Raw genomic sequence first — 72,089 nt, 5'->3', positions numbered from 1 at the left:
CCAACAACCTTTAGCCTAACCTGTAGACTACTGTAGACTAAAGAGCATGTTTTGAGTTGTTACATTACATTGACTTTTCCTAGGAGTATATTGTATAATTATTAATACTTGAAGTTTATACAAATGTATACAACGGGTGGGTCTAATCCTGAATGCTGGTTGGTTAAAACCGTATTCCAGCCGGTGTCTATTCCACAAGTTACCACTGGCTAAATCTATGCTGTTAAAATGCCTATTTACTCTGTTCCATCTGACTGCGCAATCCACTGTCTCATCAAGCCCAACCAAGCAATTTATAAACTTGATCTCCACTATAAAAAGCATCTAGACATTATCTCACATTTCTTTTAGACTAACATTTTGTTTTCAACAGCGGAGATTTGTGTAAACCTTGCTGTCTGTCGCTCCGACATTTGCAACATTGTTTCAATATTCAAATCCAATTTCCAGCTGTTCCAGGAGTGTCAGGAGTCGGGACGAGACAGACAGGCAGGGTTTCTCAGCCAGTCAAAATCATGAATCAGCTGGCAGCATTTATATGGATATATTCAAAGAAATGTCAATTGAAAAAAGGTCAAACGAAATGAAATGCAGCTAGTTTGCAGTCTTTCCAGCTTCAATTTGAAGTGATGGTGTTAGCTGTGTTATTGGCTAGCTCCTCTCAAAAGTGTCCTGATGAGTGAGCACATTTTCTATGCCAGGCGACATCGCGCCTCATTAGCTCATTGTTATGGATGTATCCAAATAAATGTCACTAGAAAACAGCATAAACAAATGCGGCTACTTTGCTGTTATTCTGGCTGCACTTTTTGACGTGACTGTAAGTTAGCCGTAGTTGGCAATCTAGCAAGCAAGGGATAAGAATGTTGTCAGCCAGTATGGCAATGGAATATTTAGAACGAACGTCCATAGATACAGAACAAAATGACTGAACGACTGGGTCACGTCCATAGATACAGAACAAAAAGACTGAACGACTGGGTTGCGTCTCTAGCAACCGAACCGATAGAACGAACTACCAGCCGGCTTTGGCAGCAACCCTAGATTTGTGTCGGGACTATATCTTGTGGAAGGATGAAATAGTATGAATAAATTCCTCAAAATAACGTTGAATGAAAATATGTCAATCATCATTTTAAATATGTTGGTAACCTGTTGTATAAAAGTGATAATGCCTTCGAAGCCGGTGTTTGGAGGATATATTGACACGGATTGCCGGCCCTCGACTTTGTTTTGGGCCTAACAACACCCGTGCCAATATATCCTCCAAACACCGGCTTCTTGGGCATTATCACTTAAGTAACCATGTTTTGGAAGGAGTGCTCTAAACTGGTCCACCCACGCAACATTCAGCCCGTAGATGGCGCCAAAGCATAAACCTAGATAATCCTGTCTAGCTCCATAGTTTACAATAACCCATTATATACTGTATACAACAGCGGAGGCTCCTCAGAGGAGGAAGGGGAGGACCATCCTCCTCAGTGAAATTTCATAAAAATAAAAAGTTATACACTAAAAAAGTTATCATTTTTAGATAAAACTATACTAAATATATTCATATGTCACCAAATAATTGATTAAAACACACTGTTTTGCAATGAAGGTCTATAGTAACTTCAACAGCACTCTCTGGGTTAGCACCATGGTGTAGCCGGAGGACAGCTAGCTTCCGTCCTCCTCTGCATACATTGATTCAATACAAAACCTAGGAGGCTCGTAGGCCTCACCCCCTTCCATAGAACTACATGGTAATTATGACCACTTCCGGAGTACGACCTCCAACCAATGAAAGCTTTTGCAGTATGAACTGACATGTTGTCCATCCAATCATAGGATTAGGATCAAATAATTAACCTAGTGTGTTGTATTGGGGTTGTGCCGCAGAGCATTATGGGGGGGTTTTATGTGTTGAGAAGCTTGGGAGTTGATGACATTGTTGAGGATTTTTTGGATATTATTCAATTCAACTGAGTTTCTTCAAATTACAGGAGATGGAGGAGATAGATTATAAATTGTTTTCTTGGTTTTCGAACTTTATTTTTGTGTCCAGTTTGAAATAAATTGCACTATTTGCCTTGCTAACTTAAGTAGCAGTAGCTAGCTAGCTACCAGTTTGAGTGTGCAGTTTTCGCCGTCAACACTACCGCAAATGTTGTTGACACTTTGTTGAAGAACCCCTTTCATTCTTTGGGGTACACGGAAAAGGTGTGAATTAAAACAGAGGGTTGACCTCTGAGATCAGTTTCATGAAGAAGGATGAAAAGGTGAGGGCGTTCAATACCAACTGGTATCAAAAGTATAGCTGGTTAACAGGGAGCATTTCATCAAGCCACTTGTGTTGCTGTCCTTGCCTGCTTTTTGGAAAGTCTGAGCCTTGGGCGAAAGAGGGGTACAGTGACCTGAAGAACATTGATCGTTCAGCTAAACGGCAAAACCAAAGCAGGGAGAATATAAATGTCCACATCAGATTCAAACTTCTGGGAAAAAGCAGCATCGATCATGACGAAGGTCTGCGTATTCAAACTACGCAACACAACGAGAAAGTAAGAAGAAACATGGATGTTCTCAAGCGGCTTATCAATACCACTGCGTTTTTGGTCATGCAAGAATTTGCTTTTAGAGGACACCACGAGAGGGAAAGTTATGCTAACAAGTGCAACTACAAGGAGCTTGTAGCGGTAATTGCACATAAAAACGCTTTACTTGCTGAACATATAGAACTTTCGACTGTCTTTTCTGGGATGTCGAAATCAATTCAGAATGATTTGATAGCTTCCATCGCATCATCCATTAAAAGATAGATTAAAGACAGAGGTTGACGCAGCGTATTTTTTAGCGCGCGCTCAAGTAGGCTTTCCACTTTCCTCCGGTATTTATTTAGCAAAGATGATAACACATAATCACTCAGGACAGACACAAGCAAAAACTCATGACATAAATGTTGCAGCAGCCTAGGCTACACTTAAACATTAGAGATCTGACATTCTGTATGGGATGAAAACTAGACCATTTTTCAGTCTGATCAACTGTAGGCTACTAATAAGAGCAGATGCATACAGCCTATGTGCGCTGTCCATTTGGTCAGGGTAACTAAATTGGTAACATTATGTGTTTATAGTCCATTTGTGTGTCAGGAGAAAATGTGAATGTGATCAAATTTGGTTTATATTCAAAATTGGGCTGGCTAGGCTGCCTATATGTTTTTAATCCAAAATTATTAACTGGAATTAAACAATCAACATAATAGTGATGACAGATGTGAGTAAATTTTTTATAAGGCCTACAGTTGCATAGGCCTGCATGATGCAAACATGCATAAAGCAAGCTCAGCCCTGTCTATCAGTTGTTCTCTCTGTGTCTGGGTAGAGGAAATCCCCTTCCTAATCTAGTCTAAATATAATTAATATGAAGAAGTATAAAGGTTGATGCAGTTTGACATGGTTTTCATCCCCCCCAGGGCCAGGAGTTTTTTTCTCCAGTTTTTTAAAACCATGTGACCTGATTAGGAAAAACTGGTCCCATCATAGCGCTTACAAAACTTTTTCACAACTGATGAATCACTGTCTTACCTTATAGGGCCAGAGTTCTCCTGGTTAGGTTAACAGATAAGGAAAAACTCTGGGCCCCAGGGGATAAAAATGTCCACCCCACTCTGGGACCTGTGGTGCCACCAGTCTATTTGCAGTTGTCAGTTATTGTCAGGTATGTGGGTGATCAGGGCTTTATTCAGGAATGTTTCTTGGGCTACTTTAATGTGTACGATGACGCAGCTATAATGGAATGTATCTGCTATTTGTATTTACAGCCAAGTCCCCTCCTGTTCTCTGATTAATAGGTGATGACAGCTCCACTCTACTACCATTGTCAACTCTATCCTGACATGAACTGAAGCCACGTCTCATGTGCCCCCTCATCCACTGGCACATTGAATGTTTCCTCTCCAAGCACTGTGAGTACCCATATCAATTTTCTCTCATTACTGTATGTAGAGTCAATCACATAAATTTTACATTTTAGTCATTTAGCAGACACTCTTATCCAGAGCGACTTACAGTTAGTGAGTGCATACATCACAATCACATTATTACACATCAATGATTTTATTCCTTGCTTGGACTAACTCATTCTTAGGTATTTTGTCTAACTGTGTAGTGTTATTGTTTGTTGTCTTCCCAGTCAAGCCCCTGAACACCTCAACTCATGCCTCATACCCTCATTCAATCACTGCTGTGATCCCTTCCCAAAACAGTGTAAGTAGCCTCGCATTCCAATTCCCCATAATATTGTCCTATAAATGTCTTTATTAAATGCTTTAGGTTAAAATACACTATGGTCAAAAGTTTTAGAACACCTACTCATTCAAGGGTTTTTCTTTAATTGTACTATTTTCTACATTGTAGAGTAATAGTGAAGACATCAAAACTATGAAATAACACATATGGAATCATGTAGTAACCAAAAAGTGTTAAACAAATCAAAATATATTTTATATTTGAGATTCTTCAAATAGCCACCATTTGCCTTGATGACAGCTTTGCACACTCTTGGCATTCTCTCAACCAGCTTCATGGGGTAGTCACCTGGAAATCATTTCAATTAACAGGTGTGCCTTCTTAAAAGTTAATTTGTGGAATTTCTTTCCTTCTTAATGCGTTTGGGCCAATCAGTTGTGTTGTGTCAAGGTGGTTGAGAGTATGCAGAAGATAGCCCTATTTGGTAAAATACAAAGTCCATATTATGGCAAGAACAGCTCAAATAAGCAAAGATAAATGACAGTCCATCATTACTTTAAGACATGAAGGTCAGTCAATACGGAAAATGTCAAGAACTTTGAAAGTCTCTTCAAGTGCAGTCGCAAAAACAATCAAGCGCTATGATGAAACTGGCTCTCATGAGGACCGCCACAGGAATGGAAGACCCAGAGTTACCTCTGCTGCAGAGGATAAGTTAATTAGAGTTACCAGCCTCAGAAATTGCAGCCCAAATAAATGCTTCACAGAGTTCAAGTATCAGACACATCTCAACATCAACTGTTCAAAGGAGACTGTGTGAATCAGGCCTTCATGGTCTAATTGCTGCAAAGAAACCATTACTAAAGGACACCAATTAGAAGAAGAGACTTGTTTGGGCCAAGAAACACGAGCAATGGACATTAGACCAGTTGAAATTTGTCGGTTGGTCTGGAGTCCAAATGGGAGATTTTTGGTTCCAACTGCCGTGTCTTTGTGAGATGTGGTGTGGGTGAATGGATGATCTCTGTATTTCCCACCGTAAAGCATGGAGGAGGAGGTGTTATGGTGTGGGGGTGCTTTGCTCGTGACACTGTCTGTGATTTATTTAGAATTCAATGCACACTTAACCAGCATGGCTACCACAGCATTCTGCAGCGATACACCATCTCATCTGGTTTGGGCTTAGTGGGACTATCATTTGTTTTTCAACAGAACAATGAACCAACACACCTCCAGGCTGTGTAAGGGCTATTTTACCAAGAAGGAGAGTGATGGAGTGCTGCATCAAATGACCTGGCCTCCACAATCACCCGACCTCAACCAAATTGAGATGGTTTGGGATAAGTCGGACCGCAGAGTGAAGGAAAAGCAGCCATCAAGTGCTCAGCATATGTGGGAACTCCTTCAAGACTGTTGGAAAAGCATTCCAGGTGAAGCTGGTTGAGAGAATGCCAAGAGTGTGCAAAGTTGTCATCAAGGCAAAGGGTGGCTATTTGAAGATTCTCAAATATAAAACATATTTTGATATTTATAACACTTTTTTGGTTACTACATGATTGCCAGGAGGGCAGCACAGGGGAGAGGTTGGAGGTAGTGAGAGGTTGCTACCGGAATAGACGTCCTCACGGTCTGCTAGAACCGAGGGGCTTGGTGTTTTACCCCAGAGGAGACAGCATTCCCCGGAGCCCAGAAGACGGTCTCCTGGAGGAGAGCTCTTTTCTTTTTCTTTATTGTTTTAAATAAACACCCTTGAAAAAAAAGAAAATGTATGCACTCACTCTGGATAAGAGCATTTGCTAAATGACTAAAATGTAAATGTAAACTGAGGTATCACACTTGTGTCCGTGTCTGATCTGTGTAAACATTTAGATCACGCTCCTTGGTCTGCCACAAACTATTAAGGCAGTGTTCCCATTTGGACCATTTCATGTGCCTGAAGGTAGAACTCCGCCTACCCGGCAGGTCCAGAGAGCAAATCAAGTGCACCTATAGGCCTACCGCTGGCCAATCAGATAGCTCAGATCACAGTTTCCTCAAGCCATAGACTGTAAAAAGAAGCCTCGAACAGCTGCTGTTTTTATGAGTAAGTTCATGTTTAAGTTGTTGTTCAGCACTGTCAACACTTTGTTCAACACTTTTATAAACCATAAAAAGTGCGTTCTCCCTACTTCCACTCACGCTACAACCAGCACTGCAGCTGCAATGAATGAATATAACAAAGTATTCCGATAAGCTTGCATTGTTATTATTAGCAGCTTGTGTCTTTTTTAATAACGAGGAATATTTCACTTTCTCTGGTCATAGGAGTAACAACATGAATTGGCGCTTGAGGCATAAATAATGCAGTGCGCCTTGAGTTTCGCTACTAGCTGGAATACTGTGTCCCCTTATCTCAGCGGAGGGACAGTGAGTCGGGTGAGAGGCAGCCTCACCGCTGCTCCCTCCCTCCCCTCAGACTGACCATCAGATGCAGGCCATCAGTACATGAAATATGATTTTCTTACATGTATTGTTAAGTTCACTCATCTGTGCCTCACAAGTAATACAACAAATTATCTATTACCAGCGTGATCATATATCTACATTAAAAAAATATATAATTTCAAAATGGTCTTTGAAGAACAACATTGGCAGGGAAATTCAAGCATAGCCAGCATGCAGTGATACTTATATGATGGTCCGACCGCATTCTGTCCCCTATCAACACTTTTTAAACTTTTGGTGCCAACGAGAATGACTTCTTTCTTATGTCAATCTCGTTGGCACCGAAAGTTTAAAAAGTGTTGATAGGGGACAGAATGCGGTCGGACCATCATATAATTGGCATATACATTACTCTTACTGAATTTCCACGTGGGCGAGTATATTGGCAATGTAATAAAAGCCTATTGGATGATAACTTGTTTTTAACTAGGACAGAGGAATCTATAACTGTTTTTTTCCGACATACAGTGGGGAGAACAAGTATTTGATACACTGCCGATTTTGCAGGTTTTCCTACTTACAAAGCATGTAGAGGTCTGTAATTTTTATCATAGGTACACTTCAACTGTGAGAGACGGAATCTAAAACAAAAATCCAGAAAATCACATTGTATGATTTTTAAGTAATTAATTTTCATTTTATTGCATGAAATAAGTATTTGATCACCTACCAACCAGTAAGAATTCCGGCTCTCACAGACCTGTTAGTTTTTCTTTAAGAAGCCTTCCTGTTCTCCACTCCTTACCTGTATTAACTGCACCTGTTTGAACTCGTTACCTGTATAAAAGTCACCTGCCCATACACTCAATCAAACAGACTCCAACCTCTCCACAATGGCCAAGACCAGCGAGCTGTGTAAGGACATCAGGGATAAAATTGTAGACCTGCACAAGGCTGGGATGGGCTACAGGACAATAGGCAAGCAGCTTGGTGAGAAGGCAACAACTGTTGGCACAATTATTAGAAAATGGAAGAAGTTCAAGATGACGGTCAATCACCCTCGGTCTGGGGCTCCATGCAAGATTTCACCTCGTGGGGCATCAATGATCATGAGGAAGGTGAGGGATCAGCCCAGAACTACACGGCAGGACCTGGTCAATGACCTGAAGAGAGCTGGGACCACAGTCTCAAAGAAAACCATTAGTAACACACTACGCCGTCATGGATTAAAATCCTGCAGCGCACGCAAGGTCCCCCTGCTCAAGCCAGCGCATGTCCAGGCCCATCTGAAGTTTGCCAATGACCATCTGGATGATCCAGAGGTGGAATGGGAGAAGGTCATGTGGTCTGATGAGACAAAAATAGAGCTTTTTGGTCTAATCTCCACTCGCCGTGTTTGAAGGAAGAAGAAGGATGAGTACAACCCCAAGAACACCATCCCAACCGTGAAGCATGGAGGTGGAAACATCATTCTTTGGGGATGCTTTTCTGCAAAGGGGACAGGACGACTGCACCATATTGAGGGGAGGATGGATGGGGCCATGTATCGCGAGATCTTGGCCAACAATCTCCTTCCCTCAGTAAGAGCATTGAAGATGGGTCGTGGCTGGGTCTTCCAGCATGACAACGACCCGAAACACACAGCCAGGGCAACTAAGGAGTGGCTCCGTAAGAAGCATCTCAAGGTCCTGGAGTGGCCTAGCCAGTCTCCAGACCTGAACCCAATAGAAAATCTTTGGAGGGAGCTGAAAGTCTGTATTGCCCAGCGACAGCCCCGAAACCTGAAGGATCTGGAGAAGGTCTGTATGGAGGAGTGGGCCAAAATCCCTGCTGCAGTGTGTGCAAACCTGGTCAAGACCTACAGGAAACGTATGATCTCTGTAATTGCCAACAATGGTTTCTGTACCAAATATTAAGTTCTGCTTTTCTGATGTATCAAATACTTATGTCATGCAATAAAATGCAAATTAATTACTGAAAAATCATACAATGTGAATTTCTGGATTTTTGTTTTAGATTCCGTCTCTCACAGTTGAAGTGTACCTATGATAAAAATGACAGACCTCTACATGCTTTGTAAGTAGGAAAACCTGCAAAATCGACAGTGTATCAAATACTTGTTCTCCCCACTGTAGGTACAGCAAATCCCCTTATTGTATGGGACACTTTTAAATGTGCCTTTAGAGGCCATGCAATTCAGTGCTCATCTCGAAAACAAAAGCAGTTTAGGTCAAAAGAGTCCATACTAACAAAGGAAATTGAAGATCTAACAGAACAGATAGATAGCAATAAAAACTGTAACATAGAGGCTCAGAATAAATTAGAGGAAAAACTAAAAGAAATGGAGAAACTTATTCAAGAAAGATCAAGTGTAATATCTTATAACAATAAAGCAAACTGGATGGAATATGGGGAAAAATTCACCAAATAATTTTTTAATTTTCAACATAGAAATGCTACCAAAAGCATTAGGTGTTTTAAACTATCAAGAGGAGTAAAACAAGGTTGTCCACTATTGGCATATCTATTTATTATGGCCATCAAAATGTTAGCTATAAAAATCAGATTCAATGATAATATCAAGGGATTAGAAATCCAGGGCTTAAAAACAAAGGTGTCATTGTATGCGGATTATTCATGTTTTCTTTTAAATCCACAACTTGAATCCCTCCACACCCTCATAGAGGATCTAGATACATTTTCTAACCTCTCTGGATTACAACCAAATTATGATAAATGTACTATATTATGTATTGGATCACTAAAAAAGAAATTTTTTACATTACCATGTAGTTTACCAATAAAATGGTCTGATGGTGATGTGGATACACTCCAAATACATATACCAAATGAAATAAATGATCTGACTCCAATACATTTTAATAGAAAGTTAGCAAAAATAGATAAGATCTTGCTACCATGGAAAAGTAAATACCTGTCTATTTGTGGAAAAATCACCCTGATAACTCTTTAGTATTATCCCAGTTTACCAATTTGCTTATGGTCTTGCCTATGCCTAGCGAACAGTTTTTTAAATTGTATGAGAACAAACTATTCCATTTTATTTGGAATGGCAAGCCAGACAAAATTAAATGGGCCTATTTATATAATGAATATCATTCGGAGGACAGAAATTATTAAATATTAAAGCATTAGACCTATCACTAAAAGCTTCGGTCATACAAAAGTTATACTTAAATCCGAACTGGTTCTCTAGCATATTAGTAAGATTGTCTCACCCCATGTTCAAGAATGGCCTTTTTCCCTTTATTCAGATTACAACCTCTCACTTTCAGTTATTTGAAAAGGAAATAATCTCCCAAATATCACTATTTCTAAAACAAGCCATAGAAAGTTGGTTGCAATTTCAATTTAATCCTACAGAAACGACAGAACAAATAATGCAACAAATATTGTGGTTAAACTCAAATATCACTAATTGATAAAAAGCCAGTACTTTTTGAATAATAATAAAAAAAGGTATAATCTTCGTAAATGATATAATTGTCAACGGGTGCTGTAGGTGGGTGTGGTGTGGGAATCAGGCGCAGGACGCAGAAGATAAGTCCAAAAGACTTTAGTAATGCACACTCAAAACATGATCCAACAGCCCGGAGGCGAGAAAATGCGCACACAGGCGTAAACAAAAGGGCGCACTAAACATGTGCGAAAAATACTCTCCTACCCAAAGGAGGCAAGCTACAATAGCGCACTGTAAATAGTAGCGCACCAACACGACAGCGAAAACAATCACACACAACACCTGACAAACACAACGAGAACTTATAGGACACTAATGACGCTAAACGACAACAGGTGTACATAATCCAGACAAAACCAAACGAACATAGAAACATACAACGGTGGCAGCTAGTATTCCGGAGACGACGAACGCCGAAGCCTGCCCGAGCAAGGAAGAGAGGCAGCCTCGGCCGAAACCGTGACAGTACCCCCCCCTTGACGCGCGGCTCCAGACGTGCGCCGACTCCGGCCTCGGGGACGACCAGGAGGACGCGGAGCAGGGCGCGTCGGGTGACTACGGTGGAATTCTGTCAGGAGAGACGGGTCCAAAATGTCTCTCCTCGGCACCCAGCACCGTTCCTCCGGGCCGTACCCCTCCCACTCCACCAGATATTGGAGACCCCCCATCCGACGTCTCGAATCCAAGATGGACCGCACGGAGTACGCCGGTGCCCCCTCGATGTCCAATGGGGGCGGAGGAGTCTCCTTGATCTCATTTTCCTGGAGTGGGCCAGCTACCACCGGCCTGAGAAGAGACACATGGAACGAGGGGTTAATACTTTTATACTCAATAGGTAGTTGTAATCTGTAACACACCTCGTTCAATCTTCTCAGGACTTTAAACGGCCCCACAAACCGCCGACCCAGTTTCCGACAGGGCAGGCGGAGGGGCAGGTTTCTGGTAGAGAGCCAGACTCGATCACCAGGTGCGTACACCGGTCCCTCACTGCGGTGGAGATCGGCGCTCGCCTTTTGACGACGGAGGGCCCGCTGCAGGTGGACGTGTGCAGCGTTCCACGTCTCCTCCGAGCGCCGCACCCACTCATCCACTGCAGGAGCCTCGATCTGGCTCTGCTGCCAAGGTGCCAGAACCGGCTGGTAACCTAACACACATTGGAAAGGGGTTAGGTTAGTGGAGGAATGGCGTAGGGAATTCTGGGCCATTTCTGCCCAGGGAACGTACCGTGCCCACTCCTCCGGCCGGTCCTGGCAGTATGATCTAAGAAACCTACCCACATCCTGGTTCACACGTTCCACCTGCCCATTACTCTCCGGATGGTAACCCGAGGTGAGGCTCACCGAGACCCCCAACCGCTCCATAAAGGCTCTCCAGACTCTGGAGGTGAATTGGGGACCTCGATCAGACACAATATCCTCGGGTACCCCGTAGTGCCGGAAAACATGGGTGAATAGAGCTTCGGCGGTCTGTAGGGCAGTAGGAAGGCCCGGCATAGGGAGCAAACGACAGGCCTTAGAGAACCGGTCCACAACGACCAGTATAGTAGTATTCCCCTGTGAGGGAGGAAGGTCAGTGATGAAGTCCACCGAGAGGTGAGACCATGGTCGTTGTGGAACGGGCAGGGGTAGTAACTTACCCCTAGGCAGATGTCTAGGCGCCTTACACTGGGCGCACACCGAGCAGGAGGAAACATAAACCCTCACATCCCTCGCCAACGTGGGCCACCAGTACTTAGCACTAAGGCAGTGCACTGTCCGGCCTATACCAGGATGTCCAGAGGAGGGTGACGTGTGAGCCCAATAGATCAATCGATCCCGAACCTCGAGCGGAACGTACGTCCGACCCTCCGGGCATTGAGGAGGACTAGGGTCGGTGCGCAACGCCTGCTCGAGTTCAGCATCGACCTCCCACACTACCGGTGCCACCAGACAAGACTCCGGCAGTATGGGAGTGGGCTCCACGGACCTCTCCTCCGTGTCATACCGCCGAGACAGTGCGTCTGCCTTACCATTCTGTGACCCAGGGATGTACGTGATCTTAAATACGAACCGGGTCAAAAACATATTCCACCGCGCCTGGCGAGGGTTCAGTCTCCTAGCTGCCCGGATGTACTCCAGGTTACGGTGGTCAGTCAAAATGAGGAAAGGGTGTTGAGCCCCCTCAAGCCAGTGCCTCCACACCTTTAGGGCCTGTACCACGGCTAACAGCTCCCTGTCCCCTACGTCATAATTTCGCTCCGCCGGACTGAGCTTTTTGGAATAAAAAGCACAGGGGCGGAGTTTAGGTGGCGTGCCGGACCGTTGCGAAAGCACGGCTCCTATACCGGCCTCTGACGCGTCCACCTCTACCTGAAATGGTAAAGAGGGATCCGGATGCGCCAGCACCGGAGCCGAGGTAAACAGGTCCTTCAGCCTCCCAAAAGCCCTGTACGCCTCGGCTGACCACTGCAAACGCACCGGACCCCCCTTCAAAAGAGACGTTATGGGAGCTGCCACCTGTCCAAAACCCCGGATAAACCTCCGGTAGTAATTCGCAAACCCCAAAAACTGCTGCACCTCCTTCACAGTGGTTGGCGTTTGCCAATTACGCACGGCTGACACCCGGTCAACCTCCATCTTCACCCCTGACGCAGACAACTGATAACCCAAAAAGGAGATTGACTCCTGGAAAAACAGACACTTCTCTGCCTTGACATACAGGTCGTGCTCCAACAGCCTCCTCAACACTCGGCGCACCAGAGCCACATGCTCGACTCGGGTAGACGAGTACACGAGAATGTCATCTATGTACACGACCACCCCCTGCCCCTGCATGTCCCTGGATATCTCATCCACGAATGATTGGAAAACTGAAGGAGCGTTCATCAACCCGTATGGCATGACAAGATACTCGTAATGGCCCGAGGTGGTACTAAAGGCTGTCTTCCATTCATCGCCCTCCCTAATGCGCACCAAGTTGTACGCGCTCCTGAGATCTAATTTAGTGAAAAAATGCGCCCCGTGCAATGACTCCGTCATGGTCGCAATCAGAGGAAGTGGATAACTGTACTTCACCATGATCTGATTGAGACTACGGTAATCAATGCACGGGCGTAACCCTCCATCCTTTTTCTTCACAAAAAAGAAACTCGAGGACGCAGTGAAAGTGGATGGCCGTATGTATCCTTGTCTCAGAGATTTGTCTATGTAAGTCTCCATAGCTCTCTTCTCCTCCTGAGACAGAGGATACACATGGCTCCGTGGGAGCGCAGCTCCTGCCTGGAGGTCTATCGCACAATCTCCCTGCCTATGGGGAGGCAACTGCGTCGCCCTCGACTTACTGAACACAATAGCCAAATCCTCATACTCAGGGGGAACGTGCAATGCGGGCACCTGGTTTGGACTCTCCACCGAGGTAGCCCCTACGGAAACGCCTAAACATCGACCCACACACTGGGCAGACCACTCCATCAGAGCCCTCTCCTGCCACGAAATAGACGGGTTATGGATACTCAACCAGGGCATGCCCAGCACCACCGGATACGCAGGCGAGTCGATCAGAAATAGCTGGATCATCTCCTTATGACCCCCCTGCGCACACATCCTAAGTGGCGCCGTGACCTCCCTGATCAAGCCCGATCCCAACGGACGGCTATCTAGGGCATGAATGGGGAATGGGACGTCAACAGGAAGAAGGGGAATCCCTAATTCTAAACAAAATTTCCTATCAACAAAATTCCCAGCCGTGCCTGAATCTACCAGTGCCTTATGCTGGGAATGAGGTGCTACCTGTGGAAAACGCACAGGTATACAGAAGTGCGCAACAGAGAGCTCTGGGTGAGTGGGGCGCCTACTCACCTGGAAGGACTCCCCAGTGCGGGGCCTGTCGTCTTCTCCCCTAGGAGGCCATCCCCAGCACCTAGCCGCGGTGTGTCCTCCACGGCCACAGTTGGTGCAGGAGACGGGCCCCCTCGTACTCCGACCCCTCCTCTCTCTAGCGCCAGCGCCCCCAAGCTCCATAGGGCTCGGCTCGGAGGCGCTGGAGGGTGAAATGGACGGACCCCCCTCGGAACGTCCGCGGGTAGCCAGCAGGGTGTCCAGCCTGATGGACATGTCGACTAACTGGTCGAAAGAGAGACTGGTGTCCCTACAGGCAAGCTCCCGACGGACGTCCTCTCGTAGACTACAGCGGTAGTGATCGATGAGGGCCCGCTCATTCCACCCTGCATCCGCCGCTAGAGTACGGAATTCTAACGCGAACTCCTGGGCGCTCCTCCTCCCCTGCCGGAGGCAGAACAGACGCTCCCCCGCCGCTTTCCCCTCCGGTGGATGGTCAAACACCGCCCTGAAGCGGCGGGAGAACTCAGCGTATGTGATGGTGGTAGCGTCTATCCTCCTCCACTCGGCGTTGGCCCATTCCAACGCCTTGCCGGTAAGGCAGGAGATGAGGGCGGACACGCTCACGTGTCCCGAGGGCGCCGGGTGCACGGTGGCCAGGTATAGCTCCACCTGGAGAAGGAAGCCCTGACACCCGGCAGCGGTCCCATCGTAGGCCCTCGGGAGCGAGAGTCGAATTCCCCTGGGTTCCGGAGCGGGAATGGGCTGACTGGCTGATGGTGATGGCAGGGGAGGTGGAGTTGGGGGTGTCCCTCGGGTCTCCCAGCGTTGAAGTGTGTTAATAACATCCTGCAGGGCGGTCCCGATCCGAAGGATCTGGTCATTCTGCTCCCGGACCCGATCCTCCAAAGTCTCCTGTGCTGCTGCGGCTCCTGCTGATTCCATTCTGAATGGTGTGTGATTCTGTCAACGGGTGCTGTAGGTGGGTGTGGTGTGGGAATCAGGCGCAGGACGCAGAAGATAAGTCCAAAAGACTTTAGTAATGCACACTCAAAACATGATCCAACAGCCCGGAGGCGAGAAAATGCGCACACAGGCGTAAACAAAAGGGCGCACTAAAGATGTGCGAAAAATACTCTCCTACACAAAGGAGGCAAGCTACAATAGCGCACTGTAAATAGTAGCGCACCAACACGACAGCGAAAACAATCACACACAACACCTGACAAACACAATGAGAACTTATAGGACACTAATGACGCTAAACGACAACAGGTGTACATAATCCAGACAAAACCAAACGAACATAGAAACATACAACGGTGGCAGCTAGTATTCCGGAGACGACGAACGCCGAAGCCTGCCCGAGCAAGGAAGAGAGGCAGCCTCGGCCGAAACCGTGACAATAATAGGTAGCACTGGTGGAGTTATGTCGCACATGCAGCTAACAAAAACATATGGATATGTTTGCTCTACCCAAAATTACAACCAAATAATTGCAGCATTACCGCAAAAATGGAAGAGGAAAATGGAAGTGGGAAAAAGTAAGTAAGTTGTCTGTCGGCCCTGCATTAAAGAACATCATTGGTTAAAGAAAATTGTGATAAATAAAAAAGTATACCAGTTTCATGACAGCCGTCCCATATAAATTGCAAAATAGTTGGGAAAAGATTTTTGACGTACCGATTCCATGGCATAGTGTTTATGAACTGATACGCAAAACGAGGCCGGATTCAAAACATCAAATTTTCCAATTTAAGTTATTATACAAAATTCTTGCTACCAATAGAATGTTATTTATATGGGGGATACAATCTTCCCAGCTCTGCAGATTTTGCTGCGAAGAAACAGAATCATTAGATCATTTGCTTTGGTACTGTCCATTTGTGGCTTGTTTTTGGTCACAGGTCCAGGAATGGCTGAAGGATTGCAATATTTACTTGGAGCTAACCCTGCAGATAGCACTACTGGGTGATCTGAAAAGTCATAGTCAATCGATCAATTATATAATAATACTTTTAGCAAAACAAATTATTTTCAATTTACAATCTGTAGAAACAATGAAAATAGAAGGGTTCAGAACTTTTGTGAAACATCACAGTACAGTTACCAATTAAATATATGGCAAACAGAAATCCAATATGGATGGTGTTAAGAGATAGATGGGAGTTGTTGAATGGTGTTGAAGGATGGGACTAATAACAACTAACAACAACTAATAACAGCAAGATAACTAACGTAGGGCATGCTGTGTCCATAATAAGTATATACAGTGGGGGAAAAAAAGTATTTAGTCAGCCACCAATTGTGCAAGTTCTCCCACTTAAAAAGATGAGAGGCCTGTAATTTTCATCATAGGTACACGTCAACTATGACAGACAAAATGAGAAAAGAAATCCAGAAAATCACATTGTAGGATTTTTTATGAATTTATTTGCAAATTATGGTGGAAAATAAGTATTTGGTCAATAACAAAAGTTTCTCAATACTTTGTTATATACCCTTTGTTGGCAATGACACAGGTCAAGCGTTTTCTGTAAGTCTTCACAAGGTTTTCACACACTGTTGCTGGTATTTTGGCCCATTCCTCCATGCAGATCTCCTCTAGAGCAGTGATGTTTTGGGGCTGTCGCTGGCAACACGGACTTTCAACTCCCTCCAAAGATGTTCTATGGGGTTGAGATCTGGAGACTCGCTAGGCCACTCCAGGACCTTGAAATGCTTCTTACGAAGCCACTCCTTCGTTGCCCGGGCGGTGTGTTTGGGATCATTGTCATGCTGAAAGACACAGCATCTTCAATGCCCTTGCTGATGGAAGGAGGTTTTCACTCAAAATCTCACGATACATGGCCCCATTCATTCTTTCCTTTACACTGATCAGTCGTCCTGGTCCCTGTGCAGAAAAACAGCCCCAAAGCATGATGTTTCCACCCCCATGCTTCACAGTAGGTATGGTGTTCTTTGGATGCAACTCAGCATTCTTTGTCCTCCAAACACGACGAGTTGTGTTTTTACCAAAAAGTTCTATTTTGGTTTCATCTGACCATATGACATTCTCCCAATCCTCTTCTGGATCATCCAAATGCACTCTAGCAAACTTCAGACGGGCCTGGACATGTACTGGCTTAAGCAGGGGGACACGTCTGGCACTGCAGGATTTGAGTCCCTGGCGGCGTAGTGTGTTACTGATGATAGGCTTTGTTACTTTGGTCCCAGCTCTCTGCAGGTCATTCACTAGGTCCCCCCGTGTGGTTCTGGGATTTTTGCTCACCGTTCTTGTTATCATTTTGACCCCACGGGGTAAGATCTTGCGTGGAGCCCCAGATCGAGGGAGATTATCAGTGGTCTTGTATGTCTTCCATTTCCTAATAATTGCTCCCACAGTTGATTTCTTCAAACCAAGCTGCTTACCTATTGCAGATTCAGTCTTCCCAGCCTGGTGCAGGTCTACAATTTTGTTTCTGGTGTCCTTTGACAGCTCTTTGTTCTTGGCCATAGTGGAGTTTGGAGTGTGACTGTTTGAGGTTGTGGGCAGGTGTCTTTTATACTGATAACAAGTTCAAACAGGTGCCATTAATACAGGTAACGAGTGGAGGACAGAGGAGCCTCTTAAAGAATAAGTTACAGGTCTGTGAGAGCCAGAAACTTGATTGTTTGTAGGTGACCAAATACTTATTTTCCACCATAATTTGCAAATACATTTATTAAAAATCCTACAGTGTGATTTTCTGGATTTTTTTTTTTCTCAATTTGTCTGTCATAGTTGACGTGTACCTATGATGAAAATTACAGGCCTCTCTCATCTTTTTAAGTGGGAGAACTTGCACAATTGGTGGCTGACTAAACACTTTTTTTCCCCACTGTAGGTTATAGGTTGAGAGCTTTTGTGAAGGAGCACAGTTGGAGAGATATGGCATATAGAAGCAAACCGGATGGACATCATGAAAATGATCGGAGAGGTTGAGGGTATAGGAAGTTCAGGAGTAAAAACAAACAAAATATAATTATTGTAAAATTGACTGTGTCCATAAAATGTATATAGTATGTTTAAGCCGGAAGTAGAGGCCTAAGCGTTGTTGTTCACTAGTTTACTCCAATTAGGGAAGAGGTGGTGGGGTTGGAAAGTAATAAAGGGAAATATATTTTTAAAAGGGATATGTATATATATATGTATGTATATGTATTTATATGTATGTATGTGTGTGTATATATACACTACCGTTCAAAAGTTTGGTGTCACAAAGAAAAGCAATTTATTTGTCCATTAAAATAACATCAAATTGATCAGAAATACAGTGTAGAAATTGTTAATGTTGTAAATGGCTATTGTAGCTGGAAACGGCAGATTTTTTTTATGGAATATCTACATAGGCGTACAGAGGCCCATTATCAGCAACCATCAGTCCTGTGTTCCAATGGCACGTTGTGTTTGCTAATCCAAGTTTATCATTTTAAAAGGCTAATTGATCATTAGAAAACCCTTTTGCAATTATGTTAGCACACCAGAAATCAACCAAATAAACTTTATTTCTTATTATTTCAATTCACAAGATATAATGAACTCGCACGTCAGCCATTGATAATTGAAACTCTGTTACAAGGCCGTAAGGATGCATTGCGGTCATACCAGCTCTGATGATCTCCTAGTATGGGGTGAAATTTGGGAACCAGGAGCAGCACAGAAGTTTGTGGCTAAGGTGTAGGACCTGGCAACAGGGTCGTCATTCCAAGCTGCTGTGTGTGGCGAGTACTGGCCACCCGTGATCCGCTGTGGCACCATGTAGGCTTTTTTCCTGGGAGCTGGTAGCTAGCTGTATATGTCCTTGTATGTGTGTTTTACAAGTGTTCAGTTGCCATTGTAATTGGCCCTTAAAAATACAATTACATTTTTTTAATTGTGAATTATGTTTATTTTTACATAAATCTATGTTATGTGGTCAGTCTTTTATCACTCAGCAAGTAGTCCAAGTCATTCATGGTTCTGTTACTCCGGCAGTGTTGATGCTGATGGAGAAAACATATAATATCACTGAAATCTCTTACTGTATTAGTGCAAGTGTCCAAACCAAGTTTTCATAGTCTTGATTCTAACTCACTGTAATTGTAATTAAACACTACAGTGAATACTGCAGTATACTACAGTCATGTCCACAAAAAAACTACAATCAATACTATAGTATATAAATATAGTAATACTGCAGTATTTAGACCACAGTATTTTTTCATGTGGGACAGACTGGTGGAACTACTAGGCGGACTGATGGAGCTACCATGGCTGCTCCCGTAGTAAGTGGACCTACTGTCAGAACTGGTGCTTCTAATAGTCCTGGCATGGTTTCAAGGCATGTTCAGAAATCTTGCTCCCATGAATGTGCTGTGTCAAAGGACACTTTGATAGTAAGCAAAAATGACTTAATAGCTTTCATTGGGAAGGTTATCAACACAACTCGGATTGTGTAAAGCAGAAATGCTTTAAGGTTGAAAATGATTGTGGATACGGGTTTTTAGGGGTAACAGATGTTACTGTCGACATGATTTTTGAAATGCTGAAAAATCCTAAGGATGGATTGTCTCAGTATGATAGAGAGAGCGTTTTGGTTAAATTATGTTTTATAATTTTCCTTAGTAGCACAGATTTAGGGAAATTATGATTGATCACACACTCCAGCACAGTAGGTGGCGGCATGCATCTTAAACGTTTGTTTGTGGACTGCCATTATACCATAGAAGAAGAACCTTTAACGGTTGAGTGTTTGCCATGCCTTTTCAATGAGTAAGGACTGGCGCGTGTTGTCAGGAGTCAGTTTCGGATAAAGTTGAGACAGGACAGCAAAAAGGTGCTTCTAGTAGTCAGCTATCAACATGCTGGGCAAGGAGCTGTGGAAGCGAACACGCCAAAGCGTAAAAATTGCTTTAAGTACAGACTCCTGAGTACGAACCTTCATCTCCTGCGTACCTACCCTTATCTCCTGAATACAAACCAAGTAAATTTACCTATAAATCTACTTGCTCTCTTGAGAACCTTGAGTCGGTCAGCAGTAGTGAGTTCTCTGAAGTTGAGCCAGACCGGGATGAAGTACCTGCGGCGACAGGTGTGGTAGACACTCCCAGTGTTTGCCATGATTTTGGACCGGTATGAGTGAGATTTTTAGTAAATGTGGATTCCTGCTTTTTGGCCGACTCGTACGTTGTTTCAGGCTGGGTAAAGGACAAACTAGAAGCGGTTCCATCTGTGAAAGTGTAATTGTAAAAATTTTTTTAGCTTCCTCCGCCCAGAGGCAGCGGGCGCTGCGCGGCACGCATTTTGGGGTTCAACCTGTGTGATGCTTTGCTCTCCGGAGCAGGGCACTGCTCAAAGGAGTGATCAATGTTGAGGTGGATCAAATGGAAAACTAAATTCCTGTCGTTTGTGACGCCCGCCGTTTCATGAGAGGTAGACCCGGTGGCAATGGCGAGACTGAGAATACCCTGTTTGTCTTGTTGAGATTTGACATATTTTTTACCTGATAAGGTCAGGTTAGGTTATATTTGCTATTCTGTGCTATCCCATTCACCTTCTGAATGGCACACATACACAATCCACGTCTCAATTGTCTCAAGGCTTAAACATTCGTATTTAACCTGTCTCCTCCCCTTCATCTACATTGATTTGTATTTGTATTTATTATGGATCCCCATTAGCTGATGCCAAGGCAGCAGATACTCTTCCTGGGGTCCGGCAAATTTAAGGCAGCTATACAATTTTTCAAACATTACAGTACATTCATAACAGATTTTACAACACACCAAGTGTGTGCCCTCAGGCCCCTACTCCACTACCACATATCTACAACACAAAATCCAAGTGTGTGTATAGTGCGTATGTTATCATGTGTGTGTATGCATGTGTCTATGTTTGTGTTGCTTCACAGTCCCGCTGTTCCTTAAGGTGTATTTTTATATTTTTTAAATCTGATTCCACTGCTTGCATCAGTTACCTGATGTGGAATAGAGTTTCATGTAGTCATGACTCAATGTAGTACTGTGCGCGTCCCATAGTCTGTTCTGGACTTGGGGAATGTGAAGAGACCTCTGGTGGCATGTCTTGTGGGGTTTGCATGGGTGTCTGAGCTGTGTGCTAGTCGTTTAAACAGACAGCTCGGTGTTTTCAACATGTCAATACCTCTCAGAAATACAAATAGTGATACAGTCAATCTCTCCTCCACTTTGAGCCAGAAGAGATTGACATGCATATTAATGTTTGCTCTCTGTGGACATCCAAGAGCCAGCCGTGCTGCCCTGTTCTGAGTCAATTGCACATTTCCTAAGTCCCTCTTTGTGGCACCTGACCACACGACTGAACAGTAGTCCAGGTGCATCAAAACTAGAGCCTGTAGGACCTGCCTTGTTGATAGTGCTGTTAAGAAGTTAGAGCAGCGCTTTATTATAGACAGACTTGATTGAAGTGGATTTAACAGGTAATATCAATAAGGGATCATAACTTTCACCTGGATTCACCTGGTCAGTCTGTCATGGAAATAGCAGGTGTTCCTAATATTTTGTACACTCAGTGTAGATACACCATCCAAAGTGTAATTAATAACTTCACCATGCTCAAAAGCATATTCAATGTCTGCTTTTTCAATTTTTACCAATCTACCAATAGGTGCCCTTCATGCGAGGCATTTTAAAACCTCCCTGGTCTTTGTGGTTGAATATGTGCTTGAAATTCACTGCTCGACTGAGGTACCTTACATATGATTGTATGTGTGGGGTACAGAAATGAGGTAGTAATTAAAAAATCATGTTAAACACCATTATTGCACACAGAGTGATTCCATGCAACTTATTATGTGACTTGTTAAGCTAATTTTTACTCCTGAACTTATTTAGGCTTGCCATAATAAAGGGGTGGAATACTTACGGACCGAACATTTCAGCTTTTTTTATTAATTAATTAATTACATCTCTGGAGGGAAAATGCGCATATTGTTTTTATGAGGATTTTAGAATATTCTCATGAAAATCTGTTGCCAATTGGATGGAAACCTATACTGAACAAAAATATAAATGCAACTTGTAAAGTGTTGGTCCCAAGTTTCATGAGCTGAAATAAAAAATCCCAGAAATGTTCCATAAGCACAAAAAGCTTATTTCTCTCAAATTCTGTGCAGGAATTTTACATCCCTGTTAGTGAGCATTTCTCCTTTGCCAAGATAATCCGTCCACCTGACAGGTATGGCATATCAAGAAGCTGATTAAACAGCATGATCATTACACAGGTGCATCCTGTGCTGGGGACAATAAAAGGCCACTCTAAAATATGCAGTTTTGTCACACAACAATGCCACAGATGTCTTACATTTTGAGGGAGTGTGCAATTGGCATGCTGACTGCAGGAATGTCCACCAGAGATGTTGCCAGAGAATATAATGTTCATTTCTCTACCATAAACCACCTCCAACATCGTTGTAAATAATTTGGCAGTATGTCCAACCGGCCTCACAACCGTAGACCATGCCAGCCCAGGACCTCCACATTCAGCTTCTTCACCTGCGGGATCATCTGAGAACAGCCACCCAGGCAGCTGATGAAACTGAGGAGTATTTCTGTCTGTAATAAAACCCTTTTGTGAGGAAAAACTCATCCTGATTGGCTGGGCCTGGCTCCTCAAGTGGGTGGGCCTGGCTCCCCTCCCAGACCCACCCATGGCTGTGCCCCTGCCCAATCATATGAAATCAATAGATTAGGGCCTAATAAATTTTTTTCAATTGACTGATTTCCTTACATGAACTGTAGTTGTTGCATGTTTTTGTTCAGTATAGCTACAGTGAGGGATAAAAGTATTTAATCCCCTGCTGATTTTGTATGTTTGCCCACTGACAAAGAAATTATCAGTCAAATTTTAAAGATAGGTTTATTTGAACAGTGAGAGACAGAATAACAATTTTAAAAAATCCAGAAATACGCATGTCAAAAATGTTATAAATTGATTTGCATTTTAATGAGGGAAATAAGTATTTGACCCCCTCTCAATCAGAAAGGTTTCTGGCTCCCAGGTGTCTTTTATACAGGTAACGAGCTGAGATTAGGAGCACACTCTTAAAGGGAGTGCTCCTAATCTCAGTTTGTTACCTGTATAAAAGACACCTGTCCACAGAAGCAATCAATCAATCAGATTCCAAACTCTCCACCATGGCCAAGACCAAAGAGCTGTCCAAGGATGTCAGGGACAAGATTGTAGACCTACACAAGGCTGGAATGGGCTACAAGACCATCGCCAAGCAGCTTGGTGAGAAGGTGACAACAGTTGGTGCGATTATTCGCAAATGGAAGAAATACAAAATAACTGTCAATCTCCCTCGGCCAGGGGCTCCATGCAAGACCTCACCATGTGGAGTTGCAATGATCATGAGAACGGTGAGGAATCAGCCCAGAACTACACGGGAGGATCTTGTCAATGATCTCAAGGCAGCTGGGACCATAGTCACCAAGAAAACAATTTGTAACACACTACGCCGTGAAGGACTGAAATCCTGCAGCGCCCACAAGGTCCCCCTGCTCAAGAAAGCACATATACAGCCCGTCTGAAGTTTGCCAATGAACATCTAAATGATTCAGAGGAGAACTGGGTGAAAGTGTTGTGGTCAGATGAGACCAAAATCGAGCTCTTTGGGATCAACTCAACTCGCCGTGTTTGGAAGAGGAGGAATGCTGCCTATGACCCCAAGAAAACCATCCCCACGGTCAAACATGGAGGTGGAAACATTATGCTTTGGGGGTGTTTTTCTGCTAAGGGGACAGGACAACTTCACCGCATCAAAGGGACGATGGACGGGGCCATATACCGTCAAATCTTGGGTGAGAACCTCCTTTCCTCAGCCAGGGCATTGAAAATGGGTCGTGGATGGGTATTCCAGCATGACAATGACCCAAAACACACGGCCAAGGCAACAAAGGAGTGGCTCAAGAAGAAGCACATTAAGGTCCTGGAGTGGCCTAGCCAGTCTCCAGACCTTAATCCCATAGAACATTTGTGGAGGGAGCTGAAGGTTCGAGTTGCCAAACGTCAGGCTCGAAACCTTAATGACTTGGAGAATATCTGCAAAGAGGAGTGGGACAAAATCCCTCCTGAGATGTGTGCAAACCTGGTGGCCAACTACAAGAAACGTCTGACCTCTGTGATTGCCAACAAGGGTTTTGCAACCAAGTACTAAGTCATGTTTTGCAGAGGGGTCAAATACTTATTTCCCTCATTAAAATGCAAATCAATATATAACATTTTTGACATGCGTTTTTCTGGATTTTTGTTGTTCTTATTCTGTCTCTCACTGTTCAAATAAACCTACCATTAAAATTACAGACTAATCATGTCTTTGTCAGTGGGCAAACGTACTAAATACAGAGTTTAATTAAATAGTTAAGAGTAAAAAGCTAAAAAGTTTGGCAGGTAGGCTAAGTAGCAACAAGCAGTACAGAGACAACGCGGAAGTTGTTGCGATATAGTGCACTATATAGGAGTATGATATAATTTGAGACACATAGTTAATGTGTTCAAGGGTTGCGGTGGCGTGTTAAGTTGTAGCATTTGAAATGATAATATAGATTATTTCTGAGTATAGAATGGTTCCCTAAATGACTGGAGACTAGCTGGGCTATTACTCAGTGAGAATAATTGCCAATATAATTGTGTTTATTTGTATTCAAAATTAGACAGCACTCTAGGCTTGTTTTTTCCTCTAGACATTTTTTGGTATCCTTCCCCAGATCTGTACCTCGACAGAATCCTGTCTCGGAGCTCTACGGACAATTCCTTCGACCTAGTGGCTTGGTTTTTGCTCTGACATGCACTGTCAACTGTGGGACCTTATCTAGATAAGTGTGTGCCTTTCCAAATCCTGTCCAATCAATTGAATTTACCACAGGTGGACTCCAATCAAGTTGTAGAATTATCTCAAGGATGATCAATGGAAACAGGATGCACCTGAGCTCAATTTCGAGTCTCATAGTAAAGGGTCTGAATACTTAATGTAAATAAGGTATGCGTTTTTTATTTAAGAAATTTTCAAGAATATTCTAAAAACCTGTTTTTGCTTTGCATTATGGGGTATTGTGTGGAGATTGATGAGGATTTTTTTTTTTTGAATCAATTTTAGAATAAGGCTGTAACGTAACAAAATGTGGAAAAAGTCAAGGGGTCTGAATACTTTCCGATTGCACTGTATTTAACTACTTATTTTTTGGGGCACAAAACTACCTCCATTCGTTTGTAAAATGTTACCTTCAGACGAGTCCCGTGACACTTGTGAGCAAAACGTAGACCATCATGTTCGTGAGAGTCTCCCCTTTCCACAGAGTGGTCATAATAGTTTGTAGGACAAACTGGACACTACAGACGTTTTCATGAAAAACTGATTTTAGGGATGCCTTAGGGTCTGCTGTAGCTCGGCTACCTTCCACCGCAGATGCGGAAGGCCGACATAGACGGATTGAGACTAATCTCTAGCTTAAATTGACGGAGTTTGAGTGGTATATTTTTATTATGTTACTTAGATTGATGCACTGGTGTGTCAATAGACTTAAACAGGTAAAACAGGTAGAACAAATCCACTTACTTTTTGCTGTATCTGGTTTAAAAAGGTACAATATGTAAGAATTGCTCATTCAAATAGCTCCAAAATAGCCATAATAAAAGTGGCAAGGATCAGAGAATAAAATGCTTTGAAGATTACGCAGGTCCCGTGTAGCTCAGTTGGTAGAGCATGGCATTTGCAACGCCAGGGTTGTGGGTTCGATTCCCACGGGGGGCCAGTATGAAAAATGTATGCACTCACTAACTGTAAGTCGCTCTGGATAAGAGCCTCTGCTAAATGACGTAAATGTAAAATGTTAGTGTTTTTCGTCATGAATCTTGAATCTTGTTCTGGAGGCAGATCTGCAGAGTGGTCACTAGCGGGCACAGCCACAAACTCATAACATAAACCACACTTCTAGCCCTAATGCTTAAGACTAAAAAGCAAATTTTTGTTTTCATAAATTTTTACAATATAGCCAATTTTGACTTTGCAGCTGGCCCATCTTACGGAAATCGCTCAGTTCTGCCTCCAGAACAAGACTCATCCCAATAAATGTCAACCTGCGAAGATTACATAACTTTAGACCCAAGTGCTAAAGAAAAAGTAGTCTGGTACGATATGACATAAACGTGGCTTGCACACTCTCATGTAAGAGGCATGGTAACTTTCTTCTACCAGGACCCCAGACACATGGCCACAACAAGCATGGACGACATTAGCTACGGAGCAGACAAAAAAAGTTTCACCACGGACTGTGCTGTTAACAGCAGACAGCAATTATCTGATAAAAAAAAGTTTGGACATCCAAAAGGGAGTTGTATGAAGGTTGTGGATAGACCAGATGGAGTGGATACCCACTAGGCACGCACTGGTCGAATCAACGTTGTTTCATGTCATTTCAATGAAATTGCATTGAATAAACATTGAATTGATGTCTGTGCCCTGTGGGTAGCTACTTCGGGAACTGATGGACTGTTATGTTAGGGCACTCAAACCTGGTAAGCAAAATCTCAAAACTAATGTTAACAACATTTACTAGTTATTCCTCTGCTATAAATCATACCCATCTATCTAGCCAGTCATCCAATGTTAATCATACTGTTCCAGCAAAGTATTAGCCTATATATTTTTTGTAGAAAGCTAGCAGAGCTAGCTAGGCTAGCCTTCTTTGTTAAGCGCAACATGAATTCGCTATGCTGAGTGTGGTGTAATTATGACATTCATAGGTCAATGTCAGCCAAACATCTGTGTCATGTCAAAATGTACTTTTTAACCAATGACAGAAATGGCTGATAGAGACATGGGACAAGCCCATGCTGCCGCAATTGAAAGTAGTTTTGACCAAAGCTATAAATTATCTTTGGTTTACTAGTGTGCATGAGATGTTGTCAATTTCCATTATTGAACTAAGAATTGTTTTATGTCATGTTAGCTGTGTACTGCAGTGGATGTGAGCAGCTTGTTGCTAGCTCTAATGTTTACATGACTACACAAATCCACAGCGAAAAATATTCAAGTTGTTGGGAAAGTGTGAACATATATACAGCATGTCTAGATGAAATTCTACTTCAGAAATACATGTTTGTCGCTGTTATCAATTTTGCTCCACGAGAATCCAAACATTTTCCTCCGTGACCATCAGTGAGTCCATGCAATTCTGAGCAGACACTCTGTCAGACAGCCCTGTCAGTCTAGCATGCTCATAGAATATGGGGCACGAGGGTGTTCAAGTGCAGGCATGCAATTACTCACTGCCATCGGCGTCAACATTACGCCAAAAGTTAAAGTTAAAACTACAAAGTGTACCTTTAACGCATTATCATTTTCAGCCTCTGAAATAAATGCTTTAGTTGTAAACTGGTCCCTAACAAGTACATTTACTAAAATACAACTTGCTGAAAGTCACACTGGGTAATACGTTAATGAGACAGATGTATTTAAGCCAACACAGTATTTTACGTTGCTGGTCTCAGCAAACTAAACTCTTTTGTGATAACTTCAATATTTAAGTTCACTCAACATTGTTTTTCAATTTCAACTCACATTGACCAACAATCATTGAGTTATATATATATATATATATTTTAGTTGCATTTTGTACAGTGACTGATTTATCTCCTCTGTATGGAAACAATAGTTGATTCCTATGTAAGCCATTATCAGGCACCTTGAAACAGGTGCCAATATTGAATGTTCATTGACAGAGCAATGGAGCAATGATGCAATACAGTAATAGACCATTGACACACACACACCCGCAGACACAAAGACATACACTATATATACACACACACAAAAGTATGTGGACACCCCTTCAAATTAGTGGATTCGGCTATTTCAGCCACAGCCGTTGCTGACAGGTGTATAAAATCAAGCACACAGCCATGCAATCTCCATATATAAACATTGGCAGTAGAATTACCTTACTGAAGAGCTCAGGGATTTTCAACGTGGCACTGTCATAGGATGCCACCTTTCCAACAAGTCAGTTCATCAAATTTCTGCCCTGCTAGTACTGCCAACTGTAAGTGCTGTTATTGTGAAGTGGAAACGTCTAGGAGCAACAACGGCTCAGCCGCAAAGTGGTAGGCCACACAAGCTCACAGAACGGGACCGCCGAGTGTGTAGCGCGTACGGACTCTACTGCTATGGGACAAAATAGGGAAGGGGAAAGACAGACAAGACACCATATTGAAAGGGTGGGGATAGGTTCGGTTTCTAGGGCCCGACGAGAACCATATCGCCACAAAATAAACGTCTCTGTATAGTGATATCCAGAGCCACACAGCTCCCTTTCCTGGAACGCGCCTGGTCTGAGACTGCTTGGCAACATCACCGATGGCCCCGCCTCCGGTGCAAAACAAGAGGAAAACAATAGTGGCTTTCAGTGGCAAAACGGCCAAGAGAGAGAACTAGTAGTGTAAGGGGAACACAGGAAGAATCACATCCCTTACTTGGCAGAGCTAAAGCTCCTAAATGTGAATTGTACCAATGCCGCTCTCTGTCCTCTGCTCTCGGATCACCACTCAGCTCCACAGCCCTAGTTCATCATCAGCGCAGCCGCCCACTTCCTCACTCAAATCCGCAAGTAAGACTTCTCGTCCCATAGACATTGGTCCAGTGCAATCACAGCAAATGCCCAGACAAGACACGTCAACTTGCATAGTGGCCCAATCCCCCATGGAGAGACATTCTCCGCTCAACTCCCAGCCCTGAACACCACAAAACACAGGGATTTTAAAGGAAATTACAGCCAATCCCCAGCTACCTGTCTGATTAGCTCGCTGCAGGTGCGTCTGATCACACCAGCCCCACCAACCAAATATCCACTTATCTAACAATCCATTTCGTGACACCCCCACCTATCAAAGCGCAGTGATGATTGTACATTATATAAAAAATATTGGGTAGAAAATTGTCCCATTATACGTACAAGGTACCAAACTACTATGTGAGTTTTATACACCTGTAACAACACTGTAGTGTATCCTATCCAGACCCTTATTTATTTTTTGTGTTCCAATCTATTAGTATGAACCTGGTGGCACTGCAGAAACATTGATGCCACACCCAACCAAGAGATTAGAATTTCAAATCCCCAAAGAATGATTGTATACTCTACGTCAAATCAAATTTTATTTGTAACATGCTTCGTAAACAAAAGGTGTAGACTAACAGTGAAACGCTTACTTACGGGCCCTTTCCAACAATGCAGAGAGAAAAAAAGCACTGTTAGTTTTACGTGTGTGGTGATAATGGGACAATTATTTACTTGATTCTGGGCTGCTTTTAGCAAAGTGCAGAAATGCATTATTTTAGCAAGGTGCAGTAATGCAAATCTGTGGACATATCTCTTTAATGCTCACAGATCTGGTGGTGTGTATAGCTGCCCTGTAGCAGGACATTTCAGGTTGCTAGTGACCAAGAGGTTATGAGTTCTAATCCCATTTAGGCCTGATTCACAATTGTGGTCACAGTACAATATTTTACAGTAATTTAAATCAGAATACAGCAGCATACTGTCATATTATGAAAAATAACATTTTCAAGTTGTTGTATATATTTACTTTATTTTTACTGCAACTTTAGGCAAAGTGCAGAAATTTATTGTTGCCAATTTCCATTATCTCCATAAACCTGGTGGCGCAGCAGAAACTTCAAGTAACTACCAGGTTGTCCCAATTAACCAGCATACAGCAGCATACTGTCCATTAACACCTGAATTTAGCTGTAAAAATACAGTAACTAGTTGTAGATTTACCATATTTTCACTGCATCTAGACAAAAACCTCCAGGGGACCATGACACAAGATTCTAACAAACCGGGAACTAGACAAAACTTGCAGGGGACCATGACTGTCTAAATTGTACCGTGGTACCGTGTGGCTCAGTTGGTAGAGCATGGCACTTGCAACGCCAGGGTTGTGGATTCGATTCCCACGGGGGACCAGTACGAACAAATATGAAAATGTATGCACTCACTACTGTAAGTTGCTCTGGATAAGAGCGTCTGCTAAATGATATAAATTGAATTAATGTCAATTTTGCCATTAAAATATGACATTTGACACCTGAGTTTTCACATGTGCTCAAATGTTGTCGCATGTCATGATATCACATGTTGAAATGTTGCCACATTTATTTCTCCATATTTTCAAGCATAGTGGTGGCTGCATCATGTTATGGATATTCTGGTAATTGTTAAGGACTGGGGAGTTTATCAGAATAACAAATAAACGGAATGGAGCTAAGCACAGGGAAAATCCTTGAGGAAAACCTGATTCAGTCTGCTTTCCACCAGACACAGGGAGATTAATTCACCTTTCAGCAGGACAATAACCTAAAACACAAGGCCAAATCTACACTGGTTGCTTACCAAGAAGACAGTGAGTGGCTGAGTTACAGTTTTGACTTAAATCTGCTTGAAAATCTATGGCAAGATCTGAAAATGGTTGTCTAGCAATGATCAACAACCAATTTGACAGAGCTTGAAGAATTCTGAAAAGAATAATGGGCAAATGTTGCACAATCCAGGTGTGGAAAGCTCTTAGAGACTTATCCATAAAGACTCACAGCTGTAATCGCTGCCAGAGGTGATTCTAACATGTATTGGCTCAGGGGGTTGAATACTTATGTAAATTATATATTTCTGTATTTCATTTTCAATAAATTTGCAAACATTTCTAAAAACATGTTTTCACTTTGTCGTTATGGGGAATTGTGTGTAGATGGGTGAGGAACAAATATATGTAATCCAATTTGTATTCAGGCTGTAACACAACAGAATTTGGAATAAATTGAGGGGTATGAATACTTTCTGAAGACACTGTATCTAATCCAGATATGAGTGGGGTTTGTTCTGTTATTTTTTTAGTTTTTTTCAAATGTTCGAATATTTCTGAGGAGGGGTAGAAAGGCACTGAGGCAGATTTTGAGTCTTAGCTGAGGCTGTGTTAGGGAAATCGTCTGATGTTTTGAAGACCTGAAAGGAGGACGGGTACAAATATGTTTGAGTTGTACAGGGAGCTCTGCAGACAGGAGATTCCAGACAGGCAGTAGGAGAAGTATCTGTATAGAATGTTAATAATAATATGCCATTTAGCAGACGCTTTTATCCAAAGCGACTTACAGTCATGCGTGCATACATTTTTGTGTATGGGTGGTCCCGGGGATCGAACCCACTACCTTGGCGTTACAAGCGCCGTGCTCTACCAGCTGAGCTACAAGAGATATGCGATGGTATCAAATTCAAAAGTTCTGTTGAGAACACATGTAGGTACGGTGTGTGTCTGTCAACGTGTGAGTAGGCAATACTGAGTCAATTTGCCATAATAGATATTAAAAACATGATTCATTCTTTGTGCTATTTTAGGAGAATTATGGTTTGACAGTCACTATTAGTTTTTCTCATATTTTACTCATTTCTAATTTTATCAATATACTGAAAGTATATTTAGCACATACAAATTACAATATAACCGATGTTTGAACAACCCATTTTCATTGATCTGCTGATACGACCTAATCAAAGCCCAGTCAAATTGATTGTCAAGCAAATAACTTTCGGTCTCACGGTAATTGACCATTAATTAACATAAACACATTTAGCATCTCCTGGCTTCCTACAAGCCACTGATTCAGATCTACATTTTAAAAAGTATATTAAATCCATGTAATATAGCCTACACCATCACAATAAATCAATTATTTATTTTAGACAGGTCTAAAGAAACATGATATGAAGAAAATGTAGTCTATTTCAGAAGAACAGAATAGCATACTCTGAGTTGTCCTTATGTTAGGCCCTGATCTGGCTATGCCATATGGCTGTGGGCTACACTAGTTCATTTAGCAGACAAGATTTGCTGAGAATTCTGTAGCATTATTTTATAGTATGAAGGAGGCTGTAGACACTTCATCAGTCTCTCATTCACAATTTGACAGCGCATAATAATGCCTCAAATTTCCCGGCTGCATCCGCTTTGGCTGCATCCCCTTTGTGTCCATAATGCCCATTAAAAAATCCATGCCTTTTGCAGCCAGTGGCCATTGTGCCCTTGGGCTGAATATAATAATTATAATTCCCTTCTCCCGGCTGCTTGCAGATGCACCTCTCACTCGCATGGCTCTCCGTCACATGATCAGGTCTTTCACACAGGCTACAAGTGAAGACAGACACAACGGGGACGCAACTGCGCGTGTCCTTATCCAATTCCGAGGCGCATATTGAAGATATTGGAAGAACTGTCCACATTTAAGTTTCGTCAGCCAACAAGATGAGTAGGCGTAATGAACAGCAAAAGCACTAGCCTATGTAAATCTACTATCCCCTATTGTACAAAAGTTGACCTATTCTGTGCGATAAATAAATATTCCAAACATAGTCTGGGACAGTTGTGGGATGCAATAGATCCCATATTAATAAAACCACTAGCATCAAAAACCCTGTTTTAAGCAATGAGCCTGAAGCAACAGGTGAGAACGTTTAGCTGAAAACGTTCATAAACTATTAGACTATTTCTTCACATAAGCTCAGCAATGCGCACACGGCAGTAGGCTATAAGCCGAATGCTCCATTAGTGTGATGAGGTGGTGTTGAAGGAGTCAGGCGCAGGAGGGTAAATCACAGAATAACAGGCTTTAATCCTCAAAATACAGGTTTATGCAGAACTTCGTCAAACACACTCCAGGGCACAAAACAGGTGCACTGGAAAATACAAGGCACACAGGAAAATACTCCCGTCGAACAAAATACACAAGCTCCACCGAGCTTATAATATAATAATATGCCATTTAGCAGACGCTTTTATCCAAAGCGACTTACAGTCATGTGTGCATACATTTTTACGTATGGGTGGCTCCAAGGATCGAACCCACTATCCTGGCGTTACAAGCGCCATGCTCTACCAATTGAGCTACCTTCACAACAAACAATCACCCACAAGGACAAGGGGGCAGAGGGAACACTTATACACAACTAATTAGGGGATTAGAACCAGGTGTGTGTGATAACGAGACACGACAATTGTGAAGATGATTGGGGCGGCAGTGGTTAGTACTCCGGTGATGACGAACGCTGAAGCCTGCCCGAACAAGGAGGGGAGGCAGCCTCAGCCGAAGTCGTGACAGTGAAAGTGACGAGGCACGGCGCGCTGGAGGTGAACGTGGGCAGCGTCCCACGTCTCCTCCGCGCGCCGAAACCAGTCATCCACCGCAGGAGCCTCGGTCTGGCTCTGGTGCCATGGTGCCAGAACCGGTTGGTAACCTAAAACACATTGGAATGGTGTTAGGTTAGTAGAGGAGTGGCGGAGAGAGTTCTGGGCATATTCTGCCCATGGCAAGAACACAGACCACTCCTCCGGCCGGTCCTGGCAGTAGGACCGCAGGAACCTACCCACATCCTGATTTACTTGTTCCACCTGCCCATTTGACTCGGGGTGGAACCCAGAGGTCAGGCTGACCGAGACCCCCAGACGTTCCATGAACGCCTTCCAAACCTTGGACGTGAACTGGGGACCTCGGTCGGACACAATATCCTCTGGCACCCTGTAGTGCTGGAAGACGTGAGTAAACAGGGCCTCTGCAGTCTGCAGGGCCGTGGGGAGACCGGGCAGAGGAAGGAGGCGGCAGGACTTGGAGAAGCGGTCCACATCGACCAGGATGGTGGTGTTACCTTGGGAGAGTGGAAGATCAGTCAGCAAATCAATACTAAGATGAGAACATGGTCGTTGTGGAACTGGTAATGGTTGTAGCTTACCCGTTGGGAGGTGCCTAGGTGCCTTACTCTGGGCGCACACTGAGCAGGATGAGACGTACACCCTCACGTCCTTAGCCAAGGTAGGCCACCAGTTCTTTCCGCTCAAGCAGCACACTGTACGGCCAATACCTGGGTGACCAGAGTAGGGTGACGTGTGTGCCCAGAAGATCAGACAATCACGAATAAGAGCAGGCATGTACCGCAGCCCATCTGGACACTGAGGTGGAGATGGATCTGTGCGTAATGCCTGCTCTATATCCGCGTCACAATGCTGGAGGCCGGGAGTATGGGGGTGTTGTCTCTGGGCCTCTCCTCTGTGTCATACAGCCGGGACAGTGCGTCTGCCTTCACATTCTTCGTCCCCGGAATGTATGATAGTGTAAAATAAAACTGGGTGAAGAATAGGGCCCACCTGGGCTGGCAAGGATTCAGCCTCCTCGCTGCCCGGATTTACTCCAGGTTACGGTGGTCCATCCAGACGAGGAAAGGGTGTATCGCCCCTTCGAGGCAATGCCTCCACACGGTCAAGGCTCGGACAACAGCCAACAGCTCCCGATCACCAACGTCGTAGTTCTGCTCCGGCGGGCTGAGCTTCTTAGAGAAGGCGGCACAGGGGCGGAGCTTGGGTGGCATACCCGAGCGTTGAGACAGGACAGCTCCTATCCCAACCTCGGACGCATCCACCTCCACTATGAACAGTAGTGATGAATCTGGGTGGGCCAGTACTGGGGCTAAGGTGAACAGACCCCGCAGTTTGCTGAAGGCCAGGTCAGCCTCAGCAGACCAGCGGAGCCGGGACGGCCCACCCTTCAACAGGGAGGTAATGGGAGCTGCGACCTTGCCAAAGCCCCAGATAAACCTCCGATAGTAGTTGGCAAAGCCAAGGAAGCGCTGCACCTCCTTAACCGTGGTTGGAGTCGGCCAATTATGCACGGCTGAAATGTGATCTCCCTCCATCTCCACACCTGAGGTGGAAATGCGGTATCCAAGGAAGGAGACTGACTGCTGGAAAAACATACACTTCTCTGCCTTAGCAGAAGCCTGCCCGAACAAGGAGGGGAGGCAGCCTCTGCCGAAGTCTTGACAATTAGCAGGAAAACAATATTCTCAAAAGTGACCACAAATGCGATTATGCATGGAATGCTTTTATTATAAAGCTGCATTTCTATGGTGAAAATTATCATCCCCAAACTTGAAACTCTTGCGTTGCGTATGTACGCCTGTTAGGCTCTACACGCATTGTAAAGCGGATTAATGTGCTTCATTTTAAGAAGTTATTTGGCCACTTTAGTTGTGAAACAAACCTTCACCGCAGGCGACTCTTGCTTTAGCTAACCAGTCACCACCAGCCTTCTAGTTAGCTACCCTTTGCCTGGTTAAGAAACACAAGCTGCTTTACGAAATTAAAAACAATAGCAGCATTGAGTTTAATAGTTAAACAACAGTCTAGCTATGTTTTTCTCTCAATTGAGTAGGCTATAGAAAAGTAGTCAGTCTTTTAATTTGTAGTCTTGTTCAACCCTCCCACTTTTCCCACTATTTAATTTACAGGTTCTGTAGCCAACGTACCCAAGTCTCCCTCTTTTCCTCAAGAAAATGGCTTGATTCTAGTTCAAAAGACATGACCCATAATAGCGGCGCTATGTTTTTTCTTTCTATCATGGATTGACACGCTGCATTTTACATTCATAAAACATAGTAACACGCTGGCTGTTCTAAAACTAGGCTACTTGCGGACCGGACCGTCAATAATTTTTCAACCTACACCTTGTTCAGTCAAGTTACCTCATTAGCTAGCTATAGCTACAACCTGGGGCACGTTTAGCAGGACGAAACATTTTGGAACGTTCAGATATATGCTATGTAGAACAAACATGCCTCTGACCTGTTGAATAAGGAATAACGTTGGCTCTAGTCATGGAATTTCTATCTGCAACATTCAAAACGTTTTTCAACTGAGCGTGGCCTTGGTAACATTACCAGTAGCCTATTTGCAAACATTTGGTGGCACAGAAAGAAAGGAAAAGGGATAGCAAACAATTTGTTGACTAAATTCCTCTTGCCACTACGCTATATCTGAACTTCATTTTGAGTTAATGTGGAGCCAGTGACTCAGACATGAGCACTTGGACCAGGACTCGAGCACTGGGACTCAGACTTCAGCCATAGGGACTCGTGAATCGACTTGTGACTTGAACATTGCTGATTCGAACTTGGACTCGGACTCGAGCACAGGGGACTTGGGACTCGATTTGGACTTGAGGTTTAGTGACTCGATTACATCACTGGGCGAAACAGTCATTAGCTTCCGTTCAAAGTCATTAGCCCACATTCTACTTTTGGACATCAACGTGGCTGTGGCGTCTGGAATGTTGATAACAATGGCAATGACATGACCGAGTGATCTGGAGGTGCAACCCATACTACTTTGCCAATACTTTATGGCTCCATCTGGTTACTGTACTTCTCTCCCTCTGCGCTTGTGTGTCTCTGTTTGTTTGATATGTAATGTACAATATCTAGATAGGCCAAATTATTCTTACATTTATTCTTATATATGTTTGTGATATTTCTGCTGTTAGGAAGAGAATAGGATGTTATGCAGAAAGATGTGTTGGTAGAACAAGGATATGTATGTTTGTGCACATGGAAGTCAGTGATTTATGTTTACTATAGGTTAACGAGGCAATACAAATGTGAAGTGACTAAAATGTGACAAAAATTAAAGGGAATTTAGTTGACTAAAATGGCCCACTGTTTGTCATTTTGACAATAACTACACTAAATCATTATTCAAATGACAAAAATGTGACTAAGATAGTCATTTTGACAAACATATTATTCTAAGACTAGACTAGAATCTAAAAAAGAGTGCCAATATTAACACTGGGTTCGAGCCGCGCTCCGACGCCCTGAGTAGGTGTGTGTGTGTGTCTTCAGGGCAAGATCTTAGGATTAGCCAAAGGCTGAACTTGAAACAGGGAAAGGACAGAGCAGTCAATATGCACTGATTAATGATAATGGCATGCAAGCCAGGGAGATAATCTTTATAAGCTCTTTTTATCTTAAGACAGTTTGACTGACAAAAGGGAGCACGTGAGCCTGACAACCCCAAAGCAAACGGAAATGCTTCAAAATGGGATACATGTTTTTTTATTGCTGGTTTAAGACAAACAAGATGGGGAAATGTTGAGGAAATGTATTGACCTGTAAAGTCACTGTTGTGTGTAAAAGAAAAAAGCTGTAAATTTTTGTTGTTTACAAGGAACTATTGTCAAAGCTGACGTTTTGTAGGCCTAATGGTGGTAATTGGTGTGTGCTCTTATTGTGACAGTAGTTACAGTAGTTTATTTAATAAGATTAACTATTTGTTGAAACATATATCTATGTATATCTCAGTATGAAAATGGATGCACTCACTAACTGTAAGTCGCTCTGGATAAGAGCGTCTGCTAAATGACTAAAATGTAAATGTAAAATCTAATATGGAAATTATTTTCCATGATTTTGTGCAGATTATGCTTAATATCTCAGTATTTATAAATTTTGTCCCTCCATGATACTTTTCCCAAGGTCTCAACAAATAACATAAAATCTTATTTGTCACATACACGTGTTTAGCAGATGTTATTGCGGGTGTAGCGAAATGCTTGTGCTTCTAGCTCGACAGTGCAGTAATATTTAACAACCAATATCTAACATTTTCACAACATATACCCAATACACACACATCTAAGTAAGGAATAGAATTTTGGAATATATACAGTGGGGAGAACAAGTATTTGATACACTGCCGATTTTGCAGGTTTTCCTACATACAAAGCATGTAGAGGTCTGCACTTTTTATCATAGGTACACTTCAACTGTGAGAGACGGAATCTAAAACAAAAATCCAGAAAATCACATTGTATGATTTTTAAGTAATTAATTTGCATTTTATTGCATGACATAAGTATTTGATCACCTACCAACCAGTAAGAATTCTGGCTCTCACAGACCTGTTCGTTTTTCTTTAAGAAGCCCTCCTGTTCTCCACTCATTACATGTATTAACTGCACCTGTTTGAACTCGTTACCTGTATAAAAGACACCTGTCCACACACTCAATCAAACAGACTCCAACCTCTCCACAATGGCCAAGACCAGAGAGCTGTGTAAGGACATCAGGGATAAAATTGTAGACCTGCACAAGGCTGGGATGGGCTACAGGACAATAGGCAAGCAGCTTGGTGAGAAGGGAACAACTGTTGGCACAATTATTAGAAAATAGAAGAAGTTCAAGATGACGGTCAATCACCCTCGGTCTGGGGCTCCATGCAAGATCTCACCTCGTGGGGCATCAATGATCATGAGGAAGGTGGGGGATCAGCCCAGAACTACACGGCAGGACCTGGTCAATGACCTGAAGAGAGCTGGGACCACAGTCTCAAAGAAAACCATTAGTAACACACTACGCCGTCATGGATTAAAATCCTGCAGCGCACGCAAGGTCCCCCTGCTCAAGCCAGCGCATGTCCAGGCCCAGTCTGAAGTTTGCCAATGACCATCTGGATGATCCAGAGGAGGAATGGGAGAAGGTCATGTGGTCTGATGAGACAAAAATAGAGCTTTTTGGTCTAAACTCCACTCGCCGTGTTTGGAGGAAGAAGAAGGATGAGTACAACCCCAAGAACACCATCCCAACCGTGAAGCATGGAGGTGGAAACATCATTCTTTGGGGATGCTTTTCTGCAAAGGGGACAGGATTGAGGGGAGGATGGATAGGGCCATGTATCGCGAGATCTTGGCCAACAACCTCCTTCCCTCAGTAAGAGCATTGAAGATGGGTCGTGGCTGGGTCTTCCAGCATGACAACGACCCGAAACACACAGCCAGGGCAACTAAGGACTGGCTCCGTAAGAAGCATCTCAAGGTCCTGGAGTGGCCTATCCAGTCTCCAGACCTGAACCCAATAGAAAATCTTTGGAGGGAGCTGAAAGTCCGTATTGCCCAGCGTAAGCCACGAAACCTGAAGGATCTGGAGAAGGTCTGTGTGGAGGAGTGGGCCAAAATCCCTGCTGCAGTGTGTGCAAACCTGGTCAAGACCTACAGGAAACGTATGATCTCTGTAATTGCAAACAAAGGTTTCTGTACTAAATATTAAGTTCTGCTTTTCTGATGTATCAAATACTTATGTCATGCAATAAAATGCAAATTAATTACTTAAAAGTCATACAATGTGATTTTCTGGATTTTTGTTTTAGATTCAGTCTCTCACAGTTGAAGTGTACCTATGTACACAGACCTCTACATGCTTTGTAAGTAGGAAAACCTGCAAAATCGGCAGTGTATCAAATACTTGTTCTCCCCACTGTACATATATACATATATGGACAAGCAATGACAGAGCGGCATGGACTAAGAGACAATAGAATATTATAAAATACAGTATATACAGTGGGGAAAAAAAGTATTTAGTCAGCCACCAATTGTGCAAGTTCTCCCACTTAAAAAGATGAGAGAGGCCTGTAATTTTCATCATAGGTACACGTCAACTATGACAGACAAATTGAGATTTTTTTTTCTCCAGAAAATCACATTGTAGGATTTTTAATGCATTTATTTGCAAATTATGGTATAAAATAAGTATTTGGTCTCCTACAAACAAGCAAGATTTCTGGCTCTCACAGACCTGTAACTTCTTCTTTAAGAGGCTCCTCTATCCTCCACTCGTTACCTGTATTAATGGCACCTGTTTGAACTTGTTATCAGTATAAAAGACACCTGTCCACAACCTCAAACAGTCACACTCCAAACTCCACTATGGCCAAGACCAAAGAGCTGTCAAAGGACACCAGAAACAAAATTGTGGACCTGCACCAGGCTGGGAAGACTGAATCTGCAATAGGTAAGCAGCTTGGTTTGAAAAAAGCAACTGTGGGAGCAATTATTAGGAAATGGAAGACATACAAGACCACTGATAATCTCCCTCGATCTGGGGCTCCACGCAAGATCTCACCCCGTGGGGTCAAAATGATTACAAGAACGGTGAGCAAAAATCCCAGAACCACACGGGGGGACCTAGTGAATGACCTGCAGAGAGCTGGGACCAAAGTAACAAAGCTTACCATCAGTAACACACTACGCCACCAGGGACTCAAATCCTGCAGTGTCAGACGTGTCCCCCTGCTTAAGCCAGTACATGTCCAGGCCCGTCTGAAGTTTGCTAGAGTGCATTTGGTTTGGTCAGATGAAACCAAAATATAACTTTTTGGTAAAAACACAACTCGTCGTGTTTGGAGGACAAAGAATGCTGAGTTGCATCCAAAGAACACCGTACCTACTGTGAAGCATGGGGGTGGAAACATCATACTTTTTGGCTGTTTTTCTGCAAAGGGACCAGGACGACTGATCCGTGTAAAGGAAAGAATGAATGGGGCCATGTATCGTGAGATTTTGAGTGAAAACCTCCTTCCATCAGCAAGGGCATTGAAGATGAAACGTGGCTGGGTCTTTCAGCATGACAATGATCCCAAACACACCGACCGGGCAACGAAGGAGTGGCTTCGTAAGAAGCATTTCAAGGTCCTGAGGAGGCCTAGCCAGTCTCCAGATCTCAACCCCATAGATAATCTTTGGAGGGAGTTGAAAGTCCGTGTTGCACAGCGACAGCCCCAAAACATCACTGCTCTAGAGGAGATCTGCATGGAGGAATGGGCCAAAATACCAGCAACAGTGTGTGAAAACCTTGTGAAGACTTACAGAAAATGTTTGACCTGTGTCATTACCAACAAAGGGTATATAACAAAGTATTGAGAAACTTTTGTTATTGACCAAATACTTATTTTCTACCATAATTTGCAAATAAATTCATAAAAAATCCTACAATGTGATTTTCTGGATTTTTTTTCTCATTTTGTCTGTCATAGTTGACGTGTACCTATGATGAAAATTACAGGCCTCTCTCATCTTTTTAAGTGGGAGAACTTGCACAATTGGTGGCTGACTAAATACATTTTTTCCCCACTGTACATATGAGATGAATAATGCAAGATATGTAAACATTATTAAAGTGACTAGTGTTCCATATCTTAAAGTGGCCAGTGATTTCAATAGGCCTTGAGATAGAAGCTGTTTTCATTCTCTCGGTCCCAGCCTTGATTCACATGTACTGACCTCGGTGAACAGGCAGTGGCTCGGGTGGTTGATGTCCTTGATTATCTTTTTGGCCTTCCTGTGACATCGGGTGCTGTAGGTGTCATGGAGGGCGGGTAGTTTGCCCCCGGTAATAAGTTTGGCAGACCGCACCACACTCTGGAGAGCCCTGCGGTTGCAGACGGTGCAGTTGCTGTACCAGGCGGTGAAACAGCCCGACAGGATGCTCTCAATTGTGCATCTGTAAAAGTTTGTGAGGGTTTTAGGTGCCAAGCCAAATTTCTTCAGCCTCCTGAGGTTGAAGAGGCTCTGTTGCGCCTTCTTCACCACACTGTCTGCGTAGGTGGACCATTTCAGTTTGTCAGTGATGTGTACGCCAAGGAACTTGAAGCTTTCCACCTTCTCCACTGCTGTCCCGTCGATGTGGATAGGGGTGTGCACCCTCTGCTATTTCCTGAAGTCCACAATCATCTCCTTTGTTTTGTTGACGTTGAGTGAGAGGTTATTTTCCTGGCACCACACTCCCAGAGCCCTCATCTCCTCCCTGTAGGCTGTCTCGTCGTTGTTGGTAATCAAGCCTACTACTTGTGTCGTCTGCAAACTTGATGATTGAGTTGGAGGCGTGCTTGGCCACGCAGTCATGGGTGAACAGGGAGTACAGGAGGGGGCTGAGCACGCACCCTTGTGGGGCCCCAGTGTTGAGGATCAGCGAAGTGGAGATCTTGTTTCTTACCTTCACCACCTGGGGACGGCCGTCAGTTGCACAGGGCGGGGTTCAGACCCAGGGCCTCAAGCTTAATGATGAGATTGGAGGTTACTATGGTGTTGAATGCTGAGCTATAGTCAATGAACAGCATTCTTACATACTGTAGGTATTCCTCTTGTCCAGATGTGATAGGGCAGTGTGCAGTGTGATGGTGATTGCATCGTCTGTGGATCTATTGGGGCGGTAAAAAATCGAAGTGGGTCTAGGGTGACAGGTAAGGTAGAGGTGATATGATCCTTGAATAGTCTCTCAAAGCACTTCATGATGACAGAGGTGGGTGCTACGGGGCGATAGTCATTTAGTTCAGTTACCTTTGCTTTCTTGGGTACAGGAACAATGGTGGCCATCTTGAAGCATGTGGGGACAGCAGACTGCGATAGGGAGAGATTGAATATGTCTGTAAACACACCAGTCAGCTGGTCTGCGCATGCTCTGATGATGCGGATAGGGATGCCGTCTGGGCCGGCAGCCTTGCAGGAGTTAACATGCTTAAATATCTTACTCACATCGGCTACGGAGAAGGAGAGCCCACAGTCCTTGGTAGTGGGCTGCATCGGTGGCACTGTGTTATCCTCAAAGCGGGCGAAGAAGGTGTTTAGCTTGTCTGGAAGCGAGACGTCAGTGTCGGCGTCGTGGCTGGTTTTCCTTTTGTAGTCCATGATTGTCTGTAGACCCTGCCACATACGTCTTGTGTCTGAGCCGTTGAATTGCGACTACTGATGTTTTGCCAGTTTAATTGCCTTGCGGAGTGAGTAGCTACACTCTTTGTATTCTGCCATATTCCCAGTCACCTTGCCATGGTTGAATGCAGTTGTTCGCGCTTTCAATTTTGCGCGAATGCTGCCATCTATCCACAGTTTCTGGTTAGGGTAGGTTTTAATAGTCACAGTGGGCACAACATCTCCTATACACTTCCTGATAAACTCAGTCACCGTTTCAGTGTATTCGTCTAAATTATTTTCGCAAGCTACCCGGAACATATCCCAGTCCGCATGATCAAAACAATCTTGATGCGTGGATTCCGATTCGTCAGACCAGCGTTGAATAGTCCTTAGCACGCGTACTTCCTGTTTGAGTTTCTGCTTATAGAAGGGAGTAGCAAAATGGTGTCGTGGTCAGATTTGCCAAAAGGAGGGCGGGGGAGGGCCTTGTAGCCACCCCGGACGTTCGAATAACAATCGTTGAGGATTTAGCAGCCCGAGTACAACAGTCGATATGTTGATAGAACTTCGGCAGCCTAGTTCTCCCCGGCTACAATAAATGCAACCTCAGGATATGTGGTTTCCAGTTTGCATAAAGTCCAGTGAAGTTCTTTGAGGGCCGTCGTGGTATCAGCTTGAGGGGGGATATACACGGCTGTGACTATAACCAAATACAATTATCTTGGGAGATAATACGGTCGGCATTTGATTTTGAGGTATTCTAGGTCGGATCAACAAAAGGACTTGAGTTCCTGTATGTTACTACAATTACACCATGAGTTGTTTATCATGAAACACACACCTCCGCCCTTCTGCTTCCCGGAGAGATATTTATTTCTGTCTGCGCGATGAACTGAGAACCCATCTGGCTGGACTGATTTCGACAGAATATCCCCAGAGAGCCATGTTTCCGTGAAACAAAGTATGTTACAGGCCTTGATGTCTCTCTGGAAAGAAATCCTTGCCCTGAGCATGTCGACCTTGTTATCCAAAGACTGAACATTAGCGAGTAATATACTTGGAAGCGGTGGGTGGTGTGCGCGCCTCCTAAGTCGAACCAGCAGGCCGCTCTGAGTGCCTCTCCTCCGCCGGCGATGTTTTGGGTCAGCCGCTGGAATCAGTTCAATTGCCCTGGGGAGAGCAAACAAAGGATCTGCTTCGGGAAAGTCGTATTCTTGGTCGTAATGCTGGTGAGTTACCGCTGCTCTGATATCCAATAGTTTTTCCCGGCTGTATGTAATGATACAAAACACTTTCTGAGCTGATAATGTTAAAAATAATACATAAAAAAACAAAATACAGCAAAGTTTCCTAAGAGCTAGTCGCGAGGCCGCCATGTTGTATGGGATACAATGCTACAGTCCACGTCAACTCACTAAGCCTTAGTTCAAACCAGGGCCGGTGTTATGGTCGGCCCTTAGTGGGCCTGGCCTGCCCTACCGTACCTACTTGCCCGTACAAATAAGATATTGAAATATTGATAATTTATTTGAGCGAGACGCGCCGACAGAAAGATGCTTGAATCACAGATAATGCATCCGAGCGAGCGAAACATCACCCACTCTCTCAGTATGTGTAGATCAGTTTCTGATGCTGTCTTGAGTATTATTTAAAATGTTGAGACAAGGCGGCGAGGGGTGTGTGGCGAAGATATGGCGTGTCTCTCTCCAGAATGCATGCACTCAGCTCTCCAGAATGTGCTCAGCTGTCTCCTGCCAATTCTAGCGCATTTATTGTGTGACTGTTTATTTTTATCAATTCCCCATTACATACGTCACTAGTGGTAAATGTAACATTAATCCTGTCATTTGGTTACATCCATTTCTGTTAATGCATGGATTAATTACAGTCATTTACTGTTCTTATAAGTCAACATTATTATTTTTTACATCCATTGCGAATGATAATAGTTCCTCATAGTATTTGAAAAATATTTTCAACACTCTCCCGGCCTCAATAATCACCAAGCCTCACTGTGAAAGAGCAAAATATAATGATCTGATGATTCCCTGTAGCTCAGTTGGTAGAGCATGGCGCTTGCAACGCCAGGGTTGTCGTTCGTTTTCCACGGGGGCCAGTATGAAAATGTATGCACTCACTTACTGTAAGTCGCTCTGGATAAGAGCGTCTGCTAAATGATTAAAATGTAAAATGTAAATGATAATAATAATAATAATAATAATATAATATGCCATTTAGCAGACGCTTTTATCCAAAGCGACTTACAGTCATGCGTGCATACATTTTTTTTTGTGTATGGGTGGTCCCGGGGATCGAACCCACTACCTTGGCGTTACAAGCGCCGTGCTCTACCAGCTGAGCTACAGAGAACCATGCCGTGCTCTACCAGCTGAGCTATGATCCCATATCCAGTGGAAACGTCATAAAATACCTGAACACTTTTCCCTTGCAAACAGCTGTCTGTACCGAGCTCACTGGCACAGGAAACTCTAAGGGCCCTGAATAGGGTAGTTGATACAATGTTGCAATTTCACTAGGGACAGCTTCAGGCCTGACCCAGTTGATTGATTTGATTCAATGTTGTGTAGTATTGGTGATCAATATCTGTCTACATTAGTTACTATGCTGTTACTAAGCAGTAATGTATTACGGCAGTGTTATGTTACGACACCTAATAGGAAGTGCACATGCACACTATTGGGCCGGGGGCTGTAGGGTACAAGATGTCTCTACTAAACAACACTAAACTGTACTTCCGTCACCTGCCTGGTAATTTTCTCCACAACACAAATATTACAGTGGCGACGAGGTTATTAAGCTTCTTAAACGGACATTGCTTGAAGGGAAGAATGTAGCGTGAGTAATGAAACTCAATATAATGATGTAAATCATCAGTAATTTTTTTCCGCCAGTAGAAGACTGCTAATGCTAAGCACTGCTAGCAGGCACAGTGTTCAGGAGCTGCCAAGTAGCAAGCCTATTGGAGTCCAGAACAGCGACAATGCCCTCTGGTGGTTAAAATAAGAACTGTAATTGAACCCATTGAAAATAGGCGATCTCAGTAGAGAAATATTGTAACAAATAAAATGAAAAAGAAGAAACCTAACACAGTGTGTACATTATTACAAATGAGTGCAGATAATGAAGAAATTGCAGAAACTTCTGATATGGAGAAAGTGAAGAATTACATGAAATTTCTGGAAATTAAGGAATACAAGGAATGAGGAAACTGAACAATTAACTGTGAAAATGGCAACCATTGGTCGAGTACCAGAGTTTGAGGCTACAAAAGAGGATTTTGATTCCTATTTAGAGAATTTTGAGCGTTGGCTGGCTGCAAATGAATTCAAAGGTGAAAAGAAAGCAGACGTATTTCTCAGTGTTTTGGGTCCAACTGAGTATGGACTGCTGAAAGGTCTCATTGAACCAATAAAAGCAGTGGAGTTGACCTATGCAGAACTGACTGAAACTCTTTCAAGGCATTTCAAGCCTAAGCCAATTCTCATTGCAGAACGCTTCAGATTCTACCAACGTCACCAGAGTCAAGGGGAAACCGTGGCTGACTACATCCTTGCTTTGGAAAGGCTGGCAAGTACATGTGAGTTTGCACAATTTCTTGATGACGCTCTCCTAGACAAGTTTGTATGTGGTCTTACAGGTGAAGCATATCACAGAAGGCTTCTGTCAGAGAAGGACCTGACATTCAAGAAAGCCTGTGATATCCCACTTGGACTCGAGCTTGCTCACAGGGATACTATTGAGCCATCGGGACATGCATAACATCAGAAAGGAGTTCACAAGGTCAGTGACACACATGGAGGAAAAGGCTCACAAAAGTAACACTTTTCTCAGTCCCGTCCTCAAGGCAACACAAGAACACAGCAGCCCACATCACAAAAGTCTAGCCAAGTTGCTACAGATGTGGGGGAGATAATCATCAGCACAGTGAATGTCGACTCCAAAATGAAACGTGTCACAATTGTGGAAAGGTTGGACATTTACAGAGAGTATGTAAAGCTCCAAAACGCACAGCAAGAGCGCACAAGGTTTCACATGCAGCACAAGAAGAGGAAGGTACAATTGAAACAGTATTGGAACTGTTCACAGTGTACACAGCTCAACAACAAACATATGGAATCTATCTCAGCATGGTGTTAGCTGGAAAACCAGTAAAAATGCAGCTGGACACCGGAGCATCTGTATCTCTTGTTCAAGAGAGAATCTACAAAGAAAAACTGAACGAGTGCCCTCTTCAGCCAGCGTCCATCCGCCTTTCATCATACACTAGTGACACTATTTCTGTGTTAGGGCAGATCCAGGTACCAGTCCGGTATGAGGGGAAGGAGTGGATACTACCGCTTATCATTGTTAAAGGAGAGAAACCAGCCTTGCTAGGCAGAAACTGGCTACAGAAGATCAAGCTGAACTGGGGAGAAATCTTCAGTCTGAGAAATGACAAACCAGTGAGTCAGGCTACACTCACTAACATGCTGGAGAAGCACTAATAACTTTTCAAAGATGGCTACGGCGAGATACAAGACATCAGAGCAAAAGTCAGAGTGCAAGAAGGAACCAAGCCTATCTTTCACAAACCACGTCCAGTTCCCTATGCTCTTAAGGAAGCAGTAGAAAAGGAACTAGACCGCCTACAGAAGAATAACATAATCACGAAAGTGGAGAGGAGCGACTGGGCCGCTCCGATCGTTGTAGTCCCAAAGAGAGACAAGACCGTCAGAATGTGCGGAGACTACAATGTCACAGTAAATTGCTGCATTATACCAGAGGAATATCCACTACCAAATGGTGAAGATCTGTTTGCCACTCTAGCTGGTGCAAAGGTTTTCAGTAAGCTGGACCTGTCATTCGCTTATCAGCAACTGAAGCTGGATCCAGAGTCAGAACAGTATCTGACCATCAATACACACAAGGGGCTATTCAGATTCAATCACTTGGCCTATCGAATCTCGACAGCTCCAGGAATATTCCAACATACAATGGATTAGATCTTGGACGGCATAGACAATGTTGTGTGCTTCATGGACAACATCCTCGTTTCAGCACCAACCATTGAAGAGCACCTTGTAGTGCTGGACAAAGTGATGTCAAGACTGGAGAAATATGGAGTGAGAATGAAAAGCAGCAAGTGTGACTTCCTCCAGGACTCTGTGGAGTATCTCGGATACAAGATTGACGCACAAGGCCTGCACCCAACCAACAGCAAGGTGGAAGCAATCGTAAATGAACCAGCACCCACCTTTTTGGGGCTCCTGGACTATTACGGAAAGTTTGTGGCAAACTTGTCCACACTGTTGCATCCGCTTCACCAACTGCTGCAGGCCGTTGGTCTCCACAATGCGAAGAAGCATTCAAGACTTGCAAAAAGCGTCTGCTAAAGAACAAGTGGCTTGCCCACTACGACACAGCGATGAAGCTGAGACTTGCGTGTGATTCATCTCCATACAGAGTAGGAGCCGTCATCTCACATGTTCTACCATCAGGGTAAGAACACTCTATTGCATTTGCATCACGGTCTCTGTCACCAAGTGAGAAAAATTATGCTCGAATTGAGAAGGAAGCCTTGAGCATAATATTTGGAGTGAAGAAGTTTCACAAATACCTCTATGGAAGGAAGTTCCAACTCCTGACAGATCATAAGCCTCTGTTGGCCATCCTTGGACCAAAATCAGCCATACCAACCCTGGCTGCACTTCGAATGAAACGTTGTTCTCTGATATTGCTAGCCTACGACTACGAGATTGAGTACAGATGATCACGCAAATGCCGATGCACTACCGTGCAAAAGTGACTCCAACAGTGAAGATGATAGAGCAGTCTTCCAGATCTCTCTCATCGACTAACTACCCATATCTACTTCAGACATAGCAGAGGAAACGAGGAAAGACCCAGTGCTTTCAAAAGTCTTGGACTTAACATTGGCCAGCTGGCTTACCTTCATCCATTCATCGACAAGAAACACCAGTTGTCTATTGATCAAGGATGTGTTCTGTGGGGATCAAGGGTCGTGGTACCTCACAAATTCAAGAGGAGACTGCTATCTGACCTGCATGAGGGACATCCAGGGATCACTCAAATGAAAGCACTCGCCCACAGTTATCTGTGGTGACCTGGACTGGATCAGGACATTCAGCAGTATGTAGGCCACTGCTCACCCTGTGAAGCTGTTCGCAACAAGCTTGCTACTGCACCTCTTCATCCATGGTCCTGGGCTGCAATACCATGGGAACGCGTCTATGTGGATTACGCTGAGATTGACAAGCAACATTTCCTTGTTGTCGTCGATGTCCATTCCAAGTGGATGGAAGTGTTCCCTACTCAACTGACCACAGCTGAGAAGACCATCAATCTTCTCAGACACCTATTCGCATCCTTTGGACTAGTCAAAGAGCTCGTCTTGGGCAATGGCCCTCCTTTCATGTTGAACAATTTTGAAATGTTTCTCAAGAACAACGGAGTAAGGCACATCCTGTCACCACCTTACCATCTGGCATCAAACGGAGTGCGGAGAGAACCGTGCAAACCTTTAAGAAGGACTAGACTCGAGGTTCAGTCTGTGCCCACCCACCAAAGGCTTCCCCGTTTCCTGTTTACTTACCATAACACACCACACACAGTACCGGAATGTACACCAGCTGAACTGTTTCTGAAACGCCAACCACGTACCCACCTGATATTGTTGAAACCAGACTTGTCAAACACTGTGGCAAAGCACCAGCTACAGCAGAAGAAAATTCATGACAGACACTCAAAGAATGTCAGAGAATTCAAAGAGGGAGACAGGGTGATGGTACGTGATTTCAGACACCCCAAGCGCCTGTGGAACTCAGGTGTGATTTTGCAATGCAGAGGACCTTTGATTTACCAAGTCCAAGTTGGTCCTCGCCATGTCAACGTTCATGTGGATCATCTGCTAAGGTCCAACGCCCCAACAGAGACATGCCGAGAGAACAAGAACTATAATGACCCTAAGCATTAATGTATTACGGCAGTGTTATGTTACGACACCTAATAGGAAGTGCACATGCGCACTATTGGGCCGGGGGCTGTAGGGCATGAGATGTTTTTACTAAACACTAAACTGTACTCCCGTCTCCTGCCTGGTAATTTTCTCCACAACACAAATATTACATATTGCACTTCACTAGCAATAGCTCAAGTCAAGACAGATAGAAAGGGAGGCAGACAGGCAGAGTAGAGAGATCAATGTGATTGAAAGAACCTGAATTGTCATCAGGATGTTTTCTACTGTATTTATTTGCCGGCTTTAGGCCTATGTAGTTTACTTAGTTGACGATGGAAGTTATAGGCCTACTGCTGCATTGGCCTATAGGCTATCTCTGAGTTCCATGTGCTGATTTCTGTAGCCGCCAATGGATCATAGTGTATCAACGTGTCCATATGGCAGAAGCTGGTGCTGTCGCATTAGTTTAATTTCAACTTTTAGATTTGTATAATTTTAATTCAGATTTTTATGATTAACCACGTGACATTGATTTTGAGAAACAAAAACGTTATTATTGAAATTAAACTGTTCCACTAAAATGTGCATATGAAAATAATAACTGTCACACAGATCGGTAGAAATGGTAGGATAAATTGTAAGCTTCCTAAACTTGAAACTCATGCTCTGCCTATGGTCTTTACTATAGCACACATAGCATAGGAGGTCTGGTGAAAAAAACGTGCCCCGTATGAAAATCAAATTCCCTTTGAAGATAGTTCAGCAGGCTCTGCCGTTCTTTCGGCGCGGTGCAGGTGAACAACGCCTCTGTTTCATGCACTGTGCCAGAGCAATTCTTCCACTGTCGGGAGAAATGATAATACATATTCATATACAGTGCCAGTCAAAAGTTTGGACACACCTACTCATTTAAGGGTTTTTCTTTATTTTTACTATTTTCTACATTGTAGAATAATAGTGAAGACATCAAAATGATGAAATAATACATATAGAATCATTTAGTAACCAAAAAAGTGTTAAACAAATCAAAATATATTTGAGATTTGAGATTCTTCAAAGTAGCCACCCTTTGCTTTGATGACAGCTTTGCACACTTTTGGCATTCTCTCAACCAGCTTCACCTGGAATGCTTTTCCAACAGTCTTGAAGGAGTTCCCACATATGCTGAGCACTTTTTGGCTGCTTTTCCTTCACTCATCCCAAACCATCTCAATTGGGTTGACGTCGGGTGATTTTGGAGGCCAGATCATCTGATGCAGCACTCCATCACTCTCCTTCTTGGTCAAATAGCTCTTACACAGCCTGGAGGTGTGTTGGGTCATTGTCCTGTTGAAAAACAAATGATAGCGCAAACCAGAATGGATGGCGTATCGCTGCAGAATGCTGTGGTAGCCATGCTGGTTAAGTGTGTTTTGAATTCTAAATAAATCATATTGGGTATTTTTCTGTAGACTATATATTAACATAGTAAATCTAAGACCATATGTTAAACATAGTAAATCTTTTTTAGACTATAAAGTTAAAACATAGTTAATCATAAAGACAAGCAGTACGACTAAGTGAATACAGAGTGTGGTACAGAGTGATACAGAGTGTGGTACAGAGTGGTACACAAGGAGGGAGCCTGAGCCGGAGTCAAGACATGGCCTGCTCATTCTTACTATGTGTGGGAAATATACACTATGCATGAAAACGGTACATGTCTGAGAATTGATTATACTGTTATACATGAGGCAATGCATGAGGAATGTCTTAAATTTATATGGTTGAGAATGGGTTATGGACCTGCCTTGTTTAAACCATATTTAAGTATCGATTTATATGTTTTAGAATAAACAGAGCAGAGCCAGGAGATGGCTCTGTTATTTTTTACATGAGAAAGCTTGGTTCTGCCACTATTGTTTCCAAACTAGATACATAGAAGGAGGAGATTGAATACATGGGAAGAGGAGAAGTCAGATTTCACCACTATCATAAATAAAGAGAGTGGCCGGAGCGGTCAAAAGATGAAAGCTTGGAAACAATGGTGGAGGAACTAAACTGGGAGGGTTTAAGCTAAAAAAGTATGTAAAATGAGCAGGAATAGAATTGTATATAAACTGAGGGCTGAATGTTGGGAGGGGAGTTGCTCTGCAGACCAGCTCGGCTCTGTTGCTTTGTGTAATAAAGTCTATCTTGATTCTACAAAAATAACTTAGATTTTTAATAAGTATAGTGATACATTTCTATGACAATCACTGACAGTGTCACCAGCAAAGCAACCCCACATCATCACACCTCCTCTTCCATGCTTCAGAGTGGGAACCACACATGCAGAGATCATCCGTTCACCTACTCTGCGTCTCACAAAGACACGGCAGTTGGAACCATAAATCTCAAATTTGGACTCATCAGACCAAAGGACAGATTTCCAGCGGTCTAATGTCCATTGCTCGTGTGTCTTGACTCAAGCAAGTCTCTTCTTCTTATTGGTGTCCTTTAGTAGTGGTTTCTTTGCAGCAATTTGACCATGAAGGCCTGATTCACGCAGTCTCCTCTGAGCAGTTGATGTTGAGATGTGACTGTTACTTGAACTCTGCGAAGCATTTATTTGGGCTGCAATTTCTGAGGCTGGTAACTCTAATGAACTTATCCTCTGCAGCAGAGGTAACTCTGGGTCTTCCATTCCTATGGCGGTCCTCATGAGAGCAAGTTTCATCATAGCGCTTGATGGTTTTTGCGACTGCACTTGAAGAAACTTGAAAAGTTCTTGAAATTTTCCGGATTGACTGACTTTCATGTCTTAAAGTAATGATGGACTGTCGTTTGTCTTTGCTTATTTGAGCTGTTCATGCGATAATATGGACTTGGTCTTTTACCAAATAGGGCTCTCTTCTGTATAGCACCCTTACCTTGTCACAACACAACTGATTGGCTCAAACACATTAAGAAGGAAAGAAATTCCACAAATTTAATTTTAAGAAGGCACACCTGTTAATTGAAATGCATTCCAGGTGACTACCAAGACTGTGCACAGCTGTCATCAAGGCAAAGGGTGGCTACTCTGAAGAATCTAAATTACAATATATATTTTTATTTGTTTAACACTTTTTTGGTTACTACGTGATTTCATATGTGTTATTTTATAGTTTTGATGTCTTCACTATTATTCTACAATGTCGAAAATAGTAAAAATAAAGAAAAACACTTGAATGAGTAGGTGTGTCCAAACTTTTTACTGGTACTGTATGTTAGCTGAATGCAAATAAAGGTTCCTTCGCTACCACAGCCACAATTGAAGCACAATCAGAAGGTATGTTCAGTTCGCTTGAACGTTTGCTACGTTGCGGAATGGTTTGTACTGAATGACAAGTTTTTTCAAAACTTTCTTGTACGTTCTTGAACAGACTTTGAGGTACACTTGCCCCCGTTAGGTGGGTGTGGTGAGGTATGGCTTGAAGCAATGAGTGACGTATTTAAAGGGCAGTGACCATACTGACAGCGTTCCCCAACCCACAACCCCTCCCTGTTTTTCAACCGGTCGTTCAGTACAGCATTGTTTCCGTTAAAACATACTCAACGCATCCATGGCCTCCGATTCGCAGGTGGTCAAGTTAAAACAGACCCAGGGTCTGTTTCTATCGCGGAAGAATCGCTAAAGCTCGTGGTTAGTGTAGTTTTTGGTGCTCTTTTGAAACCAGGAACTGACGGTAAAAGCATGACTTCTCAAAACAGAGGTTGAAACATTCATAACCGAGGAGACTCTTCGTGATTCCTTAGTAAAAGGGAGTTATGAAATCTGAAGACAAGTTACGTTAACCGAGTCACATTTAACTGATCATGTTTCAGACATTAACTTCCACGCTGCACAGGTGTGTGAATCGTCTTTCTTTGTTTTTTTTGTGCAATAAACTTTGTGGTTTCTGTAAATCAAGAGGTTGCTGTTATGCCTGAATTTGATCCAAAGCCAACGCGGAAGTCTGTAGTGTTGAGAGCGGTTGTATGAAACCAATCGGTATGTCAAGCAAAGCTCTAAACAGTGCCAGCCCGCTTTTAATTTCTATTCAGTTCGACTCGCCATAAGTTTGAAATGTGCGTTAGTCAGCCATGTCACGTCAGAAGAGATATCAATTCGACCACATGCCACGGAGACAGTAGACCGTCACATTAAATCTCTATTATTATCATAACATTCTATTCCTCCTTGCGATATCCATTTCATCCCTCCATCCCCTCCCTGTAATCAAACGCTTATTGACAGTGATGAAATGGAAATTATGCTTTATCCCATCCTAGCCTAGTCTCATCAATCTGTATCCATCTCCCCCATTGTTCAGCTGAAGGCTCCGAGTGGGGGATTGAAGGGGACTGATCCCACTCCCAAAGCCCCAGATACTCTCCTATGGATTTGTGGCAAAACCACAGCTAATTTATGCACACTCATGGATGCAATTACTGCCCATGTCCACATTCTCAAACTACGTCCCTGTCGCATCTGCATGAAACTGATGAGATGCTGCTCCAGTGTTTATCTGAAAGCTTCATCATCTCCTAGTTTATCTGAGATGAATGTCTTCGTCGGCTGTCGATCCCATGCAAGGCCTGCTGAGGCTGAGCCACAGGCAGTAGGAGGCCTTTGCTCACTGTAATTCCCCTTGTAGATCCTACTGAGAGCTGATACGCTACTGCTAGCATGGATGGGGTCAATTCCATTTCAATTCAGGAAGTAAACTGAGATTCCAATTCCCTTTTTAAGTTTATTTCCTAAATGGACCAAATTGATATGGAATTGGCCCAACCCTAGCTGCTAGCAACAAACATTGGCCCAATGTGGGTATTTTTGGACGATGTGGACAGGGGCCAGTTTACACAAAGCCCACACAGGCCAAACATGGGCTAGCCCAGAACGTGCTAGCCCACAGCAATCCCACATCACCAATACACGGTCTAGCCCAGCACGGGCTAGCTCACACCAGCCTGACACGGGCTAGCCCACAACAAGCCCACACCAGCCCAACATAAGCTAGCCCAGCATGGGATTTCCCACACCTAGCGGACTGAACTCCACTCCATGGTGAAGGAAGTTTATGATGAACTTCTCCAATGGCGTGGGGCCGAGACCAGGATTTGTGGAATCTAGCTATGACTACATTGATTAGCCCAACATCAAAACATTTTTGTGAACTATTAACAGAATATATGTGACTGGTTTCAGGAAAGTAGGCGTATGTCGCACGTCACTACTTCACAGGAGCGCCATTTGAACGTAAATGCGTTTTTTGGCAGGAATGCAATATGGAACATGTGAATATTCATGTGCCTTAATAACAAACTTGTATGCCTGTAAATATGAATACAATAGCTAAATTACGAGCCTAGTTGGTTTAGCCATGGAAAAAAAACAGCAACCTTCCCGCTAGCCATGATTGGCTGAGATAATGAGTGGGCTGGACATGCCGAGAGATGAGTTCGGATTGGTCTGCCATGTAGCACGTAATCCTTTCTAACGCGTGGCTTTTTTGAAAGATATTACGTAGTAGAACTGCATAAGTGTTGCTCTCCACTTTCTGCAGGACCATAGTTTTGAAATCAGTGGAATTAGAGTATGATAGCTAAGGAGATGGAGAAAATTCTGGCGTTTGATTGCAAATATGCCGACGGAGTCAAAAAGAGAGCACACAGAAGGCTGTTGTATAAAACACCTGTCTCCGAATTACATCTTCAAACTAAGGGAAAACATGGCACCCGTGACAGAGAGCCTAGCTAGCAAAATTTTCACATATTACACGTTTCTAATTTTGTCAGAAAGTAATTTTTATTTCAAATTAAAGTGTAATGTTAGCTAGCTAGCTAATGTTAGCTAGCTGGCTAGCTAATGTTACATGTATGATCTGTGTAGTAATATTATTTGTATTTCAGAGCCATTTGCATTGCTAGTTATAGCCTAATGTTAGCTAGCTAACATTGAACCTGGTTGGTTAGCTACCTGCAGATTCATACAGGGTAGTAACGTAGTGAGTTGGGATTATGGTTCATTGTTTAGCTATCTAGCTATATGTCTAAACAAAAGACTCCGCTATGCAAGTAACTATTTCAATAGAATGTTTATGATGTCACTGCGACAACTGTTGATAGACGTAGCTGGTAAAACATTAGCTAGCAAGCAAGCCAACGTTAGCCAGTTAGCTTGGGTGCTTGACTGCTGTTGTTAGGTCAGAACGCTCGGATCAACCCTACTTTTCTACCAGAGCGTCCAGTGTGCGCTCTGAATGCCCCGAGAGCGAAATGCTCTGAATTTATGAACGGCCAATCTGACAACGCTCTGAGTTTACGAACGCCCAAAGCATACTCTGGCACTCCAGATTACATTTACGAACACACCCGTAGTATAAGCCAGCCTTTAGTCTTCTTCAATGAGGTTTAACGGCGGTTGGCATCCAATAAATGTTGCATTACCGCCATTTATTAGACTGGAGTATAACTCCTTATGCTTTGCTTGAAAAAATAAAACAGATACTTTACAATTTAACACTACACTCACTAAAATAAATAAATACCATACTCCACTATTTAAATCTATTTAGTCCTACTTCAGGCCAACAGCCTGAAAGGATGGGACACTACCACTTAACACACCCTGTAACTCTTCTGGCGTCAAATCTCGCACACCCAAATACCTCTCTGCAGCTGAAACCACAATCTCTATTATCTGCAATTTACGTTCCATCCCTGCAGTACAGTACTTACTGAAACATACAGTGGCTTGCAAAAGCATTCACCCCCCTTGTCATTTATCCTATTTTGTTGCCTTACAACCTGGAATTAAAATTGACTTTTGGGGGGTTTGTATCATTTGATTTACACAACATGCCTACCACTTTGAAGATGCAAAATATTTTTTATTGTGAAACGAACAAGAAATAAGAGAAAAAAACTGCGAACAAGAAATAAGAGAAAAAAACTGAAAAATTGAGCGTGCATAACTATTCACCCCCCCCCCCCCCCCAGACATGGCCAAAAACCTCAATTTTAGTGTCATCTGACCAGAGTACCTTCTTCAATATGTTCGGGGAGTCTCCCACATGCCTTTTGGCAAACACCAAACGTGTTTGCTTATTTTTTTCTTTAAGCAATGGCTTTTTTCTGGCCACTCTTTCGTAAAGCCCAGCTCTGTGGAGTGTACAGCTTAAAGTGGTCCTATGGACAAATACTCCAATCTCCGCTGTGGAGCTTTGCAGCTCCTTCATGGTTATCTTTGGTCTCTTTGTTGCCTCTCTGATTAATGCCCTCCTTGCCTGGTCTGTGAGTTTTGGTGGGTGGCCCTCTCTTGGCAGGTTTGTTGTGGTCTTATATTCTTTCCCTTTTTTAAGAATGGATTTAATGGTGCTCTGTGGGATGTTAAAAGTTTCGGATATTTTGTTATAACCCAACCCTGATCTGTACTTCTCCACAACTTTGTCCCTGACCTGTTTGGAGAGCTCCTTGGTCTTCTTGGTCCCGCTTGCTTGGTGGTGCCCCTTGCTTAGTGGTGTTGCAGTCTCTGGGGCCTTTCAGAACAGGTGTTTATATACTGAGATCATGTGACAGATCAAGTGACACTTAGATTGCACACAGGTGGACTTTATTTAACTAATTATGTGACTTCTGGAGGTAATTGGTTGCACCAGATCTTATTTAGATGAAAACATATACACGCACCACTTTTCCGTTATTTATTTTTTAGAATTTTTATTTCAATTCAACAATTTTGACTATTTTGTGTATGTAAATTACAGGTTGTAATGTAACAAAATATGAAAAATGCAAAGGGGGTTGAATACTTTTGCAAAGCACTGTATATCACTTGCTGGTTTATCCCTCTGTACTGGTACAGATCTACTACTCAAACCACTCCTCTCAGGATCCCTCCCCCTTGACCCATCTTCCTCTACTTTCTTCACTGCCTCAGCATATGACAACTTCTGCGCTACTCTAACCTGGCCTTTAGTCTTGAAGTCTTTGGATGTTTAGTACATAGCCTCAATTGTGAATCCTTAAAGAGATGGGTGGGGCTAAAGCTTAAAAGAGTGTGAACGATGCTGAATGGGTGTAGACAAAGAAGAGCTCTCCAGTAGTTACCCAAAAATTCAAGGGCCATATTCTCAAATGTGAGGTTACAAGTTTATCAACTTTCAAAGCAGAATTACTTTCCCATTGTTCCTCAACTGTAGTGTATGATATATATTGTTCTAGCTCTGAGTCTCCACTTTTAGCCAATGTAAAAAACACAATATCAAATTTTGCTACATAAGACCGAATCAAGCCGGTCGGTCACATATTTACAAAAGAATACAGACTTTTTCCACATTTTGTTACTTTACAGCCTTATTCTAAAATTGATTAAATTGTTTTTCCCCCCTCATCAATCTACACACAATACCCCATAATGACAAACTTAAAACAGTTTTCAGAAAATTTAGCAAATAAATAATAATAATAATTATATCACATTTACGTACGTATTCAGACCCTTCACTCAGTACTTTGTTGAAGCACCTTTGGCAGCGATTACAGCCTTCAGTCTTTTGAGGGTCTCCCATTCTTCTCTGCAGATCCTCTCAAGTTCTGTCAGGTTGGATGGGGAGGGTTGCTGCACAGCTATTTTGGTAATGGTATTTTATTAGGATCCCCATTAGCTGTTGCAAAAGCAGCAGCTACTCTTCCTGGGGTCCACACAAAACACGAAACATGACATAATACAGAACAATAGACAAGAACAGCTCAAGGACAGAACTACATAATTTATTTTTATTTTCACAAAAGGCATACATACAGTTGAAGTCGGAAGTTTACATACACCTTAGCCAAATACATTTAAACTCAGTTTTTCACAATTCCTGACATTTAATCCTAGTAAAAATTCCCTGTCTTAGGTCAGTTAGGATCACCACTTTATTTTAAGAATGTGAAATGTCAGAAAAATAGTAGAGAGAATGATTTATTTCAGGTTTTATTTCTTTCATCACATTCCCAGTGGGTCAGAAGTTTACATACACTCCTTGCTCACACACGCTTTTTCAGTTCTGCCCACAAATGTTCTATAGCAGGGGTGTCAAACTCATTTTAGCTCAGGGGCCACAAAATCTATTCCCAAGTGGGCCGGACCGGAAAAATCATGGTATATATAACTTAAAAACAACAACTTCAGATTGTTTTCTTTGTTTTAATACAATCAACATACAACATAAAGCTGGAGCCTGAGGACAGTGTGTCCAAAATAGTACAAGCACAACATCACTATTAATCATAAAACACGTCAAGTTTATTTGAAAATTCTAAAGAAAAAGAACACACAAACACACAATGCCTCAGTGATTAACAGAACTGTTTCACAGATCACAGAACTATATCAGGGTGTCATTTCTCAGGCAGAAATGTAGATAAAAATAATGAAATCATGTTCCCCAAACAAGTGCAAGAACCACAGAGTCAAGAATAGGTTAAATATACAAATAAAATAAAATCAATTAAAAACAATAGCACATCAACATAAAAACATATAAACATAAAGCTGGAGCCTGAGGACAGTGTCCAAAAGCACAACATCACTATTAATCATAAAACACCTCAAGTTATTTGAAAGTTCTGAGGACAAAGAACACACAAACACACAATGCCTCAGTGATTCACAGAAGTATATCACAGATCACAGAACTATATCAGGGTGTCATTTCTCAGGCAGAAATGTAGATAAAAATAATGAAATCCTGTTCCCCAAACAAGTGCAAGAACCACAGAGTCAAGAATAGGTTAAATATACAAATAAAATAAAATCAATTAAAAACAATAGCACATCAACATAAAAACATATAAACATAAATCTGAAAGCGTTGCTCAAACTCCCGTAACAGTCCCGTTATTTTATCTTTGAACCGCTTCATGTCTGCCACATGTTGGGTCGCGCACACATTTTTCAGACAGGGGAAGTGAGCTGCATCACCACCGGCAAGTTGCGTCTCCCACAATGACAGCTTCAACTTGAAAGAACGTATGTTGTCATAATACTGCGTGACAACTTTGTTGCGCCCTTGCAGCTTTTTGTTCAAGTTATTCAGTAACATCCACCATAAATGCAAGGTCCTGCATCCATTCTGCGGAATGAAATTCTAACACTGGTTTGCCCTTTTCTTCCATGAACTCGTAAATCAAAGAAACGCCTCAGCACAGCACCTCGGCTTAACCATCTTACCTCAGTGTGGTATGGCAGGCCATAGATGTGGTCTTTCTCTCTGAGAAGGCTGTCAAACTGACGGTGATTCAGGCTTCTGGATCGGATGAAAGTAACAGTTTGGATGACCACCTTCATGACGTTATCCATCTTTATTGACTTGCAACACAAAGCCTCCTGGTGTAAAATACAGTGAACAGTCAAAAAATCACGTCCTCCATTTGCAGATTGCACTTTCTCTCTGAACTTTGTCACAACGCCTGCTTTTTTCCCGATCATTGAGGGCGCACCATCTGTAGCCAGGCTGACAGCGCGGGACCAGTCCACTCCGACCCTGTCCAGCGCGCCGACGAGTGCGGTAAAAATATCAGCTGCTGTCGTTGTATCTGTCATCGGCACCAACTCCACGAACTCCTCGGCGACGGTCAATGTGTCATCAACTCCGCGGATGAAAATGGCCAGTTGTGCAACATCTGTAATGTCCGTGCTTTCATCAATTGCAACCGAAAACGCAATAAATGACTTTACTTTTTGCTTCAACTGGCTGTCCAAATCCACTGAAAGATCGGAAATCCTGTCTGCAACTGTGTTTCTTGTCAGGCTGATATTTGCAAAAGCCTGCCGCTTTTCAGGGCACACAATCTCTGCTGCCTTCATCATGCATGTTTTTACAAATTCACCCTCACTAAATGGTTTTGAAGCCACTGCGATTTCATTAGCAATGAGGTAGCTAGCTTTCACTGCAGCGTCACTGATGTCTCGGCTGTGAGTAAACACAGACTGCTGTTTCTTCAGACCCTTCTTCTCCGCTGTCCTTGAAAGTTGTCATATTTGTCGGCATGAAGACTCACATAGTGGCGACGAAGGTTATATTCTTTCAGCACTGCAACATGCTCTGAACACACCAAACATACAGCTTTCCCATTCAATTCTGTGAATAAATAGGATGACCATTTTTCTTGGAACACTCTGCACTCTGCGTCCACTTTTCTCTTTTTTGACAGAGACATATTGGGGCAATGAGGGTGCCAAAGCACATAATGTTAAAAGTAGAAGCCGTAATAAATATCGCGGGCAAAACAAAGTAGCTCATTGGCTGCACGTGCTTGACCTACTTGCTCTGCCCCGGTATAAACAGTTTGCTTGCTTAACACAATTGCTATTGCGCCATCCAGTGGACGTAATTGGAACAGCAGTTTATTTTATTGAAAAAAAATAAAATAAATTAATTAAATTTTTTTGAAATCATCTCGCGGGCCGGATTAAACCCGTTTGCGGGCCTGATCCGGCCCGCGGGCCGGACGTTTGACACCCCTGTTCTATAGGATTGAGGTCAGGGCTTTGTGATGGCCACTCCAATACCTTGACTTTGTTGTCCTTAAGCCATTTTGCCACAACTTTGGAAGTATGTTTGGAGTCATTGTCCATTTAGAAGACCCATTTGCAACCAAGTTTTAACTTGCTGACTGATGTCTTGAGATGTTGCTTCAATATATCCACATAATTTTCCTTCTTCATGATGCCATCTATTTTGTGAAGTGCACCAGTCCCTCCTGCAGCAAAGCACCACCACAGCATGATGCTGCCACCCCCGTGCTTCACGGTTGGGATGGTGTTCTTCGGCTTGCAAGCCACCCCCTTTTCCTCCATACATAACGATGGTCATTATGGCCAAACAGTTCTACTTTTGTTTAATCAGACCAGAGGACATTTATCCAAATAGTACAATCTTTGTCCCCATGTGCAGTTGCAAACCGTAGCCTGGTTTTTTTTATGGCGGTTTTGAAGCAGTGGCTTCTTCTTTGCTGAGAGGCCTTTCAGGTTATGTCGATATAGGACTCGTTTTACTGTGGATATAGATACTTTTGTACCTGTTTCCTCCAGCATCTTCACAAGGTCCTTTGCTGTTGTTCTGGGATTGATTTGCACTTTTCACACCAAAATACGTTCATCTCTAGGAGACAAAACGCGTCTCCTTCCTGAGCGGTATGATGGCTGCATGGTCCCATGGTGTTTATACTTGCGTACTATTGTTTGTTACAGACGAACGTGGTACCTTCAGGCGTTTGGAAATTGCTCCCAAGGATGAACCAGACTTGTGGAGGTCTACAATTTCTTTTGATTTTCCCATGATGTCAAGCAAAGAGGCACTGAGTTTGAAGGTAGGCCTTGAAATACATCCACAGGTACACCTCCAATTGACTCAAATTATGTCAATTAGCCTATCAGAAGCTTCTAAAGCCATAACATAATTTTCTGGAATTTTCCAAGCTGTTTAAAGGCACAGCCAACTTAGTGTATGTAAACTTCTGACCCACTGGAATTTTGATACAGGGAATTATAAGTGAAATAATCTGTCTTTAAACAATTGTTGGAAAAATTACTTCTGTCATGCACAAAGTAGATGTCCTAACCGATTTGCCAAAACTATAGTTTGTTAACAATACATTTGTGGAGTTTTAATGACTCCAACCTAAGTGTATGTAAACTTCCGACTTCAACTGTATCAATACATACACACAAACTATCTAGGTCAAATAGGGGAGCGGCGTTGTTCAGTGAGGTGTTGCTTTATCTGTTTTTTGAAACCAGGTTTGCGGTTCAGTTGAGCAATATGAGATGGAAAAGAGTTCCATGCAATAATGGCTCTATATAATACTGTATGCTTCTTCAATTTGTTCTGGATTTGGAGACTGTGAAAAGACCCCTGGTAGCATGTCTGGTGGGGTAAGTGTGTGTGTCAGAGCTGTGTGTAAATTGACCATGCAATCAATTTGGGATTTTCAACACATTAATGTTTCTTAGAAAAATAAGAAGTGATGCAGTCACTCTCTCCTCACCTCTTAACCAAGAGAGACTGGCATGCATAGTATTTATATCAGCCCTCTGATTACACTGAAGAGCAAGATGTGCCGCTCTGTTCTGGGTCAGCTGCAGCTTAATTAGGTATTTTCTTGCAGCACTTGACCACACGACTGGACAATAATCAAGATAAGACAAAACTAGAGCCTGCAGGACTTGCTTTTTGGAGTGTGGTGTCAAAAAAATAGAGCATCTCTTTAGTACAGACAGATCTCTCCCCATCTTTACAACCATTGAATCTATATGTTTTGACCATGACAGTTTACAAGCTTCACCGTAGGGATGGTGCCAGGCTTCCTCCAGACGTGATGCTTGGCATTCAGGCCAAATAGTTCAATCTTGGTTTCATCAGACCAGAGAATCTTGTTTCTCATGGTCTGAGTGTCCTCACCAAATCCTGAACCTTCAAAAAATGGGTACTTCTCCATCAGCATAATAGTAAAAACTAACTGTAATTCCCTGTAACATATTGCATCAACAGAACCCTTAAATGTACACCATGTAGCGATTGCTAACATGCGGCGTGATACAAAATGTGACTATTTTTAAACATCATTCGTGCTCTCGCATATACTAATTTAATGTGACCTAATATCTTTTCTCCTTGATTCTCAAAAGGCAATCAAGATCCCAAGCTAACTGGCTAAAGATGGCTAGCTTGCTAGATACTCTACAAACATACCACTCCACTCACCCTAGCGGAGCTTCTAGGCTTTGAAATTCATGTTCATATATTCACATAATCCATATAGAATGTTAGAAATCCTTAGTTACTCACATCAACCAATCTCTTTGTGTTTTTTAACGATTCTCAATCGACACAAATCAGCGGATCCAACAAAAAAAACTGATTTTAGTTTCACGGACACTACCCTTCCTGTCATAGGATCCTCAACGGTTCTCTAACCTTCCAGAAACCCTGTCAATGTCAAGCCTCCCAGAAAATAAGGATTTGTCGCTACTTTCTAAACTACATCACGCTCTCAATACCACTCCTTGATATACTATGATGGGCATTGATGTACGGAACCACAAGATAACGTTATATCAAAGCTAATTATCTTATCATACCCATTTCTATCTTTTATTAACCAACCTTCAGACTAATACATATTTCCATATTCACACAATACTATTTTCCAACACCCGTAATAAATATTTTTATAACCTGCAGAAATATCTTATTCTATAAAAGAGGCCAAACTTGGAATGTCAATTCCATCACATGAACATTTTACTATAACTGATTTTATGATTACATATATTATTAGCCTAACTTCCATAAGATTTCTATAAATAACCAATCATATATGTCACTATCATCGTCAAAGTTGTCCTCTGTTCTATAAGCTGGAGGCTTAATAAAGTTCTCTAACTGTGGATTCGTCTGCAATAATTTAGTCATTTCCTTTCTTTGTCTACTAGGTAAATCAAGAGGTAAATCAAGCTCTGATTTATACTTAATCATGATTGTCTTGCCAGATTTCAGTCTACTAAGTTGACTCCCCATATTTATATATGAATTCATACAATGTTAGTAATTAAATATTTGAATCAAATCCCCCACCTTCATCTTTATTAATATTTTGTCTGTCTATTTATTCATAGGTGCGATGATTAAATATGTTCAATTGTATCCGCTCGAGTCTTATATCATGTGAGTTATTGTTTTCTCTCTCTCCTGACCATTTTGAGTAATTCACAAAGGACTAATTCTGTACTTCTTTTTATGATGATTTACCACATCAAATGCCTGTAACCTATTCCTTTTATGATGATACTACACATCAAAGGACTCAAACCTGTAACAAAACATAGGCCTCAAACCCATTCTTTATGATACTTATAAACATCAAAGGACTCAAACCTGTAACAAAGGACTCTAACCTTCAACAAAGGACTCAAACCTTTATACACATGTAAGGGACTTAAACCACTCTTTATAATGTAAAGGGGGGGGGGGGGGGGGGGGGGGGTAGAAGGATTACTTTATCCTATCCCAGGTATTCCTTAAAGAGGTGGGGTTTCAAATGTCTCCGGAAGGTGGTGAGTGACTCCGCTGTCCTGGCGTCGTGAGGGAGCTTGTTCCACCATTGGGGTGCCAGAGCAGCGAACAGTTTTGACTGGGCTGAGCGGTAACTATTACTAATTAGCAGGTTGATAAGATGAATCAGCTTAGAAACAGCTGGGGTTGGAGCGAAAACCTACAGGAGGGTAGCTCTCCAGGAACAGGGATGGGCAACCCTGCCCTATGGGTTGGACGATACAGCTGAAGTCGGAAGTTTACATACAGTTAGGTTGGAGTCATTAAAACTCATTTTTCAACCACTCCACAAATTTCTTGTTAACAAACTATAGTTTTGGCAAGTCGGTTAGGACATCTACTTTGTGCAAGTAATTTTTCCAACAATTGTTTACAGGCAGATTATTTCACGTATAATTCACTGTATCACAATTCCAGAGGGTCAGAAGTTTGCATACACTAAGTTGACTGTGCCTTTAAACAGCTTGGAAAATTCCAGAAAATGATGTCATGGCTTTAGAAGCTTCTGATAGGCTAATTGACATCATTTTAGTCAATTGGAGGTGTACCTGTGGATGTATTTCAAGGCCTGCCTTCAAACTCAATGCGTCTTTGCTTGACATCATGGGAAAATCAAAAGAAATCAGACAAGACCTTAGAAAAATAATTGTAGACCTCCACAAGTCTGGTTCATCCTTGGGAGCAATTTCCAAACGCCTGAAGGTACCACGTTTATCTGTACAAACAATAGTACGCAAGTGTAAACACCATGGGACCACGCAGCCGTCATACCGCTCAGGAAGGAGACGCTTTCGTCTCCTAGAGATGAACATACTTTGGTGCGAAAAGTGCAAATCAATCCCAGAACAACAGCAAAGGACCTTGTGAAGATGCTGGAGGAAACCGGTACAAAAGTATCTATATCCACAGTAAAACAAGTCCTATATCGACATAACCGGAAAGGCCACTCAGCAAGGAAGAAGCCACTGCTCCAAAACCGCCATAAAAAAGCCAGACTACGGTTTACAACTGCACATGGGGACAAAGATCGTACTTTTTGGAGAAATGTCCTCTGGTCTGATGAAACAAAAGTAGAACTGTTTGGCCATAATGACCATTGTTATGTTTGGAGGAAAAAGGTTGTCGCTTGTAAGCTGAAGAACACCATCCCAACCGCGAAGCACGGGTGTGGCAGCATCATGCTGTGGGGGTGCGTTGATGCAGTTGGGACTGGTGCACTTCACAAAATAGATGGCATCAAAAGGAAGGAAAATGATGTGGATATATTGAAGCAACATCTCAAGACATCAGTCAGGAAGTTAAAGCTTGGTCTTCCAAATGGACAATGACCTATGATGGAGATTCTTTAGTGGATTATGAGATAAAACTGGGTTAATCACGAATATAGAGTTAGAGTTCTTTGTTATTGAGCCAGGAACTTAATTGGATCATTTTCACTGTGTGTGTGTGTGTATGTGGGGGGGGGGGGGGGGGGGGTTGTGTATGTTTCAAGGATTCATGTCCAACAATCGGTCTTCAGGTCAAGCCCGGGAGAGCCGGGGTTGAACAGAGTTTAAACTAAACATGAGTGTTTTTGCAAGATAAGGGATTGATTGATTTTATTACTATTGATTCTGAACTGAATGAAAGTCGAATTTAGCTGCCATCATAGACAAAGGAAGTAGGCGGAGCGATAAAGAGCAGGAAACTAAAGAGGGAGGGATTTTGAGCTAGAGGAGATATGGATGGGATATATAACTGGGGGAGGGAGAGAGAAAAAGGGTGCTACTCTGCAGACCGGCATCGGCTTTGTTGAAATTGTAATAAAGTCATTCTTAATTCTACAAAAACTGATTTTGATTTGAAAATAAAAGTATAGTGATTGAAATAAAGTATAGTGATTTTTTCCACAACACCCCAAGCATACTTCCAAAGTTGTGGCAAAATGGCTTAAGGACAACAAAGTCAAGGTATTGGAGTGGCCATCACAAATCCCTGACCTCAATCCTATGGAACATTTGTGGGCAGAACTGAAAAAGTGTGTGCGAGCAAGGAGGCCTACAATCCTGACTCAGTTACACCAGCTCTGTCAGGAGGAATGGGCCAAAATTCACCCAACTTATTGTGTGAAGCTTATGGAAGGCTACCCAAAACATTTGACCCAAGTTAAACAAATTAAAGGCAATGCTACCAAATACTAATTGAGTGTCTGTAAACTTTTGACCCACTGGGAATGTGATAAAATAAATAAAAGCTGAAATAAATCATTCTCTCTACTATTATTCTGACATTTCACATTCTTAAAATAAAGTGGTGATCCTAACTGACCTAAGACAGGGAATTCTTTCTAGGATTAAATGTCAGAAATTGTGTAAAAGAGAGTTTACATTTATTTGGCTAAGGTGTATATAAACTTCCGACTTCAACTGTAGTTTTCAATCATCTTGAAGAAATGTATACTTAACTGGAAATCAACCATGATTTATTATCCAAATGTTGAAAGTGCATGGGCGACAGAGAGAAAAAAAAACGCTGCCATTTTAGGCTATGTGGGGGAGAGTGATGCGAGCTCTGGAGATGGGGGTGTGATCAGGTGGGTCTGGGCAGGAGTGATGTAGTTGTCATTTGTATGTGTATGTTTTGTATTGTCAAAAATCTAAAATCAAATATTTTAAATAAATAAGAAAAGGAAAAATGACAAACTCGCAACATGCATCTGATTATTAATTATGAATAGGATTTATTTCGTTTACACTCTACATTGTAAGTCACAAATAATTGAACACATACACACACACACACACACACAACATGAGCAAATTAACTTGATCAAAACATTTCTTTATGAAAGATGATCAGAAATAATATTGGTCCCTATTTATTTTGATCCAAAGCCACGAATGAGTGAGTCACTCAGCTTTATGATGACAAATGTATATTTTAAGCTACTGTACTACCCAGAACTGATCAAGCATGAGGGAGAGGAGGTAGAGAATGACACTCTAACAGGGGCTGTGCTGTGTGTGTAGGCCACTGTGAGCGTGAGCAAGTGACACAGGAGCAGGAAGGAGGGAGGTAGAGACCAGAGACAGCAACCAACCAAGCCGACTCGCGCTATAGTAGACTATTCGCTGCCAATGCTAGGTTATTTATCATCCAATATGACTACGTAGTACCTGTGTTGACTGCATCAAACCAGGAGAAGCTAGTTAAGCTAGTTAGCTAGGCTAATTGAGCCTGCATGCGCTTTATCGTCCTACACAGTTACAAACAACAACTCCATTCAGAAAATTAAGTAGCAGCCTACCTGTTGGCTCTTGATCGTTGTAGCTTATCCTTCTCCTTTAACTTTTAATTCCGTCATTTTAATTCTATCTTCCATTAATTATATATGTGACCGACCGGCTCGATTCAGTCTTCTTTGGCAAAATTTGAAATTGTGTTTTTTACATTGGATAAAAAAAGTAGAGACTCAGAGCTAGAAAATTGTATATCATACACCACAGTTGAGGAACAATGGGAAAGTAATTCTGCTTTGAAAGTTGATAAACTTGTAACCTCACTTTTGAGAAAATGGCCCTTGAACGTTTTGGTACCTACTGGAGAGCTCTTCTTTGTCTACACCCATTCAACATTGTTCACACCCTTTTAAGCTTTAGCCCCACCCATCTCTTGAAGGATTCACATGTGAGGCTATGTACTAAACAACCAAAGATTTCAAGACTAAAGGCTGGCTTATACTACGGGTGTGTTCATGAATTTAATCTGGAGTGCCAGAGTGTGCTCTGAGCGTTCATAAACTCAGAGCGTTGTCAGATTGGCCATTCGTAAATTCAGAGCGTTTTGCTCTCGGAGCGTTTAGAGCGCACACTGGACGCTCTGGCCGAAAAGTAGGGTTGATCCGAGCATTTTGATCTAACAACAGCAGTCAAGCATCCAAGCTAACTGGCTAACGTAGGCTAGCTTGCTAGCTACTTCCAGACACAAATGAGAGAACAGCTCACTGACCATTTTACTCGCCCTAGCAGAGCTGGTTAGGCTGTTTTTTATGTTATCCAGAGCATTGGTGACTGCAACTGTGCTGCTGGCAGCAATTTAATTAAGCTTTTATGCCAACGTTTACTGACACCGGCCATATTCAACGGGTGTTGAGCGTTCGTAAATTTGTCCGTTATTCTGCGCTCTGGCACACTCAGACGAGAGTGCTCTGAAATCGGAGTAGATAACCAGAGTGAATTTACCAGCTACATCTAGTAACAGTTGTCGCTCTGACATCATAAACATTCTATTGAAATAGTTACTTACATAGCAGTCTTTTGTTTAGACATGTAGCTAGCTAGCTAAATAATAAACCACAATCCCAACTCATAACTTTACTACCCTGCATGAATCTGCAGGTAGCTAACCAACTAGGTTCAATGTTAGCTAGCTAACATTAGGCTATAACTAGCAATGCAAATGGCTCTGAGATACAAATAGTATTACTACACAGATCATACACGTAACGTTAGCTAGCTAGCCAGTCAGCTAACATTAGCTAGCTAGCTAACAGTACACTACCTTGAAATGGAAATTACTTTCTGACAAAATTAGAAACGTGTAATATCTGAAAATTTAGCTAGCTAGGCTCTCTTACCCGTATACATGGATGGACTCTTCTCCTTCTCTGTCATGGATGCCATGGTTGCCCTTAGTTTGAAGATGTAATCCGGAGACAGGTGTTTTTAACAGCCTTCACTTTTGTTCTCTTTTCGACTTCATCTGCATATTTGCAATCAAACGCTAGAATTTTCTCAATCTCCTTAGTTATCATACTCTAATTCCACTGATTTTAAAACTGGGTCCTCCAGAAAGTGGAGAGCAACAGTTATGCAGTTCTACTACATGATTTAAAAAAAAGCTGCATTAGAAAGGATTACCTACACGTACTAACCAGGTCATATTATAGACAGAAGCGTGTACATGGCAGGCCAAAAACCGCATTTTGATTTAAAAAAAAGTTTACTTTCAAATGGCTCTCCTGTGAAGTAGTGACTCTCCTAACTTTTGCCACACACAGAGGCTCTATGACTGTTGCCTATTGCCGCTTTGATGACTTATAATTGGCCAACAACAAAAACAAGCTAAACACGCCACTCTCGTGAAAAGCAGAACAGCAGAAGAAATGATACAATTTCTCTCTACTGCAATAGTCACGTTTGGATCTGTACGTGTCCTTCCGGACAAGTCAGTTAATATTACACAATCCCGAATTCCATGACAATCCGATCAGACCAAGACCTGTGACATTATTTAGAAATCTAGATCTGAAGTTACCTTATCTGTACCTTTGACCTTTTTGTACCCCAGGAAACAACAATGTACCCTAACTGTAACCTAATTTTGAGTGTGTAGATATATGTTTTTGCCCACTGACAAAGACATGATCAGTCTATAATTTTAATGGTAGGTTTATTTGAACAGTGAGAGACAGAATATCAACAAAGAAATCCAGAAAAACACATGTCAAAAATGTTATAAATTAATCGTTCAAAATCAGCAGGGGATCAAATACTTTTTTCCCTCACGGTACCTGGTGGCACTGCTGAAACATTAATACATTTCCACCCAAAAGCTTGCATGTTCAAATCTCCAAAGCATTTATGCGCACTTTACATAAATTGTCCCTGAGCACTGCTATTTATTTTTTTAAGTTGGCGTTGTCATATAATCTGAAAATTATTCACTTAATTCTGGGCAACTTTTAACAGAAATATATTCTTGCCATTAAATCTGTGGCCAATCTCTGTCAATCTTACAGACCTCGTGGCGTAGCAGGAAATTCAGGTAATTCGCAAACAAGAGATTGTGAGTTAAAATACCAAGTGAGGTATAGTTTCGAGTTGTCAGCATGCAGCAGCATACTGTGTTATTACAGCAATAACACCTTCATTTAGTTGAAAAATTAAGTAACTTGTTGTTGTTTACCTTACATTTACTGTAGTGTACCATGAAATTACTGGAACTTTTGAACAGTGTAGCATCTCATGGCATAAAAGGAAAACATGGTGGAGAGGGAAAGATCAGAATGGTTCTTCACAACCATCAAAGCAGTAAAGAACCCTTCCTAATATGCAAAAACAAAAATGGTTACATATATCACCTGACAAAGAACCCCTCAAGAATCTTAACATATAACTTTTTCATTATTATTATTTTGCGTATCCTGGTCGAGCATGGTCTGGTCATAATGCTCTGCAAAACCATGCCCATCATTATCACATTTCCCAGTATGCTCAATTGCGGTTCGATTTTTTTAATTGTTTGATTCAATATCTATGTTTTTGCATGTACACTATCAGTCAAAAGTTTTAGAACACCTACTCATTCAAGGATTTTTCTTTATTTTTACTATTTTCTACATTGTAGAATAATAGTGAAGACATCAAATCTATGAAATAACACATATGGAATCATGTAGTAACCAAACAAGTGTTAAGCAAATCAAAATCTATTTTATACTTGAGATTCTTCATATAGCCACCCTTTGCCTTGATGACAGCTTTGCACACTCTTGACATTCTCTCAACCAGCTTCATGAGGTAGTCACTTGCTAACAGGTGTGCCTTCTTAAAAGTGAATTTGTGGAATTTCTTTCCTTCTTAATGCGTTTGAGACAATCAGTTGTGTTGTGACAAGGTAGGGGGGTATACAAAAGATAGCCCTATTTGGTAAAATACCAAGTCCATATTATGGCAAGAACAGCTCAAATAAGCAAAGAGAAACAACAGTCCATCATTACTTTAAGACATGAAGGTCAGTCAATCTGGAAAATTTCAAGAACTTTTCAAGTTTCTTCAAGTGCAGTCGCAAAAACCATCAAGCGCTATGATGAAACTGGCTCTCATGAGGACCGCCACAGGAATGGAAGACCCAGAGTTGCCTCTGCTGCAGAGGATAAGTTCATTACAGTTACCAGTCTCAGAAATTGCAGCCCAAATAAATGCTTCACAGAGTTCAAGTAACAAACACATCTCAACCTCAACTGTTCAGGGGAGACTGTGTGAATCAGACTACTAAAGGACACCAATAAAAATAAGAGATTTGCTTGGCCAAGAAACACGAGCAATGGACATTAGAGTTCAAATTGGAGATTTTTGGTTCCAACCGCCGTGTCTTTGTGATACACGGTGTGGGTGAACGGATGATCTCCGCATGTGTATTTCCCACCGTAAAGCATGGAGGAGGAGGTGTTATGTTTTCGGGGTGCCTTTCTGGTGACACTGTCTGTGATTTATTTAGAATTCAAGGCACACTTAACTAGCATGGCTACCACAGCATTCTGCAGCGATGCGCCATCCCATCTGGTTTGTGCTTAGTGGGACTATCATTAGTTTTTCAACAGCACAATGACACAACACATCTCCAGGCTGTGTAAGGGCTATTTAATCAAGAAGGAGAGTGATGGAGTGCTGCATCAGATGACCTGTCCTCCACAATCCCCCGGCCAAATTGAGATGGTTTGGGATGAGTCGGACCGCAGAGTTAAGGAAAAGCGCTCAGCATATGTGGGAACTCCTTCAAGACTGTTGGAAAATCATTCCAGGTGAAGCTGGTTGAGAGAATGCCAAGAGTGTGCAAAGCTGTCATCAAGGCAAAGGGTGGCTATTGGAAGAATCTCAAATATAAAATATATTTTGATTTGTTTAACACTTGTTTGGTTACTACATGATTC

Source organism: Coregonus lavaretus (genome assembly GCF_964263955.1).
Source record: "Coregonus lavaretus genome assembly, chromosome: 5".
Classification (NCBI taxonomy): domain Eukaryota; kingdom Metazoa; phylum Chordata; class Actinopteri; order Salmoniformes; family Salmonidae; genus Coregonus; species Coregonus lavaretus.
Note: the sequence above shows the minus strand (reverse complement) of the source record.